The sequence below is a fragment of the Acanthochromis polyacanthus genome, chromosome 4 (assembly GCF_021347895.1).
Source record: "Acanthochromis polyacanthus isolate Apoly-LR-REF ecotype Palm Island chromosome 4, KAUST_Apoly_ChrSc, whole genome shotgun sequence".
NCBI classification, from domain to species: Eukaryota; Metazoa; Chordata; class Actinopteri; family Pomacentridae; genus Acanthochromis; species Acanthochromis polyacanthus.
Genome location: NC_067116.1, coordinates 22,261,067 through 22,319,036, shown reverse-complemented (window position 1 = coordinate 22,319,036; position 57,970 = coordinate 22,261,067). Strand labels below are relative to the sequence as shown.

The window sequence follows — 57,970 nt, the reverse complement described above, 5'->3', positions numbered from 1 at the left end:
TGACCGAGAATCACAACTTGATCACTGGCTCACTGCCTTGCTCCTAATTAAAGGCGTAAAGACACACCATGATTCAAGAATAGTTTCCTGAAGCTTTTACAGTTACATCTGAAATATGCACAATATTCCATATATTTGGCATGCTCTAGATTTTTTCTGACTTTGTTGTTTTTGACAATGTGCATAAAACTTTAGTCTGTTAGTTTAGTCTAGTTAGAAGGAATGATAGTAAAGTCCACATGTAAAAACTGTCACATGCAGTTATAGTGCCATACAAAAAAATATTGGTATAGAAATCTTCTATTTTGGCATATTTCTCACACTTAAATGTTCCAGATCACTCACTCCTGAGAAGGTTCACCACTGTTCCCTGTTTCTCCATTTGTGGATAATGTCTCTCACTGTGGTTCTCTGGAGTTCCAGAGCCTCAGCAATGACTTTGTAACTCTTTCCAGACTAAATATCAGTGACTTTGTTTTGCATCTGTTCTTGAATCTCTTTAGAACGTGACATCATGTGCTGCTTTTTGAGAACCTTTGGCTACTTCACAATGCCAGACAGGTTCTATTTAGGGATGTTTGGATTCAACAAGCCTGGCAGTAATCATAACGTGAGTCTGGCTGGTGAAAATAATCCCGTGGTCAGTGGTAGATTGGTAGCGAAAGGGGCATTAGGATGTTTTTCTTTCAATAAATAAAATCATTTAAAAACTGCATTTTATGTTTTCTTGGGTTATCTTTGTCTTATATTAGTCTGATGATCTGAAACATTGAAGTGTGTCAATCATGCAAAAACAGAAGATATGTGCTGAGGGGGCAAATAATACCACATATTGTGCAATTAATGGTTAAACATAGAAGTCTGAAATTATTTCATATCTTTACAATTCTGTTTAAATAGCAGCTCGGATGAATTTTCAGTTTACCTTGATTCGGTGTCACAAACCCTACTTACTCTGTGGAACAGGCTGTTGTTAGAAGAGAAATTGTTATTAATTAAATAAAACCACTCTCTGAAATCATTAAGCACTGGTATTAAAAATGTTTGAAAGAGTCTTAAAAAGACTTAAAAAAGGCCACACATGGTGAACTCCTTGAATTCCTTGCTTGAGACAAATGCTTGTGGAGGTGGAGCCTGCTTCAAAAGAAGTGTGCTGCCGTCCTATTTACAGGCCTTAACCCTTATCCTCTAGCCCTTTAGAAATTATAAATCCTATAAATGTGAAGCATGCGTTCAACCCAACCATTCTGCCACATCATCTCTCTGTGTAGTGGGTTTTTCAATGAACTGCAGAGGAATTCTCATAATCTTTCTGGGCTGATAAATAAACTTTTACCAAGAACAGTAGAGTGTGAAATGTTGAAGCGGTGTGCCAGTGCAGCTTTACCAGTTACGTGGCTTAAACATAAACCTTTAGCCTTACTTGTCAGACAAGCCAGCCTCAAACTTGACTGCCCTGCTGCCAGCCTGTTTGCGCTGTGTTAAGTGGGGAAGAAGGTGTTTTTCACAGAAGCAATCTCATCCTCTCCTTCAAGCATGACTGACCACAAAACTCCACAAAAACAATCCATGTTGTAGCAATAACACTGCCTTGACCCAGAGATGCAGGCTCTGCTGATAAAAAAAGAAAAAGAAAAAAAAAGTTGGCATGCAGGCAAGGAGATGTAAATAAACTGAATCTGGAGGTCATCAACCTGGTGAAAAGTCAGCAGGCTGGAATTCTACCTGGCCAATAAGACCAGATACAAGTCCAAAGGGTACAGCATTTTTTTTTTTTTTTTTAAAGTGGTGTATTATTAGATTCAGCTTCAGAATACACTGGACAGTTTGTGTTTGTTGCACCAACAAACACACTAAATATAGGTGACATTTAAATTAAAGACAATGAGATGAAACAAACATTTCTCCTTTTTTTGCATCTGGTCTCTTAAAAACTATCTACATCAATGATTGAACAGGCAGATCCAGCCAAGGAGAGAGCTCTGACCTTGCTGATTTGAGCAGTACTGCAGGTAGATATTTAGCACAAAATGTGCAAATCTCTTAGCAAAATTAAACACACAAGCACTGTATGGATATTGTGGGGATGTGACAACTGATAAGAAATAGCACAAATTTACTTTATTTCTGTCTGAATTTTCCTTTGATGTGACATATTCATCCCATGCAACTTTAATATTAATAGATAAACTCACGGTGAAGTTTAACACTCAAAGAAAGTTTTGCAAAAGCAGCATCTTCAGTAATCTGATCATGTCATGAGCACACACTTAGAATTTGGGTCAACATGTGACATTGTTGTCATGTGAGTGCTGATGCACATGACTAACAAAGACACCACCTTTAATTTAGGGCTAATTTAGTTTGACTCTTTCCTCTTTTTTCATTGCTTTGTGGAGAGCATGTTTTACTCAAGTTAAGTGGAAGACGCTTGCCCTTTTCCTTGGGTTTACAAAGATAAAAAGAAAAACATTAGTAATTTAAAAGCATTTACTATTTTAACTGAGAAAGAACTTCAAAATAGAAGTCGATGTTCAACAATGACAACAGAGATAAGGGTTGACTGTAGTTGAATGCGCTCCTTTCTTCAATGGCATCGTTCTTGTGAGTTGGCTCACATGATGACCTTGGGTGAATATTGGTAAAATGGACACTTGGCAAACTGGGAGCAATGCTTATGTGTTGCTGAAACAGCATGATAAGGCCACGATTGCAATGGTAAGATAAATGACACAGCAGTCTGACATTCAAATTGTTCTTCTTTTAAAAAAACATGAAAACAGTAAAATGGGACATAATTATGTAGTAAATTACTAAGAAACAATTAAATACTCCTTTCACCTTTTTGAAAAATGCTAATTTGGTCAGCGTCCCATTTTGCCAATTGCATCTTGATAATGCTAAAATGGAATAGTGCTCCAATTCATTTTGATAGTAAAATGTTTTGAGAATCAGAAAATACATTCCGTCTTAAAAAAAAAATCAATTGTCTACCAATGAAAAGCTCTGGCTAGCTATTTGTAGCTATTCTACTTAGTTTTTTGACTTGACTATAACAAAAATATTGAAATAAATACACTCAACAAAAATATAAACGCAACACTTTTGTTTTTGCTCCCATTTTTTATGAGATGAACTCAAAGATCTAAAACTTTTTCCACATACACAATATCACCATTTCTCTCAAATATTGTTCACAAATCTGTCTATGGGGCTGCACAGTGGTTAGCACTTTCGCCTTGCAGCAAGAAGATACCCAGTTCAAATCCCGGCCTGGGCCTGGGATCTTTCTGCATGGAGTTTGCATGTTCTCCCTGTGCATCCGTGAGTTTTCTCCGGGTACTCCAGCTTCCTCCCACAGTCCAAAAATATGCTGAGGTTAATTGATTATTCTAAATTGCCCATAGGTGTGAATGTGAGTGTAATTGTTCGTCTGTATATGTAGCCCTGTGACAGACTGGCGACCTGTCCAGGGTGTCCCCTGCCTTCGCCTGAGTCAGCTGGGATAGACTCCAGCACCCCCCGCAACCCTAGTGAGGATAAAGCGGTGTATAGAGAATGGATGGATGGAAATCTGTCTAAATCTGTGATAGTGAGCACTTCTCCTTTGCTGAGATAATCCATCCCACCTCACAGGTGTGCCATATCAAGATGCTGATTAGACACCATGATTAGTGCACAGGTGTGCCTTAGACTGCCCACAATAAAAGGCCTCTCTGAAAGGTGCAGTTTTATCACACAGCACAATGCCACAGATGTGGCAAGATTTGAGGGAGTGTGCAATTGGCATGCTGACAGCAGGAATGTCAACCAGAGCTGTTGCTGGTGTATTGAATGTTCATTTCTCTACCATAAGCCGTCTCCAAAGGCATTTCAGAGAATTTGGCAGTACATCCAACCAGCCTCACAACGGCAGACCACATGTAACCACACCAGCCCAGGACCTCCACATCCAGCATGTTCACCTCCAAGATGGTCTGAGACCAGCCACTCAGACAGCTGCTGAAACAATCAGTTTGCATAACCAAAGAATTTCTGCACAAACTGTCAGAAACCGTCTCAGGGAAGCTCATCTGCATGCTCGTCATCCTCATTGGGGTCTCGACCTGACTCCAGTTCGTCGTCGTTACCGACTTGAGTGGGCAAATGCTCACATTCGATGGTGTCTGGCACGTTGGAGAAGTGTTCTCTTCACGGATGAATCCCGGTTTACACTGTTCAGGGCAGATGGCAGACAGCGAAAATGTCCCAGTTCTTGCTTGGCCAGCATACTCACCGGACGTGTCACCCATTGAGCATGTTTGGGATGCTCTGGATCGGCGTATACCACAGCGTGTACCAGTTCCCGCCAATATCCAGCAACTTCGCACAGCCATTGAAGAGGAGTGGACCAACATTCCACAGGCCACAATCGACAACCTGATCGAAGGAGATGTGTTGCACTGCATGAGGTAAATGGTGGTCACACCAGATACTGACTGGTTTTCTGAGTCCCCAGGCAAGAAGTAAACATAAAATAACAAAAAAAATCTGACTAAATAATTCGTGGAATAATATCTAAGGCACATCATACCAAAATAATAAACAAAATTAAGGAAATGCAAATGAATATAATTGCACACAAATCTAATGTTACAATCCCACAATCTATGATGCTTCATTTTGACAATGAAGGTGTCCCATTGATAGTGTCAAAATGGGGCTCTTAGTAATTTTGATAGTGGGGAAAAATGTTTTGAGGATCACAGAATACATGAAAAGTGTGTAAAATTGTCTAAACTAGTTTAACTGTTATTTCAGCTAAATATGTTATCAGCTAGCTTGATGAGTTTAACCTTCGTGTTGTCCTGTGGGTCAAAACTGACCCGTTTTAAAGTTTGAAAACGGGGAGAATATTTTCACAGTGAAACTTCTGACATCCACATTTTCAACATTTTTGGGAAATCTCGGAACATTTTTTGGTGGAAAAAAATGTTTAAAAAATGTTTCTTAAGAACATTCACAAAACAAATCAACCCAAATCCAGCGAATTTCGCTGGATTTGGGTTGATTTTTTTGGTGTTCTTAAACTAAACATTACAAGTTTTACTGGTATACATGTAATCACTTAAGATATTTTTAGAATTTTTTTGGAAGATATTTACTAATTTTTTGAAAATATTTACAAGAATTTTCTTGCTAAACATGGGCGATTTTTTTAATATAAAACTTTTAAGGGAAAATTTTCAGGAATTATTGGAATTTTCTTCCTGAAGGTTTTGCCAAATTTTCAAAAATTTGGGAGATTTTTTTTGCTGAATTTTTGGATTTTTTTTTTCAAAGACTGAAACAATATTTTATGGTGCCTGTAAATGAGGACAACAGGAGGATTAAGCTGAGACAAGTTGGAGTAATCATGTTGTAGCTAGCTATCCTAAATAATAATAATAAAACACCAATGAAACCCCTGGTTAGCTATTTGTATCTATTTCATTTCTTATCCTAACTTGTGTATAATATTTTTTAAATAAATATTAAATACATGTTTTTCACGTGAATGTTTTAAATGTATTTTTTCTTCTGTATATTGCAGTTAAGAGGTTAATTTCCATAAAACTGTATCAAGATGAGAGTTGAAAAGCTGCAACGAATCTGCCCTACAATACTCACCCCACATGTAAACGATAAAGTAGACGGAATAAATGTGGTAAATGCAGTTTAAACGTGAAGGTCTAGTCTGGAGATCGCCATGAAAATCGTGCAGTTTGACCTGAGGTCCTCCTCCTCGGTGGGCGGGTGTGAGCTGCATGTGCTCTTTGTCATTGGTGTAAAACGCAGAGCTGCCGTGTTTCTGGGCGTTGAAAGACGTTTATAAAGCCGCAGCTTCCATTGAATCTCTAGACGGACTGAACACGGAGTTTATCCCGCTGAAGGCTCCTCGGTACTGACCGCTTCGTTGTCTCATCTGTCGGTGAGTTTCACACTTTTAAACATGAAGCTCACAACTAATAATAAAACGTAGTCCCGGTTCTCGGTGCTGATTGGTTCGCAGCCCTTTAATACACTGACCCGCACCGGCCGCAGAACAGAAAATACAACGATTTTAGTAGAAAATATTATAAATAACCACCGAGCACTGCAGAGACAGAGCTGTTTCTGGTGATAGTCGGTTGGTTTTACAGTGTTATTGAATTAGTGTTCATCTGAAGCAGAATTTCTGTTTTTTTTTTGTCCTCACATGTTTGCATATATCAATGCGCACAATATTCACAACACTTAAAGTCAACTTATTGAAGAATCGCGAATATAAAATAATGTTTGTTGCATTGTTGACTGTATTTTTAACGCATTAAATGTCAGTAAAACAGGACAGCGCACACAGCTGTTGTTTGAAATGATTTTTGCTTAGTTGTGATCAAATCTAAAAATAAGAAAAATGTAATATTATATTGCTAATAAGTGTTTCTGAAACGAGTTTTGAAACAAAACAAAAACCGTCTCCAGTACAGCAGTTGGCAGAGACCCTTAGTAGATCCACCCAACCCCACCCTAAACATCATATCCCTATGAGACAAGAGCAAAAATTAGCAATATTTTGGATGCAGGTTCTATTTAACCTCATGTCATCAGTCATAAACCATTGCATAATATTATTTAAATTGTGAATTCAGGACTTCACAGATATAATTTGTTTGTGTCACAATCCCCTGGTGTCCACAGGACCCCTAGACACTTTTTATCATGTAGGCCTCCAGCTGGTTGTGGCTATTTGCAGAATGTTTTACAGCACCTGAGAACCAGTTCTGTACACACTTGTGACAATAGAGCAAACCGTGCTAGTTAGTGTGACTTTACCCCTCAGCCTTGTCAAAATGTGTCTTTTTGTGTGCTCTCTAAACTGGCAGGAATGACTCTGAACTCCATAAAGTCCTTCAGCCTGGAGCTGGATGGTCCGGCTGACGCAGCGTTCACTGGAGGGGAGGTGGTGTCCGGCCAGGTGGTGCTAGAGCTCCGCAGGGACACCAGAGTTCACTCCATGAAGGTGCAGGGCAGAGGGGTGGCCACAGCACACTGGCTGGAGAACCGCGGCATGAACTCCGTCTATAATGACTACACCTCCAAGATCACATACTTCAGGAAGAGACAGCATCTGATCCGAGGTCAGTAGTGAAAGATGCAGATGGTCTTGTAGTGAGCAATATCCTATTGACCCAGGGTTTAAAAATCAATCTGATGTTGCGTAACCACAGGTCAAATCAGTTAGAATTCTGGTTGTGTTTTTAGTGATTCTCTTGTTACTCAGCATACTGTATTTCTGGATTGCTGTGTAATATCTTGCAGGTAAGATGGGGTTAATTTTTAAGCTTGGGCCTTGTTAGTTAGAATTTAACAAAATAAGAGTCTTTTAATGGTGCCTATCCAGTGACCAGACTTAAACATGAACTGCTCAGCGAGTTCACTCATAGTGCACAGACTGAAGATACAGTAGACACTAACCACTGAAAATGCAGAACAACACTTGCACTTCTATTAAAATATATCTATATCATTTGTTCAGACCTTGTTTTAGTAGTTGTACTTTCTTTTCTCCCCCTGCACCTGTGTATTTAAATAAAATACATGATATATGATCATAGAAACTGTATTTCAGTATATTTTGCAGCCGGTGGAGGAAAAAGTTTCCTCTCTGTTGTTAATAATGTGGTGAAAAACTGCTGATCTGCCAGCTGGTAGCCGCTGTGTCTTGTAGTCGCTGAGGTTTGCAAAATGAAGCCACCTGGGCAGAATGTGTTGCATGGAAACCTGGGAGAGAGTCTAGATACATCTGCCAGATAACATAATCTTGACATTAAACACAAATCCATTAGTGCTGAGTCCAAATATACACAACTGGTTCACTGAGTGCTGTGTTGTACAGGCCGAAATTCCCCCAGAGTGGACGGCATCTGGCAGGTAAAAATTAGAGAGGGAGAGTATGTAGGTAAATAAATAAACTGTAGACACTGGTTAATGTTTCATTAGATGGTCTGTAAACATTATTGTTGGTTATTCTGGTCAGACAAGTAGATGCCAGCCAGATAAAAGCAGAATTAGACCTCTTGTTGTTGTTTCTTTGGCAGGCAACACAACCTGATAACAACTTACGAGGAAGTTTATTTTTAAATGACACTTCATTCTGCATATTAATATTAAAATACAGCCTGTACTGCAGCCTAAATCACAACAACACTGACTACTACAGCAATCCAACACATCACCCATTAACTTAGGTGCTGAACTTTAAAAGCCGCAGTGAACAAGTGTTTTTAATAAGTGATTTACCATATTCTTTGTATGATTTTTTTTATTTTTTAGGCTTTACAGCATTAAAATAATACCTTTCACCAGAGCCAGAGTTGATATTTTCAAGCTCAAATGACCCGAGATCAGCATTGTGTTAATGTCCTAATGACTTACTGTTTCAGTGTTATTGTAGCTGTCCGATTTTAAAAATGACTAACACTGATAATGGTGAGAGAGTTGCTCAAAGTACAAACCTGGACCAGTCAAATGTTTTATTATCTGGGATGATTCACACCATGTGGCAGCAGCTTTTCTGATACGGTGTTTTTTGAGTCCTTGGATTTGTGTTTTGGGTTCACCAAAATCAGACCTTTATGTCTGGTTAGTTTACTCATGAACAATTTCTAAGTTCCATAGAAATATATTACATTTGATGTAATAAAAATAATAATGATATATGAGCTTTAAAACACTGCTTTGCTTAATGCTGCCTCAACTACACATCACTACAAGTAAGATATCATTAAACTCCAATACAACTATATTATTTAATTTAATCATAAAATGTGAAAAGGCAAATGAAACCACAAAAAGAAACTGAAAGCTACAGTAGACCTTACTCTTGCAAAAATACATGTGATTTTTTTTTTTCTGTAAATCTTTAGACAATGGCTTTTACCATTAAAAGGCTACACTGCTGTCAGTACATGGCTGCTTTGTCCTGTAAATGCCTCTGACCGACATTCTTTATATACTATTGTTATCTGCAAAATGTGTCCAGGAAATGCCAGTGCTAATTGTTTTTGCAAAGCCTTAACCTGCTGATATACTTCTCAAATCCTTTCATGAGCAAAATGTTTATATTTTCTCTTACTTAGTAATTTTACACACTTTACCAGCAACCAAACAAAGCAGGAAACGTGAATGTTAAAATGCAGAAATCAGGACAGTGTTTGTGGTTTTTATTTAGTTGGGAGCAGCAGCATCAAGAAACTAGGAGAAAGTGAAAGATGGAGGAGGAAGGAGTGGGGGGCTGTTTTTTAAAAAATACAGCCCGCATCACCGTGGCAACAAGGAAAACAACACATGGCTCTCCTTGGCTCCGCCCGCCATGCAGCCAGCAGTTGCTCTCCATTCATTCTGCAGGGTTGTGTGCCATTTTTCAGCTCATTTATCACTTAGCTTTTAGGAAACAGAATGTTCTATGAATGGCTTTTTCCCTCTTTAACCGCAGTAATTTTCCTGAGTGTCGGTCTGGTTTCATCGGAGAGCTTTGGTTGTGTTTTAGGAGCTGCTCCACATTTAGAAGTTTTCGGCTTAAGAATCATAACTATTCAAGGCCTTTTTTTTGCTCTAATGTATGTGAAGATTCAGTGTTATGGTTTGCTTTACGGCAGCTTTTTGGCTCAAAAGAGAGGCACCCACAAGGATAAATATTTTTACTTTCGATTGCAGCACTGGTGAATGTGTTTACAGCCGCAGTGGGTGTAATCATACAGAGTCATCTGCACAGTGGGAGTGATTATCTGGCAGGTCATTATGTGCAGAGAAGCACATGGTCTTATCAGTGTGGACACAGAGTCCTGGTAGAGCCTCTGAGCACCAGCAGGTGGCGTGCTGTGCTTTTTCTCCTCACAATACAACTTCTTGAAAGTATGAAAACACCGACAAACTGAGGGAAACTGGTTCGCAGATCTCCCAAATATGACAAGATCTCTGATTATTGCAGGAATGTTGGACGGTTTTTGTTTTGTTTTATAAATAAGTTCACTGATTATAATGAATGCAAGATGCTGTGATACTTTCTCACATTACACTAACCTTCAGGGAGACATGTTAATGAGGCTCAGTTAGATAGATGTCCCTTTGTTTTATTTCACTGTGAGCTCTGTCTGCCCAGACTTTTACAGCTTTTCAATGATTCACAAACTTGTCCAGCTCAGTAGAGAATTTACAAAGCATCCTGTTAGTCCTGTAGCTGTCTGCACCAGTTGGTTAGTTCACCAGTTGGTGGCAGTGGAGAGCCAAGTCCTGGTGAACAAAGCAAAGGCGTAAACAACTTTGTTTTTCACAGTGCTGACTTGATTTGTTCTGGAAGCTTTTGAATTGAATGAAGAGCTCCAATGAACCTAGCTTATAAAGGTAGCGAAGATGGGATAGTTTACTGATTGGAGTTTTGGCAAACAGTTCTGGTTTTGTTCGGAGACATTGGAACTGAATTAAATGTGTGAAGAAAAGTCTGCACGGGAGATAAAGTTCATGCAGATGTTGACTTTGTACACCAGCTTGCAGTTTTCCTGTGATGTCTCGATGGTGTTGCGTTATTCCTGAAAGCAGAATGACTAGTTGTTTTTCTTGAGGGGATTTGTTGGAATAAGTTGCATAGCTGCATGTTTTTCATGTGTGCAGCAGCCCAGCCTATGTAACAGTATGTTCAAGGCAACGTGAAAGAAGCTGAGTAAACAGCTTTGGTCTAGAATAAAACTATTTTCCTCTGAGCTGCGCAGGGAGGACCTACCAGACTGAGGCATGCTCAGTAAGCCTGTTTTCTTCTAAGAACCTGTAACCATCAATCATCACCAGGCCCTGTTTTCCTCTCTGCTCCACACCCAGTCTGCATGTTTATTATGCTGCCTTCAGGGTTGCTCTGGACATGTGAGTGCTACGCACTAGTAACCAAACAAAGTGGTAAATAAAGTTTAGAATGTGTGAAAAGTGTGCATTTAACATGATATGCACGTGTGAATGTTCAAAATGTGACTTTTTCATTTTTATTTGGTGAAATATTTCTTAAATTCTGCCATTACGATCTGGGCCCTTCCTGAGCATATGCCCTGACATGTTTGGATGTGTTCGTGTCCTCTTGTAACAGAATGTCAAGTTGTAAATGTGCAGAAAAAGGCAAAATGTGAATGTTGAAAGCTCCTAGGTGCAATAAAACAGGAGGGGGAAATGGTTTTGTCCCAGCAGGGTTTACAAACTAGTATTTGGCCGCAGCAGCTGATTGAACAGATTTTCTAATTTGAAGCAAGTTTAGTCTTCTTGTAGTGTGCAGACATTTCAGCCTCTCTTCAAACCTTCATGGTAAGTTTTGTTGTTACTATTGAGTGAACAAGGAATCAGCTACAGGACGTGTTATTTACGAGTGAAGTGCTAAAATGTCGGCGCCAAGTGCGAGTCCGTGAAAGCAGCATCGCCCAGCCTTCACCCTCTGCTGAGCCTTACATAATAAATTCGCAAACACCGCCCACTTTCTCAACCTCCAAATAGGACTGTCGTTTGCAACGTTCAACACTTTGAGCTTTAAACAAGAGAACAGAAGTTCTCTGCAAACCTCAGGATCCTGTGCAGCACGCTTAACACGCCGAGGAGCAACAGCAACGAAAAGGAACCGCTTTTACTTTTGGGAGGACTTGCAAGGAAACAAAAAGATGATTTTCGACAAGTTAAAAAAGTTTGACATCGTCTTCGACTCCCCGGAGGTGGACTGTCCACCTGTGTTCGGCAGTGGGGACGTGGTGTCCGGCCGGGTGGTGCTGGAGCTGACCGGGGAGAGCCGGGTGGACTCCCTGAAGCTCCACGCCGAAGGGTTCGCCAAAGTGCACTGGACCGAGTCCCGGTCCGCCGGATCCAGCACCGCCTACACCCAGAACTACAGCGACGAGGTGGAGTACCTGAACCGCAGAGAGGTGCTGCTGCAGGCAGGTTAGTCCGAGCAGGATCCCTTCATTGTGTCTGTAAACTTCAGTCAGAGCTACTAAACAAAAGTCTGCTCATTGACCAGACGACAAGCCTCCGAGACAACAGAGAAAGTGTCTCATGTGTCTGGGGTACACTGGGAGACTTGTTCGTCTGCAAACAGGGGGATAGTGTTGTTTTCATGATGTAGTGTGAGAGTTAAATGGATGTTGAAACCAATCCTGCTCTCTATGGTTGTGTAAAAGTCTTATGAATTCAAAGTGTTTCCTGGGTTAGTTGTTTTTCTCACTGCTGAGACATTCTGCCTGCTTATAAACTTGTTTCTAATGTACATGCAAAAAATATAAATGAACTTCACCATCTGAAACTGGCTAAATGAAACAAAATTGAAATTGATTTTATCTGATTAAGAGAACTTCAGGGGGTTTTCACTTTCTTGCTTTACTTGTTTTCACTTTTACTTGCTTGAGATCCAGACTCAGAAATTGCACAAACAAGCTTCCAGACATTGAGTCTTTCATTTACAAAAGCAAGTTTTCTGCCTTAGTGCCTTCTTAGCTTCATACAAGTCTAACATTCTGCAGCAGCTGCATCTATAACATGTTCTCGTGTGAAAGTAGGACCTACTCCAGACTTTTCCTGGTTCCAAGCAAATCCTGGGTTGTTATTCTTCTCGGTGCTGTGAGGGAGCCTGAGGTTTCTGCCTTCATTCATTGGGACACAGAGCTGTTATGGTTAAAGCATGGACAGGAAATTCACAGCCGGGCCTTTGTCGATCTTCTGTTTTCCTGCCGAGTTCAGTTTCTCAGCTTGACTTCTGTGAATACCTGCAGCAATCTAAAATCTTATCAGATAATGTGTACCAGTTTAATAAGTAGTGTTTGAGTAAGGGTTTTGCAGATTCGTTCCTTCCAACCTGCCTGACCCATGAAGGGGATCTGACAGTGACGGTGTTGTTGTTTAAATGTAACAGGAGAATCCGCTAACAAAAGCACACAAAACAAATGAAGTCTGTTAACACAAACACATGTTCCTGGACCTGTGCGAGTGAGAGAAAAAAAAAACAGAGCAGCACAGACGGGCTGTATAATGTAGCTTGAGGAAAACATGTTCTCAGTCAGCACAGTGGAGCAGGAACCGCCCCTTTGAGCGAGCTCAGAAACCATGTGATTGCAGAGAAAAGACAGATTTTTATTTCTGCAAGAGTCACACTTAAAAGATCTGTTCTAAACAATACTTGAGATTGCAGCACTTGCACAACAGTTTTATCAGGACTTGCTTTTCTAATTCAAAAGTAGAAAGTTGTTGTCATTCATGCATTGTAGAAATCACCATACACCGAATTAGATAATCAGTTACAGGAAAGATTAAGAAACTGCTGTTTGACTGTGCTGAATTGCTTACTTTTATATCGGTGTTATATAACTTCATGCTCTTATTCCTGATAATTATATGATACCAACACAAATAGACTGGTCAGTTATCTTGGAATACTTTACACTCACTGCCCTGTGGTTCGAGAAATCAAGCACAAAAACCAAACGACAAATAAATGACCTGTAACTTAACTCCTTTTTATTTTTTCTCTCCTCCCTTCAGATAATGGTGAAGTGACGGTTCTACCTGCAGGCAGACACGAATTTCCATTCAGCTTCCAGCTGCCAGAAGAGACGCTGGTCACTTCCTTCGAGGGGAAACATGGCAGCATCCGTTACTGGGTCAAAGTTAAGCTACACAGGCCGTGGACCACCGTCAAGAAAATCAAGAAGGAGTTTACAGTCATTGAGCCCATCGACATCAACACACCAGCCTTACTGGTGAGCAGCTCAGCCCTCATGTTTCATGATTGTATTGTTGCACTCTTCACGATTTTCTGGATGTTTTGAGGCCCTTGCTCATTCGGTGCACTAATCTGCAGGCACCGCAGGCTGGTACGAAGGATAAGATGGCACGGGCCTGGTATCGCAACTTTGGACAGGTGTCTGTGACTGCAAAGATCGACCGCAAAGGCTACACACCAGGTGATAATCCAGCACTTCTTCTGTTAACACAATCTTTTTAGGTCTTTGTTTAGAAGTGTCTGCATTTTTTTAACATGCTTTCTCTCTCATCACAGGTGAGGTGATACCTGTCTTTGCGGAGTTCGACAACTCTACCTCCAGATCAATTGTGCCCAAAGCCTTCATCACTCAGACGCAGACGTTCATCGCTCGCGGCACCAAGAAGGAGAAGCGCTCGGTGGTGGCCACGCTGTGTGGCGACATTGTGGGAGCCAGATGTCGGGAGACATGGCACGGCCGTGCCATCAAGATCCCACCTGTGGGTCCGTCTATCCTGCAGTGTCGCATCATCAAAGTGGAATACATGCTCAAGGTGAGCTGACTCAGCAGTTGCTTTATTAAAGCATTTAGATTCCTCTTTCCTTGCGCACTGCTGCTGCACTTTACACAGATGTCGCTGAAAGTTCTCTCTTTCCTTCCACCAGGTTTGCGTTGATGTTCCTGGAACATCCAAGCTGTGTCTGGAGCTGCCACTCGTCATCGGCACCATCCCCCTCCATCCCTTCGGCAGCCGGACCTCCAGCGTCAGCAGCCAGTACAGCGTCAACCTGGAGTGGCTGCGCATGGCCATCCCCGAGCAGCCTGAGCGTAAGTGTCCTGTAATGCTGCAGGGACTCTAGATTCTGCATGTGCACAAGGACTAGATTGTTAATTACAGCATGAACAAAGCAGGAGCATTTGCCAGCACATTTTTCAAGAAAAAGAAATTCGGCATTCTGACAGACTTTCAATATTTGTTAGTAAAAATTCAGAAATTGCTCTTGTTTATGTGCCTGCTCCCTCATACGTTTCTTAAAATCAGTGACTGCCTGCATAAGTAAGATGCCAAAGTGCATAAACAAACAAAGGTTTTGATTCAGCAGAGATTCATGTTGGATCAAACCAGTGTTTGTTAGTGCAAAAGGCACTAAATGTTAATCAGGATTTTAAGAGTTTTAACTGCAGTGATGACTCAGCTGCTTAGTGTTTGGAGCTGCACTGTTTTGTTGAGTCAGAACAGACCAGTGGACTAATCCTGCCTCTTTCCCTGCAGCTCCTCCAGACTACAGCTCTGTGGTGACAGAGGAGGAGGCCGAGCAGCGCAACAATGCAGCGATCCCGCAGCAGGCCGAAGACCTGAGTGGGATCCTGGAGCGACCCCTCATGGCTTTTGTCCAAGAGTTTCGCTTCCGACCTCCACCAGTGTACAGCGAGGTGAGTCACTGAATGCTGGGAACAACACCTACCTACACCTCGAGTTTACTGACTGCGATTGGCACTTGTAGAAGCCTATAAAGAGGTGTTTGTGTGGCGATACATGTAAAGATCTTTTTCCCTGTGGAAGAAACACTTGAGATCACAGCCGAGTTGTATAACAGTAACTGCATGAAAACAAATATAGACTGTAGGCAGGCCGAGTGTGAAACTGCTTGCTTAACCTCCTTGTCTTTTCTTTCATTTCTCGCCCACAGATTGACCCCAACCCTCAGCCCTTGAACATGAGACCTCGCTGCATGACGTGTTGAACCATGAGCCCTGCCTGAGTGTCAAGCAGTTTAGTTACTGAAACAAATCAAGAGATTTGTCTTCTCCTGGATTACTTCTCTGTGATAAATAGCATCTGGTCCTAGCCAGTGTGGTGGAGATGGACTGGAGCACCTCAGAGAGGTCAGGAGACGGAGCTCACAGGAACTGGATGTTAGTGGAGGAGCTGCCACTTGGTTTCCAGTCCAGTAAAGTGGACGCTTTCCTGTTCTGTTGAGAGAGAAGCAACTTCTGTGCATCAGTTCCTGCCCTCCCCAAGTGATTTTTTTTTTTTGGCTCCCGGAGAAGCGAGCTACAGATACCTCCCAATCAATGATTCCCTAGTGTGAAGACATTTTTGAGATTTAAGGAGATGGGACATGTTGGGGGGGTTAAGATCACTTGATATTTATCAGGTGGACAGTCGGAGTTGTACCTGGTGTTCAAATGTTCGAAGAAAAAAAAAAGCGCTCTTGATAAGTTGACATGTTCAGAAGCACATTGTCGTCTTTGAGTGGCGTAAAGAGAGAAGTGCAATTATTGTCCTCAGATGTAAACTTCCCTTTGCCTAGCAACAGAACAGCTTCCACTGCTATGCATAGTGTGAGTCAACAGCAGTGTGCCTGTGATAATTTCTACTGTTACTGAAGCACATACTGTATGTAAAGGTGTGATGGTGGAGCAGAAATAAGAACATGTAGATGTATTTTATGCATGCAGTTAACAATATGTAAAAGGGAAAATATGTATGCCTTAATTATATGCCATTGAGGATTGCATGAGAGTTTAAGCGAGTTGTTCTCTCAGAACTGGATAGAGCTGAATGTATTCTGAAAGAACTTAGAACAAAAACGGTTGGATGGTGTGTGGATGAATTCCAGAAGCGGTGTTGTATTAATGCATGGCTCAAGGCACTGAAGCGTACGATAGCTGTGGTAGGGGATTTCAGCACAGTGATAAAATAGGATGTTACAGTTTGCTTATAAAACTGCACAAGGCTCATAGATTAGCTCTCCCAGCTGCTAAACAAAAGGAGGAGGAGGTTACAAGGTGATGGAGATCCCTGAGCCATGTGGACTGTGATGGGAGCCAGATGCCTCGGTGCTGCGGGGTCGAGCCTAAAGCCGGAAGTGCCACTGAAATGTAGGGACAAAGAACATTCCAAAAACTGACTTGAGGATTATGTTTTCTCCTCAACTTCCAAAAAAGACTGTCAGGAGTTTCAGAGAAGTCTTCAGGGTCAGCTGTGCAACGTCAGTGGCAAAGCACTGAAAAAAAAAAAACGAATGTATTTTTATACAAATGCAATTGTGGATTCAAAATCTTGCCAAAGTTTTGTAATTTTCTTTTCTAATAAAAAAGATAAACTGGATATTTGTCTTCAGTTTTTCCTTAAAAGTTGACTAGTATGCAAGCTGGAGACTTTGTCGTGGAAATAGCAGAGGGCCTGTGCTTTGCATGTTGCGTGCCAGTGGATTGGTACATCATATTCAACACTGAGTCAAACTTAAATTAGTGCCAAGGGCAGGGTTCAGTGGAGAAATATGCTACACTCAGTGGATGAGAATTATAATTACTGACTCAAGTTTTTCTTGTGACATTTCTTACACTGTGCACTCACGCAGTCAAGCTTTTCCGGGTGGTTTTGCTGCTGCTGCTCAAACAAACCCAAAGTCAAACATTGTTTCAACTCGCCACAAAATTATCTGTCAGGCTGACTTCAGTTGATGTATGGATTTCAACTACTATCTTCTTGTACAGTCTGTACTTTGTTTACATGAATATTCAGCAAGGATCCCAGTTATTTTTTGCAACACATAGGAACAAACAAGCAGCTCAGTGAATTATACAAACTGTTACACAAAGCTATAAACATGGCTGAAAGCCAAGCTGAAGAAATTCTCGGGGGTTTATTCAGCAGACTGTTGCAGCAGAAGCATGTTCAGCGCAGTGTGGAGGCAGGATATTGACTGATGGTGAAAAGCTTCAAGTAAAACTTCTACATATTCTACCATTATGTGGATTTTTGTCAGAATGTTGGAACAAACCTTTCAAATGAAGGACTGAATACATTTGGATTTTGGACTGAAAACAAATGCAGCACTAATCTTGATTACACAAAATAATAAAATGATACTTAATTGACCCCAAAAATAAACATCTTTGCTCACAGGCCACCCAAAGGTCAGACAGAGTTGTGTTATTGTAGTTGTGTGGACAAAAGGTGTTTTTAAGCACTGCAGTGACAGAGTTGTTACACTCACAGAATGTATTCTTTTTTAACCACATTTGAGATCTGATGCTGTCAAGTGCAAAATAACAGGGGTCATATCTGTCTGCTGACCTGTCTCAGATAGTGATGGAACAGTCTGTCAGCTTCAGCTGGTGCACATGAAAATTCAGCTCTTATTTTCACTGTACATTCTGATCCAGTGGTGGGGTAGAATTACCTCTACCTAGTTTACACAAGGAAGGACAGTCCAGCAGTGAACCTCAACCTGCTTTACCTTAAGGATGGTCTTCTCACTCCAACTGAACCAGCTGAAGTCACAACTTTCAACTAGAGACTGATTTTCATAGTATTTCATGAATGATTCTGATCTAAACAACAACAACAACAACAACAAAGAGAGAATATTTGTTAATTAGGATTTTATAAGAAACTACCAAAAATTGAGATTTGAGACCTTCCATATCAACACCAGACAATGTTAGAGACCTTCAATAAAAGCAGTAAAGCAGCACAGAAGCTGACTGTGATGCAAAAAGGGATGCCATGAGACATTTTTGGTTGTAAACAACTGTTAAATCAAATCAAAAGTTTAAAGTGCCCATATTGTCCCATAAGAAACACTTTTCTGTAAAAAAAAAAAAAAAAAAAAGACAAAGAAGCAAAACAAAACATTAGAATTTTACAGAATTGCTGAATGTAATCTTAAAGGATTGCATGGTTAGTGGCTTTTAATTATGAATGTAAATGGGACATATTTGGATTAAAGTTAGAATAAATGAAGCAACTGTTTGTGTCTATCTGAAGTGAAAGGGATCTGAGGTGCCTTTCTGATGCTCACCCTGCTGACCTTGTGTGTGTTTTTAAAAGCGGGACTCTTACAAGATATTTCATGACATGCCATGGTGCTAATGTAATCCTGGATGATGCGGTGCTTTAACCTGATGCTCTCAGTTTGTTCCAATGAGTCATTTTAGTTATTTTTTCCCCTACAACTGTCAAACCTGTCAGTCAGCCACAACGTGTGTGACATTATATCCCAAACACTCTTTAACATACAGTAGATTCAAAGTTAATCGAAAAGATTATGTCTGTAGATTCTGCTATCTGTTGTAGTTTGTGGGGTTTTCTTTCTTTGTTTTATCCTGTTAGGTGCAGCCGCAATAGCAGCAATTTCACATGTGGATCATTAAGTCACATTACATACACACTTATTGTCATAATTTAACTACAGAGGATCCAGTCGGTAAAATTGTCACAAGACTTTTAACATGTCAGTTACAAGTCACATTTGTAAGAGTGTTGATTTCCTATTTTGGAAGCAGATCAACACATTGTAACCTGAATACCTCCAGTCGTGCCTTTGGGTATTTTGTGACCCAGATTTAAAGTGTGTGTACACAGCAGATATCTGTTTTTATGACTTCATTAAATTAAAGATCGCATTTGAGCCAAAACTTGGATTTCAACTCAATAGAAAATCTTCATTCAGAACCAGGGATCTTCTGTTTTCTCACACAGAAAACAGCTAGAGGCCAACAATGAGGCCGTTCTTTTTCTAAAGTGAAGAGCAAATTGTAAAGTGTGGATTAATGCGGCCATTGTTCTTAAAATCTAAACACGTGTTTTTCTTTCATTGAAATTAAATGTGGTAAAGTTTGAAGGATAATTTGGTCAATTTTCTGTTCTGAGAAGTCCATACATGCTGTTCCTGTCTGAAACCCTCCACTTGACAAAATGCCCTTTGACCGCCGGTGATCATTTCCTCTGAAGTCTTTGTTCGGTGCCAAATTAGGTTAACATAATCACATGAGTCAAATGGAGACAAAGATTTTCCTTCACAAAATGTTTCAGACAAGTTGGAACCAGTGCATTCACGGTGACAAATTACATTTTGGATTTCTGGGAAGCAGGGATTTTTCAGTACAAGATGGTTGCATGGCACAAGTTGGAAGAAAACAAATGGATGTGTGTGGGTGTTTTGGGAGCGACTCGCCGGAGGAATATTATTGCATCAGTCAAGGTTGGACTTAATTGAAATGAGCAAGACAGTCTGTTTGGGGTTTCATGTGGTTTCAGGAAACATGTCTGTCAACAGTATGTGTTCTGTGAAAGTGCCATCAGGTGAGGCAATAAACCACAAAGTGTCCAAAAAGTAAATCCTTGGATGAAAAAAAACCAAACATTTGGTTTAGCATCCAATACTCTGCATCACCTCTGTTCATTTTAAAAATTTGACAGCATCTCAGGAGGAGTTACTTGTTTAAATAATCCATTTTATTCCAAAGTATGTGGGCCCTCCTTCAGCCACAAGTACGTTAGAGAGTTCATGCTTTTTTTGTTTAGGATCCATAAATATCTGTCAAATCCTTCCACACAACAATAGAAAAACCATTGTGTGTGAGAGTTTGAAGCACAATAAAATACAACTGTGTGCCTTGGCATTAAGATTTACATTCCACAACTGGCACCAAAGGGCTGAGCTCAAACTCTGAAAAACGTCCCCAGAGTACACAGAAGTATGTGGACAGCAGTATGACATACTTTTACTCTATACAGTACTCTCCAGTGTAAACTCAAAATGACTAGTTTGTATTTTAAGTCATTTAAACACACCTGTTTCATGCTGTACTTCTACGATGGATGTGCAAAAATAAAGCAGATCTTGAGGTCTGGCGATAAACAGAGCAGCAAAGAGGCATAGCTCTCTAATTTGGGATTGCTCCTTTAATTTGCTTACAGTCGTCACATAGAGGTGAAGATGGCAGAGTTGCAAATCTCCTCAAACTGATTGTTATGATGTTGTATCACAGAGTGGAGCAGACTTAGGTGAAAATTAGTAGTTGGAGAATGCAGATTAACTTGTTGTCAGGATGATGTTTCTCTAAAGAGCTTGTTCACAGGAATCATGTCCTGCAAACAGGAAGCTGTGACTGGGTGAGACAGTAAACAGTGGTTTGTCTATGCACTCACACACAGTAATTGTATATGAGGCGTCAATTGCACATCTCGTGTGTCATAACGTGACTATGTAAATATATATTTTCTACCTGTACATTCCCATTTAGTACCTGCTGCTGTTATACACAACTTGTATTTTTATGTGTGTGTGTCATTATGATCTGCTGCATTTGTTGTTCTGACATTTTCGACTGGCTGCTGAACGTTTCAGCTGATCACGCTATCAGTCACACATACCAAATATCTGAATCATCAGAAAGTGTCAGGGCTGCTCAGCGCCACCAAACCAACCAATCTCACGTGCACATATTAACTTACCTGACCTACACGGGCCAATGGCTGCCAGGATCCAAACTGTATCTACTTTAATTGAAGAGCATGTTTAAGCTGAGCAGGTTCAACACTTGATAACAAGGTACTGACTTTCAGAGTGTGTGGGACACGCTGTACAGGACTAGCACCTTAAAGGTCAAATGTTTTTCAAAGTGACAGGACAGCAGCCATAAAAATAAGTTCCTGATGAAGCAAGATGAATAATAATGCATAATTATTAGGGCTGCTCAGTGAACCAGTGTGTAGCGCTGCCGCCTTGCAACTAGAATATCACCGGTTCACGTCCTAGACTGTGCCTGGGATCTTTCTGCATGGAGTTTGCATGTTCTCCTTGTGCATGTGTGGGTTCTCTGGCTTCCTTCCACAGACCAAAAACATGCTGAGGTTAACTAATAATTCTAAACTGCCCATAGGTGTGAATGTGAGTGTGATTGTTTGTCTCTATGCGTAGTCCTGTGATAGACTGGTGATCTGTCCAGGGTGTCCCCTGCCTTCACCCTAAGTCAGCTGGGATAGACTCCAGCCCCCTGTGACCCTAATGAGGATTAAATGGTGTATAGATAATGCCTGGATGGATGTTTAAAACCTACATGTGCTGATGTGGCATTACTGATGCTATCAAAGACGCACATATTAGCAGCAGATTTCACAGGGAAGTTTCTGTGACAGAATGTGTAGTGTGGTAATCCCAAAGACGTCAAACGATGTTCCTCTTTATGAGGGGTCAAGTGGTTTCCCAGCTTCACCTGCTGAAAAACTTTCCAAAACCATCTTCTTGTATGTTTAAAAAATGCTGTGTGACCTATCATATCCATCCTGAACCTTGAGGAAGTGAAATTTTGCCCATTTAAGGAAACACAATTCGTTCTGTCAGCTGTCATTATCGGCAGTCATCACTTTTTAGGAAATGTCTTTTGCTGACTCTACAGCCTGGCTAAAGCTGACAGTGTACTACATCATCCCTGATGTTGCCTTTGAAGGTATTAGGACATGATGAATGGCCACTTAGTCAGAGCTACTAACCTAACCAATAAATACAAAAGTAATCACAGTTACTTCTTGAAAATTGTGACTAAAAACTAATACAGACAGTACTGTGCCATAAGTCTGCCAGCTAAGACTCCATGTGTCATGATTGTAAAGCCAAGCATGACTTCTACTACATCTGAAGATGCTTGATGCTGAAAAACGGTAGCACTTTAAGTGCACAATGAAACAACAATGTGTAACTCACTTATTTACATGTAGTAATACAACAGGGTGGACAGGAGCCTTGTAAAGTCTCAGCATTTTGTAAAATTAAAAAAACAGAAAAGAAGCAGAAAAAAAGGAAAAAATTCAAATCTTATAGAAATTGTCCTTTACTTATCATTTATTATTAATTATCGTACTTCTTGTTTTCATTCCTCTTCAAAATCATGTCTGTAACCCACTTTACAATATCAGTAATTTCGACTGTTTTGTGATCCTGTGGTTGGAAAACAGTCAGCAGACCAAGGACTCCTGATAGCAAACTTCCTATTTCAGGTCTCCTTGTTCCAGACTTGTCTAACTGAAGAATTCTTTGTCTCTCTCATGTGTTCAAGTAGCATCATTCTGTCTTATCAGGACACATTTGGTTGTTACCTGTTTCTTCTGCAGATAAATGTGAATCCTAAAAGCACCTAATCGGGTCTCGTCTGAGCAAAGAACTCTCTTTAAGGTTGCCAGGAGGAATTCCCTGATTTTCTTTCCCTTCCTACATTTAAAAACACTATCGACCTACATTCCAAACAGATCACAACAGGACTGGAGAGAACTGTGGCAGACAAACCAAAACAAGCCAGACTTGCTTTTCCTCCGGCTCTGGGGCGTCTAAATAGGAGGACACATCACCAGGTTGTTTTGGAAATCATCATAAGGCTTTGCTACGTGTGAAGTTAGAGAGGACTGCAGGCGGTTTGTCGGGTGTTTGAGTTCGTCCATGGAGAAATACAGTATGTTTTGTCTTTAGAGCCAAAAAGTGCACTGCTGTGTCTGCCTTGTTTCTGCACGTCCGAGGTTTTCCTCGTGTGGCTAATAATATGCAAGGTTATGAAAACAAAGTTAAAAGTTAACAAGCCAGTGAACCGCAAATAGGCACCCAAACAGTGTTGGCAAAAGACAGAATTAATTCTTATGATCTGCAGGAAGATGTCATCTGAAATGTTACACAAAGAAAGTTTTGTTTTGTAGAAACTCCTACAGAGGAAAATATAAAGGAGAACTATAGTTAATTGCAATCTGGCTCTTATTCATAGTTTTAGTCTTCATTTCTATCATATACACAGGTTGGAAACAAGAATTTGATTATTTGGAGGTAGAACTGGAAATGAATACATAGAAATATTCCCTTTTTACACAAGAAAACTTTACGCAACTTTAACTGTGCAGGATGATTACAGAATACAGCTTGGACATTCAATTCACCATTAGTTTTTCTTTCTAAATTAATTTAGATTACTTGGAAACATGTTTAAAATCTGTCTTCTTACAGAAATTGCCTCATTACCTAAACTCAGCAATTAATTTGTATCGACTATGGTGTCAAACCCATTAAAAAAAAAAAACAAGATCTAAGTGTCAATAAACTGTAATTTACCTGTACAATGTTGACAAAAGAACAATCGGTGTTGAAGGTATTCACAAAGTTACACATTTGTGTCATCATAATACATCCATCTGTCACACAGGAATGTATCTAAATTCAGTGATCACATTAGAGTTACTAATCAGTTACAGAAACTACTTTCATTTTGAGGCCGTAAAGCTCAAAGCTCGTGTCAGCCTTGTTCTCCTTAAAGTTTTCTGTGAGGTGTCTCTGGGCTGATTTTCTTCAGCTTTGCTGTTGGTTTTATGCTAAAACTTTATTAAAGAGCACAAAAGAAACACATTGTAGATCCTGATTAGTGGAGGGATTTGTGCTCATATGTGAGTATTTATAAGGTTTAATGTTTCACTGTTTAGGGGTAGAGCTGGGGTGGCATGGCTCAGTGGGTAGAGTAGCCGTCTTGCAACTGGAGGGTTGCCAGTCGATCCTTGGCCTGGAGTGTACATGTCAAGGTGTCCCTGAGTAAGACACCAAACCCTTAACTGCTCCTGGTGGGTTGTGGTTAGTGCCTTGCATGGCAATTTCTGCCATCAATGGGTGAATGGGATGTATCGTGTAAAGCGCTTTAGGTATCTTTCAGGTATAGTAAAGTGCTATATAAATACAGACCATTTACTAAGGTGGATTCTGAGAGTCTGGAGAAAGATTGTTGATATTTAGGACATCTTTAGATAGCTTGCCTGTGCCACATTTTTCTTCTCACTCCCACTGTTTCCATGACAGTGGCTCAGTCTAAACCACACTGTTTGTCTCCCAGCTGGCAGAGTGAGGTGATGATTATTACATTTGACAAAATCTATATTAGTTTAGCTGATTCTGCCTTTAAAAGGCAATTACATAAAATACATCTCAGGCAATGTTGTGGAGCAACAGAGAGGTAATGCAAAAAATGACTTTCTACATGGAATAAACAATGAAAGTGCTGTTATTTTTGTTTCTCTAAAGTAACCAGTGAATACTTTATTTGAGTAACAATCCTGACACTGGTAGTTTCCAAAATGCTGGATTTTGGTAAAAATTGCATAGTAGTGTGACGCTTATATGTGCTTTACAAACAAATATGGGCTGACAGGAGCACTTAATGGCACTGGAGTTCATTTTCCCTAAGTTCAATTATCAGAGACATTTTACCAGAAAACACACATCAATTGCAAAGTGATCCATCTCCTGTATGGGGTATTTGTATTTTGTATTTTCATATTTTATACCATGCTGTTAAAAACTAATAACAAATCTTCTTAAAAGATTCGAATTCCTGCTGAGGATCTGACCAAAGACTCCCACATGCCTCTTTGTCTTGCTTGAACATAGGCGACATGACGTCATGACGTCAGTGCTGGTTCAGAACAACACCTTGTTGAGACCGAGGAGAGGAGAGGATCAGCTTGCAGCCCCCCTCCCCTTTCCAAGGCTTCACGGAAGCCAGTGTAACTTCAGAGGGGTCACAGAGCAGACAGCAGAGCATTGCCCGCCACGCTGCCCCCCGAAATATTCTGCAAGGGGAAAAATACTGCACAAAAGCAAACAACATCCTCAAACAGCGTGCAATGAGAGCAGCTTTGTTTATGTGCGCCCCGCCTCCGGTCACAACCCAGAATTCAATGAAATCTACTTGTTGCTTTGTGGCCCTTATGATCTGTCTCTCTTTGTTTCAGCGCTCTGCGACGCTCTTTGTTTGTGAATCTTCCTCAGGACAATAGAGGCTCCACACAGAGCCCAAAATGCCCGTTGTGATGAATTTAACAAATAAATCCATCTTCACTATCTTGACGTGACATCACCACCAGGTGCAGCTGGGTTTGATCAGATAATCAACAAAAGGTGATGATCTCAGACGCTCCAATCGGATACAACAACAGTGACATTTGGTGCAGGTATCATGTCTTAGCCATCTGTAAGTGAGAACAGTTTAATTTAGACTCTACACAGTGTTTATGAGAGGGAATTACTGCTCCTCTTGTTAGAAGAACCAGCTGGTCCATTTGTGAAAGGACAGAATGAATTTATTTAAACACAGACCTCAATTTACAATTATACAGTGAATGTAACACAAATAATTTAATATTTTTGTGTACTTGTGGCTCTAACTAGATAACATAAAATAATGAAAATATTGCATGATGCATTAGATAATGGTCCTAATGCAGTATAATGCAGAAATTGTGGCATCACTACAGCAGGAAGTTGATGTCCTGTGAAAACCTTGTCATGTTAAAACTTGGACATGTGAATAGTTGCACTCTTTTAAACTTTGTATCAATGAATTTTTATTCCAATACATTTACATTTTCCCTGGTCAGGTATATACATATGAATTCAGATTCAGATTATAAATAAAGTAAGTAAAGTTAGAAACTTAGGGCTAAATTTAGTGCACTGCTCAGTGGCATTGATGATCCAAACGTGAAACTTGTCAGCCGATCCAAATAGTGCAAATGTCTTTCTTCTGCGCATGCATATGTGCAGGCATGTAAGTTACTTCACTTCAAGTCCTGTGCACGTGGCTGGGTTGTTTGGCTGGGAAAGCTGGCTGCCTGCCAGGTCTGCAGGGAGAAACTTTCTCCTCCATAATGTGACAAACATGAAAGCAGTGCTCAGGAATGCATTTTTCTTGGAATGAGCACAAGATTAGCACATAGTGTAGCTCTGTGAGAGCTGCAGAGCAGGAAAACAATGGTGGGGGTAAGCTGATGAGACGAGTACATTTTGACTTGAGCGTGTTGCCCAGTCGTCTTGCTTTCCAGGGCCAGAAGAACATTTTGTCCCACGAAAGCAAAACAAGTGAGATGTAAATACTCTTAAAGCAGCAAAATGGGGGTGTGGCCGAGCTGGGCGTCAGATATACTGAATAATGTACAGAAGAAGGAGGACCTCATTTACAGTTTCCTTTCTGCTGCTAAACATTACACAGTTTCACAGTGTTTACAGTTTATAGTTTCTGATTTTCAGCTGACTCCAACAGACGTGCAGATTTTCGTTCCTGCGCGTCTTGATAGGGAGGCTTTTAGATAAACACTATTAGCCACACAGTGTTTCTAATCCCCTCAGAGTAAACTGTCAAATCTTATGATACTACACAGCAGCTGAGACACTCAGCGAAGCATTTAATCAAATTTACACTGTGAAATCAAGTAGGCCTCTCCTGATAAAGAAAGGAGGTTTGTTTTTACACATCATGTTCTTGTTGTACCATCTGAGAGAAGATTATTAACTGAAAGAAGTCCTCATATTATTATTGCAAGCGGTATGTGTCTGAACAGAGCAGGAAAAATCCCAGCTTCTGTTCTGGACAGTCATGATTAATTGATTTCTTTTATTATCAACCTTAAGTAAAGTTGAAGTGTTATGGACTAAGTTTACAGTGAAGCAAATGCAGTCAGTGTGCATGATTTGTTCATGCAATTATATTATTCAGTTGATATAATAAAGACAAAACGTGAAAAATTCAGACTGTGTGTGTGAATTTATTAAACTTTGTCTCCTTTGCTCAGATAAAGCAACTGTGATAAAAGCAATCAACAGAGTATAGAGAAAGAAAACATATAAAAGCTGAAACTGAAATAGCTCCGAAAACAAAACTGAAAATAAACCAAAAACAAACTCAAATACACAAGTGTTACAGAAAGAAAAGCAATTACTTTAAAAAAAAAAAAGGAAAGAAGAACAACTTCTTACCCAACTGAAACAACTATTTGTCTCGGTGGTTTCCATTTTCTACTTTGCTGTTTAGTGTTGTAATAGCAACCACAAGATCCACAGTAATGGAAACTAAAGAGAAGATAAATACAGTGGTCTATAAATCTAGAATTTGAAACTAGTTCCTCAGTAGAAATCATTTCAACATTTATTTAGGAAAGACAACACACGAATGCAGATGCTTTATTTGATAAAGGTCATGCCAAACCTGTTGACTGGATAGATTTTTATGGACAGAGTCCTATAAATAGCAGCCAAACACAGATTAAAAAGCCACAGAGCCTTGGCATTAGTTATTTAACCCTTTGAGGACGAGAATTTTTAGATTTTTTATGGTTGAAACTTTCATCCTTAAATTCAGGCAGCAGTAGCCAAATGGTCTAAATGAATAAATTACAGTAAAGATAAGAGGCACTCGTTCCATCACCGTTCCATCAGACATCTCTTAAACTCCATCAGAAACAGACATTTTTGCTTCACCCTAGTCACAACTGTAATTACTGATCAAATAAAAGCCTTTTAACAATGAGGCAGAAAACACTGCAGTTTCATTTGATGAAGACTTTTGCAAACAAAACATGAAAGGCTTCTAAAATGTTCTCATTTTGGTACAGTATATACAAGAAAAGCTGAAATGATTAGCCAACAAATTGCACCTATTTTAATAATCCCAATTAGATATTTTACATGCAAATACAACATATCCAAATTACCAAATGGGATTTTCTTTCAAATCACTGTAAAGAACTCTGAGGTTTGAATGTTGGTTTACCAAAACAAACTTGGGAGCACTTCTCATTTTGAAACAACTACGATTACATTTGTCATCATAATCAGAATTTTTACAAACCAAGTAATCAATTGATTGAGAAAATAATCAGCAGAATAGTTCAAAATGAAAAAGAATTGTTTCACTCGCAATGTAGTTCAATATTAGCTCCACCTAAAGAAACTACAACAAAACAATGCTTATACAAGAATTCATCTGCAATATCAACTTAATGATATACTGTCAAACAATCACAGTGATTTTAATTCTATGTTGAGTACTTTCATATTTAACTTTCAGTACGTTTGCCTGATCATACTTACCTTCCGTTACTTAAGGAACATTTTCAGTGTAGAACTCAAACCTGACTATATAGATATATAAGTGTTTTATTAGCACATTTATGTAAGTGAAAGATTTCAGTATTTACTCCACCACTGATGCTAATATGTGAAATCCTGCACTGTGTAGTTCTTTGTTCATTTTTGGATTTGCACTGTAAATTGTGTTTGTCTATTTCTTATGCAGTAATATTGACAAGAAATTGTAGATTTATTCAAATGCTAACTTGCTAAAATATAATGCTTGAACAGAAAAATAGACTCATCCAACTACATTCTTAAACTACGACATATATATGTAAATGCATTACTGTTACTTTTAATAGACATATATTGCATTTTGTACATTTACAGCCAAATGTTACTGTTGCTGCTTTAGTAATTGACCTGAATGCTTCTTCCACCATTGTTCATCTAAAGTTTTCCTTTCTTTGCCTTTCTTTATGTCTTCCATTTAAATAATTTTTCTTTTGTTTTAGTCTCCATATCTTATGCAAAACCCTTTGGATTAAACTCTGTGTATGAAAATGTGACATACAACTGATGTTGCCTCACATTGTTTTGGTTAACTATGGATTGACCTTTTTTCCAGACAGAAAACATCTCATGTAATGTTTTCTTCCATGCTGTCTTTTTTTTCTAAGACTATAAAAAATCCATCCTTTTGTTCACTCTTCATTCTCCTCATCATTTCTGAGGACACGTATTCCTGCTCGCAGTCAATAAAGGTGTCAGCTAAATGTCCAGGATGTAAATGTTATGGTGAGTGTGATGTGATTCGTCCTGGCTAAGACTTGTTGTTGCGCTGCCATGAAAGGTTCCTTGTTTGGAGACATTTGATCTGTTACAGTGAGGTGTAGCTCCCTGCAGGGAAGGAAGGCGGCCTGTGGTTGGTTGAGACATCGGGGGTCATTGTTCGGCTGCCCTTCCTGCGGTCAACAAGAGCTGATGGAGAGCACTGCAAAACACAGGGATCACTTTCAAATGTGTGGGTGGAAATAGAAATACTTTATCATCAATGGATAAGATGGTTAAAGGGATCAGCACCGAGTCACATTCATTCATCTCAGGTAAATCTCAAAGCAAATCCTCTGAAAAAAATTTATTATATATGTCCCCATAACTGTTAAACTAACATGATATTCTGCTGACTAAAAGTATAATTGTGCACAAGAATGAATGTCTGCATGTTAACCTAGCATCAAGACTAAAACAACAAACAGAATCCTAGTTTTTGAGATTTTTTAAACTCTTTGTTAAAGGTTTTCCATTCATTGAGCTCTTCATCTGAGATCATCCAGTGTTGGGACAAAACAGGATTTCTCTCCAGTTCCTATCAAATCCGTACTGATCGTGAATCACAGAAAATTTATGACTGAAGTGATGTTTTTCTTAGTAAACAGTGTCATCTAATCTTCAAGGCTCATTGTGGTACAAAGACAGAAACATGCTGAATTGATTTAGAAGCATTAGACATTTCCATCAAAGTTTTGCTGAGATGACACTCATGGCAGACTTTCCTGGAATATAACAAGGATAAAAATATAAACTTGTCTTTGACTCAAGATTCCAGATTATTTATGCTTTCTTTAGTGGTTTTCAAGGACTTTTTTACCTCTTCCTTTAAGGAAGAAGAAATGGATTGTTTTGGACCATGGATGACGCATTCAATGAACCACAGTCCTGTTTTTTACAGTTTGATGATTGATTTTCAACAAGAGGAGACAAACTTAATTTCTGACCTTCACATGCCTATTTTTGTGAACACAAAGGCAAATTGAGCCTGTCTTGTTCTAATTGGCTTTCACATTATGTGTGCTACATGAATATTCGCTGTAGAATAACAACAATCAGAAAACTACACACGTGGACAAAATTGTTGGTACCCCTCAGTTAAAGAAGGAAAAACCCACAATTCTCACTGAAATCACTTGAAACTCACAAAAGTAACAATAAATAAAAATTTATTGAAAATTAAATAATCAAAATCAACCATCACTTTTGAATTGTTGATTAACATAATTATTTAAAAAAAACAAACTAATGAAATAGGGCTGGACAAAAATGATGGTACCCATAACTTAATATTTTGTTGCACAACCTTTTGAGGCAATCACTGCCATTAAACGATTTCTGTATTTGTCAATGAGCGTTCTGCAGCTGTCAACAGGTATTTTGGCCCACTCCTCATGAGCAAACAGCTCCAGTTGTCTCAGGTTTGATGGGTGTCTTCTCCAAATGGCATGTTTCAGCTCCTTCCACGTATGTTCAATGGGATTCAGATCTGGGCTCATAGAAGGCCACTTTAGAATAGTCCAACGCTTTTCTCTCAGCCATTCTTGGGTGTTTTTGGCTGTGTGTTTTGGATCGTTGTCCTGTTGGAAGACCCATGACCTGCGACTGAGACCAAGCTTTCTGACACTAGGCAGCACATTTCTCTCCAGAATGCCTTGATAGTCTTCAGATTTCATCGTACCTTGCACACTTTCAAGACACCCTGTGCCAGATGCAGCAAAGCAGCCCCAAAACATTACTGAGCCTCCTCCATGTTTCACCGTAGGGACAGTGTTCTTTTCTTCGTACGCTTGGTTTTTGAGTCTATGAACATAGAGTTGATGTGCCTTACCAAAAAGCTCCAGTTTGGTCTCATCTGTCCAAAGGACATTCTCCCAGAAGCTTTGTGGCTTGTCAACATGCATTTTTGCAAATTCCAGTCTCGCTTTTTTATGAGTTTTTTTCAGCAGTGGTGTCCTCCTTGGTCGTCTCCCATGAAGTCCACTTTGGCTCAAACAACGACGAATGGTGCGATCTGACACTGATGTACCTTGGCCTTGGAGTTCACCTTTAATTTCTTTGGAGGTTGCTCTGGGCTCTTTGGATACAATTCCAACGATCCGTCTCTTCAATTTGTCATCAATTTTCCTCTTGCGGCCACGTCCAGGGAGGTTGGCTACTGTCCCGTGGGTCTTGAACTTCTGAATAATATGAGCCACTGTTGTCACAGGAACTTCAAGCTGTTTAGAGATGGTCTTATAGCCTTTACCTTTAAGATGTTTGTCTATAATTTTTTTTCGGATGTCCTGGGACAATTCTCTCCTTCGCTTTCTGTTGTCCATGTTCAGTGTGGTACACACCTTTTCACCAAACAGCAGGGTGACTACTTGTCTCCCTTTAAATAGGCAGACTGACTGATTATGAGTTTGGAAACACCTGTGATGTCAATTAAATGACACACCTGAGTTAATCATGTCACTCTGGTCAAATAGTTTTCAATCTTTTATAGAGGTACCATCATTTTTGTCCAGCCCTATTTCATTAGTTTGTTTTTTTAAATAATTATGTTAATCAACAATTCAAAAGTAATGGCTGTTTTTGATTATTTAATTTTCAATAAATTTTTATTTATTGTTACTTTTGTGAGTTTCAAGTGATTTCAGTGAGAATTGTGGGTTTTTCCTTCTTTAACTGAGGGGTACCAACAATTTTGTCCACGTGTGTATATGCTTGTAGGAGCATTTGTTGACAAATGTCCAACTGTGAACAGCAGCATTCTAGTGTGTTAGAAACCATTTATTCAGTGTTTATGCTGCTCAAAACTGCAAAAATAAATTGTTACCAAGAAAGATGCTTGATTCTCTTTCTCTGTTTGACAATAAATCTGTTTTCACTATCACTGTACAGCAGCACTTCTTGGGCTCGCTAACAGCTACCGTGTCTCACAGGCCTCAATTTTGCTCTATTTTCTGTTATTATTTGTGCTATAGTTCGTTCAGAACATCCGACAGCATGAACACTGAAACTATCTCTCTGTAGGTTTTCTGTCATATTCCCTTCTCACAGTTCATCGTCTTATGGGCGTCCCTCGGGAGGAAGGTCTTTCCTGGGTTCTGACGTCAGGCTTTATGGGTAAGTAAACAAAGGCTAATTGAGGAAAGAGCTTCCATATAAACAGAGCTGTTGTCACTGTCAATAAGATTTAGATGAAGAGACAAACATGGACCCAGGTCAAGTTTAGAGGTTTGAGAAAAGCAGAAGAATGACAAGAGATTTACTCTTATTATTATTTTTTTCCATTGAATGATTCAGAGTTAAAGGTCTAAAACGTCTGTCTAAAACCACTGACTTCAAATACATCAATAAAGTCATATTTAAAACTATTAAATGTTAACTATTTGTCACCATGAGATAACATGTGGGGTTATACATCAAGCAGTAGTGACCCGATTCAACTCCTGACTGCTGCTGAACTGCCTAGATCAAGTTAACAATGCCACTGTCATTAGCACAATCCATTCACTACAGATTACATAAACAGTTTATAAAACCTAGTTTCCCTCATAAAATGTGTTCATTTTAAGACCAGAGAGACTTCATAGTATCCCACAGTCTGTCTTGTGGAGTGACGACTCTTTATGAGCTAATCAAGGAAAATTATTGTGGTTAGAGTTCTGGATAAATGTCTCATCTGATCTGGAATCTGACTGTCTGACTGTAATATCAGTTCCTCCTTCGGTCTATGTCTCCTCTCCATGAGCAGTACACTCTGATTTTAAGTCAGCAGGCTAATTCGACAAGTTTTTGTAACTTGTAATGTTCTGGTGGGAAACACATTCACCATAGAATACGGAAATAAACAGGACTGTCCAAAAGCCAACTGTTTAAGGATACAGTGACTGATTTACTGTTTACATTCTGAACAATGCCATCTCAGCTTTGTGTTTTCTGTGTATTGTGCTCTGTTTTTTTTTTTAGAAGTAAACGATGTGTATGTCTGTAAGCTTAAGCACATTTTTCAACTCAGATTTCTCATAGATGTCAAGCTAAGCATCAATTGGATGTCCTCTTGAGTTGGAAGTTTCTACTTGTTAGAGTGAACGTTTTCTTTCTCACTAACATCAGGTGCTTGCTCATAGAAAACCTGTTAGTTTAAAAGTGACATATATTATGGTTTCTACGTAAAACTGGCTGTAACTGACTTGAATTAAACTACTTCTGTTTTACACACAATAGAGATGCTTTAGCACCTAAAGAAATGAAGACAGTATGTGTAAACAAACACATCGCTCTCTGCTTTCAACACTCCTGTTTTGATCCCAAATGACTGTCCCTCCCCTGCGTCTCCTTCGTGTTTCCTTTCCCACAAGAAAACTTATTTACAGCAGCAGTGACCAGAGTTGCTGGTTCAAATTCAGACTTGTTGCAAAATAATCATAGGGGAGTTAAATGACCAACATTTGCTGTCCTTCGTGCCTTTGAGCAACGCTTGTAACCCTGATTCTAGTTTGAACCTGGTCTTTCTGATTGTACATGAACCCTTTTCCCATAAGTCTCACCATTTTATACAGCTGCTGTCAGGTAAAACATGTAGTATGACTTTGTAGCACATTATTGCGTTCTGTATGTTATCTTTTCATCAGTTTATGCCGTTAAAAAACTGACGACAGTAATAAGAAAGTATCCACACGAGTGAAAAAAAATATCTCCCATTCAATTTGGGACCCATCTAAAGTAAAAAAAACCCATAAAATTTCACAAAATAACTGGCTGTTTTGCATAACTTGTGTGGTTCCTACAAAATGCATGGCATACTTTTGAACTTGAAAATACCCAATGAATGCATTTTTTATTATTTATAAAACAAGATGCCTAATGAATTCAGCCATCTCAAGTCATTCACTACTTCAAGCTCAAGGACAAAATACGATACAAGTTTAGAAATATTCTCCTTCAAAAAGGTGGAGGTGATGATTTAGTCTTATGTCACTGGTTAAACATGTACATGTACATATTTGTTGTTTTAGTTTGGCTGTAGTTGCTGGTAGTCCTATTTTTGCTGTTTTCCTTTCATAGCAGTTATTTTTTGGTTAGGCAGTTTAGTTAGGGATGGTGACTGGTCAGAGGACCCATTGCTGGGTTAGCCTCGTTCACCACCCCTCTTTTGTTTCTTTTGGCCAGCAGCTACAGTACTTTTCCTTTCACCATTATTTTTACCCCGATTAGTTGAATTATTCAGAATTAAAGTGCTTTCTTTCTCTTTGCCAACTCACTGGCCATGTCTGTGTCCAGTTTATACACTCAACAAAAATATAAATGCAACACTTTTGTTTTTGCTGCCATTTTTTATGAGATGAACTTCAAAGATCTAAAACTTTTTCCACATACACAATGTCACCATTTCTCTCAAATATTGTTCACAAATCTGTCTAAATCTGTGATAGTGAGCACTTCTCCTTTGCTGAGATAATTCATCCCACCTCACAGTTCATCTCATAAAAAATGGGAGCAAAAACAAAAGTGTTGCATTTATATTTTTGTTATGTGTATGTTGCCGGTCTCTTTGTTTGTTTGAGCCTTAATTTCTTAATTTTAAAAAGGCCGTAACATGGAATATTTTCCTCATTTTCTGGCTGTGTACTAAGTTACCTGCTGTCATAAGCACACAAAGCAACTCACTCTCAGTGGTTGTCATGAACTGCTGATATGACACCAGATGTTGCATGTTACATCTGTGAATTCCACTTCTCTCCAGTGGAAAATGTTTCCTGCCGAAGCAAATGTTGGTGGTCATCTTCAGCCATACATACAAAATCCGCCTTTTCTTCATTATTCTTGGGAAATTGAAATGTAGGCTTTTCTGCAAATTCTCGTATCCAGGGAAGCTGCATATGCTGGATATAAGCATGGCTCACAATCAAACTGTGGAACCATTGATTCTAATGTTTTTTTTAGTATTATGATGTTAAAATGGGGGATCATGCATAGTATGACTCCAGTACATCATCGAATCATGATGGACTTCTTTTTTTAATGAATACAATTTAATGTGTTTAGAAATATGTCTCTAAATTTTCCTTTGCATGGACCTAAAATGCAAAGTTTCCCTGATTTGAATGCAAACATCCGATATTAGGTTAAAATCGTCGGTAAACCAATGTCATGAAATGCACTGTTTGTGTGAATGAAACATGAAAGCTTTTTAGCTATTATTTTTATATACAACATGAGTCAGTTCTTTACTAAATGTGCAAATTGAAAGTGCAAAAATCAGTCATGTGCTTCTGTTGCCTCAGTCATGGTGTAATTTGCGTGGCTATATACACTCACCACCCAACCTAAGCTCCTTCTTATAACATTCACACAGCACAAAAATGGACAAAGCGTTGCTACTGAATCTAATCTACTGACGGATAACATAAGAAATACAAGCAGTTTATGACTGCAATCTTAGGAAGACAAAGGTGAGGACAGTATAGTAAGAGCAAAATGAGTCAAAATATTGACCCCTGCAGCATTCAACAAAGACAAGAGAGACAGGAGCATGAAAAGAAGCTTTTTTTTTTTTTTTTAATTTCATCTTACAAAAGATAAACCCATCTCCACTGTCCCTCTCTGTGAGAAGCATCAGAAAACTATACTCAAGTCTTACAGTTTGACCAGTAAGAAAAGCTTGTGATGTTGATTTGTGGATCGAAAGAAACGCACAACAACACACAAGCCACTACATAAGTCCAAACGAATGGACCGGCCCTCAACTTCTTTTGTGTAGATGGGTTTTGTAGATGCTTTGATTCCCAGCTTTTAAAAATCTCTAGTTTTCATAGACATAAAAATCATGTGTATGCATCATTTAAAATTGGACTGCATTTTAATTTTACAGAGCTTTTATGGCCGTTGTGTCTTGCCCTTTGCACCTCTTTAATGTTAGCTTAGCCGTATGTAACAGTTATGTAAGTGTATTACTGTACAGGGCATAGAATCCATTAAGCCACTGCTTTTGACCAAAGTGTTTACGTGCACTATCTCAGGTGCTTCCCACGTTGTTCAGGTTGTACACTGAGTTGTGGAAAGCTGTAAAGTTGAATGATGTGTGCAATTTAAACAACCTGAGGAGGGTGGTGAGAGAGAGAGAGTTATGATAAGGAACGAGAGAGCAGATGATTTTAACGGCCCCTTTATCAGGGCGCATGCCCTGCAGTCAAATATGTGCTGTTTTTTATCATTTGCAAACCACAGGCTCTATTTTTAATGATTTAGTGAACAGAGAACGAGCGAGGTGTGATCTGATGCTGACGCTCTGATGGCAGTTTCTCCATCTGAGATCAGGATAAAAGCAGTGTTTTTGCTGTACAGTCTGTTCTGTAAACCATAGCAGCAGTTTAAGAGGAAGTAAAGACACAGCTTTACCAACAACACCACATCCGTTTTATTGAGTTTTTCATAGGGGGGTGACGACAGCAGGATTAAGATTCATAACTTAACTGCTGACTTTTATTTCTCTTAATATACCTATTATGCTACTATTCAGGGTCACAGAGATTTTTAAAGGGCTTTAATTCTCAGAAATTCCAATGATACTCACACTTGTGTCTTTTGGTGAAATATTTAAATAAGTGTTGGAGGACTTCCTTGTTATTTCCAAAGCTCTTTTGTGTTTAGTGCTATTTAGCAAATGTGAGCAAGTTAACATGTTAAACTACCTGCTAAATTATTTGATAAACACAACAACATTTTCACAGTGTGAGCATGTTAGCATTATGGCATTAGCATTTTGCTCAGTGCACAGCTGCACTATTTGAGTATTGCCCATACATGACCATTTTGGTTCAATTTCACTACTCTCATCAATTTTATTTCATGCTCGCTGGTGAACATAAATTGAAATTTTACAGCTCAATAGTTAGGTATTTTCCTCAGGGGTGATGGAGATAAAAAACAAACAAACAAAAACAAGTAAAAATCCCAGATAGCAAACTATGGGTGAATCAATGTTGAATCTATGTTGAGACCTAACGTAGAAATTATACAGAAAGTGCAAGGTTGATAAAATGTTGAGTCAACGTTTGCTTACATAGATTACATGTTTGCAAACATAGATTCAACATTAATTAAACATTGACCTGTCAAACATTTTAATTAAACCAAAATACAATGTAGATTCAATGGCATCTTTTAAACACAAACTTCAATGTTGACAAAATGTTGTTGAATCAACATTGATCCATCCATCAATCTTCAACCGTAACCACAATTCAACCTTCTTAACCCTAATTCAACATTGATTTAACATCTTTTGCTATCTGGGTAAAGTGTGATTTATGGTTGAAAAGCAAACGTTGACTCAACATTTTATCAACCTTGCACTTTCTGTATAATTTCGACGTTAGGTCTCAACATAGATTCAACATTGATTCACCCATAGTTTGCTATCTGGGTAACAAAGCAAATATTGGACTGAACAAGATACAGGTCCCATACAGTGGCCCTAAAAGCAAATTAATTTCACAAGTCTCACATGTCCCCACAAAATGTCTTTCAGTTTTTCAGATGAAAATTCTACAGTGATAGATGATTTCAGCATGACTGTATAACCCTTGGAGTTTGCATGTTCTCCCTGTGCATGCGTGGGTTTTCTCCGGGTTCTCCGGCTTCCTCCCACAGTCCAAAAATATGCTGAGGTTAATTGATTATTCTAAATTGCCCGTAGGTGTGAATGTGAGTGTGATTGTTTGTCTGTATATGTAGCCCTGCGACAGACTGGTGACCTGTCCAGGGTGTCCCCTGCCTTTGCCTGAGTCAGCTGGGATAGACTCCAGCGCCCCCCGCGACCCTAGTGAGGATAAAGCGTTGTATAGAGAATGGATGTATAACCCTTTTTTAGGCTGTTCTAAACATTACATTTTGCTTACATTTTGCTTTTCCTGGAACAGTGGCTCAGTTGACTTCTTTAATCTAATGAGATTAGCAATAAATGCCCATAAGTGTGTCATTTTCTGTCTTAGTATACATTTTATTTTCGACTCCTTTGCTCCATCTGTTGTCTGCATCCTTGATCTGATCCTTGACAACCTTAGCATTACCTGCTTTCAGTGACAGAGACACCTTATATGTCCAGCTGTGAGTATGTTGACCTAACATTTACAGCACCTCAGTCCAGATGAGGATCCGCTCAAAAATCCAAACATTAACACTGGAAGACAAAGGAGGCTGGTGACATGGCTGTCATACCAACTCCCAAGATTTAGTGAGTGCTTCCAATGGAAAACACAAGCTCAAAATGGATCCCAGATGATCTTATTCGTGGTGGAACCATCTTCTGAGTCTCTGGCATGAAACACATGTAACATGTTACTGCATGTCTGCTTACATTTAGTCATAACGTGGGAGGGAAAATAGGAAGCAAATGGGAAACTGGGAGGATCATGCTTCATTTACAAAAAAAACCAAGAGTAACAAAAACACAAGACTCTTGAAAGACAAGTTTAACTATACCATTTCCATTAAAGTGAAAAGCTAACTGGCTCCTGTTTCCCAGAACTTGGTGGATCTTTCATACTTTTTCGATCTTTATGCAAGTTCATGACTGGTCAGAATCAATGGTGGGAGCCCTGTTGAGCCACATACATGATATTTACATACTCTAAATGTAAATATTAAAAAAAAAAACTCAAAACACGTCTAATAGTCCTATGCCAGCTGTCCTGAAGACAACAAAAGTAAGACATTTTTCTCAATCCTGCTGCTATTAAAGGTTTTGTTTTGTTTTGTTTTTAGATATTGCAAACATTGAGAGACATTCTTCTTCTCCTTTTGTTGCAGTTGTTCTTGGAAGCGAAAAGTGAAACCAAAAGTTGACTGCTGATAGATAAGATAAAGCTGTGGTCAGTAGGTTCTTGCAGTATCTGCGGTTTGAGATGAACCACTTCGGGTGTTGCAAAGTATCCTGAACTGATGAGACTGCTGGTAGACTTATACTGGTAAGATGTGAGAACTCCAGCCCTTACAGAAAACATACACATGACAATGCTACAAAACTGAGTTTGAACCTCTGCAAGTCTCCCCACGTCTGTCGGTGCATGTTTGCACAGGTTATCACTGCAACTCTGAACTCTAAGATAAGGTTTGCTATTATTATGCTGGTCTGACTAACGTAAATCAAAACACAATTTAGGTCTGTTTTAAGTCTCAGGACAAAGCAGTGCTTACACCTACAGTTTGTACGTGGGCAGGATATTTGTCAGTTTCATTTTCATCTCTGATACTTTGGTGATGCTCAATTCAGTAGTGCAGAGATGAGTTTTGATCTTATATTACGATCCCTACGAGCAGGTATAGGCAGTGTGTCTGCTTTATCGATGCTCAAGGTATAAGGATTTCAAAATAGAAAAACAGATTGATGGATTTCATTTGCACTGAGAGAGACTCAGGGTTTTCTTCTGTAAGTTTAACTGATCAGCGTTCAGTCCTGTCCAGCAGTTTTTGAACTTGCATAAGTGCCTATACACTGAAGTATGTTTTATTTTATCCCCGGAACACCGCCCTGACAGAAGTTCAGTGGGCGCAGATCTTGCATGCACAAAGGTTCTTGCTGCCCAACAATGGTCCAAGGTCCTGCAGTGGAAAACAGCCTAATTTAGATAATATCTTTTTGTATCCCACCCCCACCATTTAAATTATTTGTGTACTTTTAGAATTCTTTTCGGCTAGTGCTAGTTGTCCAGTAAATCATTGTGTTTCCATTGTGCATTGTGTTTTTGGTTGGGCCAATACCTACAGCCTCAGCTGTGCTTTTTAATTTTTATCATTTCCAAATATATATTTGACTAAAGTAGTGGTGAACAACATAGCAGCTAAACATCAACATGTGCATGCACGGCACAGTGTCGGTGCACTGTAGAGCCTCACAGATCTGTAAGCATGGCTGCAGACTCTCAGTGTTGTTGGTTTATGTTTGAGAATACAGCCCTCCATGAGGCTGCTACTAAGTTTTCCAGCTGTTCTTAATCTTTTTTTTCCTATATCCACATGGAGCCTCAGTTATGAGAGAATAACAACAACTGGCCGTGATGTTACGACAGAAAGATTGTAGTGTTTTTGTTCAGCTCATCCCCCCTGAGAGGATACAGTGTCAGAGACCAGCAGGGTTGTTGTTGAAGAACTAGTGAAGCAACTTCAGACTAGGCAATGATGCATGAGGAAGCTTTTATTTATTTATGTGTACAAAAAAGAATCTTGTCTGATTCTGTTTCCAATTTCTGCTTGGATCTAAAAAAAAAACACCAGCTGTATTTCATATGCAGACAAAAACAAGGAAAAGAGAAAAACAAACAGGAAAAAGGGGAAATGTGATTCACATTCTGCAAAGAAAGCATGAAGAAAATTATAAGTAATTCTCCACCTCTTCAAAATCAACATGGAAGAACAGAAAGGCAAGTCTAACAACGACAACCACCAATTTGTTAGTAGATTTAATAATATATTGAATATCAAGTAAAACACTACAATATTTTTACACACCCCAGGAAACTTGTTTCTTATTTTTGCTGTGGCTTTTATCGCAACAATATATATTTTCAGTTCATTCATTTTCGTGTTATTCAGCTGCTGCCACGTACTGAGGTGCTGATTCCATCGACTCACGCGGCTTCAGACTTCTGGAGAGTGGATGTGACTTTGTGGAATTGTGAGCTGTTTGCTACTGATCGACAGGGTTAAATAGAGGACAGCCTCCCTCCTCCCTCATGACCACAACCCATTGGACCACTGCCTTCCTTCCCTTTCCAGCCCTGTACCCCCACCAACATCAACCCCACCCACCCAAAGCCTTACAGCAAACTGCTACTTCAGAAGAAGTCCTGCTGGTCCCATGTCGAAGGGTAACACAACAGGCTCCTCTCTCAGGTGGTGAGCCCACTGGGATGAATCTGAGGCTGAACAGCCTCTCATCTTCACCTTCTTTTCCTCCCTCCCACTCAATGCTCTCCCCGTTTGTTTTCATTGAAAGGAAAGCTGAAACCTGTTGGGTTTGTTTTTCTCCTTCTCTTGGCAATGTGCCTGCATTTAAAACCCAGGTGTTGCCGAACAGGGAGTCATCTTTCAGAATAACACGAGGTGGATCGCTGGGTCATGAGGGAGAAGTGGAGAGGTGATGAGGGAGGACGACATGTCTAGATTTTGACGTCTCTCTCTCTCTCTCTCTCTCTCTCTCTCATCTTTGGATGTTTCCATCTTTCAAAACCAGTTGGGCAGTCTATCAGCTGCCAGTCAGACAGTCAACAACACATTCTTCTTTGCTGACTTAATTTGTTCTCAGTTAGAGCAGTTTGTTGTTTTCCTACACTCTTCTCGTGACAAAGAACCCTTTAAGACAAGAACTTCTCTGCCTAGTTACTTGGTCCTCCAGGGAAAGTTTTGCACAGCATTAGCAGAAACTCCAGTACAGGAGAGAAAATGTTTCTCCTTCCTCACACTGTAGCATTTGTCCAGCTATAACAGAAAAGGTAAGAACTTCTTCAAATTGGTTGTAAATCAACTTGGGCTGTGAAAAATGTAATTTTTTTGATTGCTCTACCTCTAATTGCTTTCTTGATTAATTATTGACCACAAAATGTCTGAAAACGGACCAAAATACAAGAAAGAATACACTGTATAAAATTAATGGATGCAGCCTCCGGGTCTTGAAAAGCGAAGTCAACAGAGAAGTGCGGTAAGCAAGCATTCTTTCTATGAGCCAGCAGGGGGAGATCTCACTGGTTGCAAAAAGACGTCTGATTATATTGAAGTCTATGAGAAAATTATCCTACTTCTCACTTCATTTGCTACTTGAGTAAACACCTTCCTAATAAGTTTATGGTCTCAATCACTAGCTCCAAATCTCGTTCAAGAAAGCATGATGTTTGTTTTGTAAATTCCAATCTCATTTAGTACTAGAAAGGCCATTAGAGAGCGCAGACGTCTGCCAAGGATATTGACATTCTCACAGAGAGGAAAACAGGAAACCCATGCAGTAAAGGATCATGAGCTGGAATTGAACCTGCATCTCTGACACAACTCTGTTTATGAATCACCTTCTTAACCAGTTGAGCTATCTGGACACCTTGTTCCAATTTGTTGGACGACATACTAACCTATGATGTTTTTGTCATATTTTGGACCACAACTATAACATACTAAAAAATTCAAAGTGATCCAGAATCCAGGATCCTTTCCGGATTGCCACCAAAATTAAATCAGCTCTTCCTCTTACCATAGTCTACATCCCCTCACAATTTCATCTGAATCTGAGCAGGCGTTTTTGAGTTATCTTGCTAACAGACAGACAGACAGACACACAAACGTCAGGTGTCAACATAACCTTCTTGGCGGAGGTAATAAATTAAAGGACAAAGCAATTTATGCTTTCAGGCATGGTCACCAAATGATTGACAAGTTGTTACTCCAGTGTCGGGATACAGACATAGCAATGGACATTCATGGCTCTGTGTGCATTTAAAATGCAATTCATTTGTTTTTGTTTCTTGTCTGTGCTTTCAGAATATTGAGCCTTTCACAGTGTTTTCAGTTCATGAAAGTTAATTGTATCATTTCGTTCAGAATTATAGATTTACCCTGCTAACCAAACTAGCTAGCTAGCGTTAGTGTTCAGTGATAACTTAGCCTGCTATGCTGAGTCACAAAGCTAACCGTCCCTGGCCTATATGGCTTTGCTTCAATTATTGCAGCTAACTTTATTTGAAGTAAGTTTGCCCTGTGTAGCCTGGAACCACATGTGGTTATTTGCAGGTATAGGTGTGCGTAGTGTATTCAAGTTCTCAGTTGACTTGACCCCTCACTTCTCCCCAGCTCCACCCTGGCATCAAAAAGTCCTGGCAGCCAAAATGACAAACTCAGGGCTTCAAAATGACAGTCTATCAGTGTGTATATTTACTTCTTTTATATAGCCTAAGCTAATGATGCAGTGTCATAAAGGAAGTGGCAACATTGTCAGAAGTCTTGCTTTGCCCTACAAACAGTCAAAGCTCCAAAGATAGACAATTCACAATGAAGTAAAACAGGCCTTATGATGAGAAGCTGAAGCAATGTTTGGTACTTGGAAAATGGCATAAATTAATATTCAATTGTCTGTATAGTTCAGAGTAACAATTGGATCAGATATAATTCAAAACAAAAAATTGTTTTTGAGGAGGCTGCAGTTTCACAGTTATTACAACCCACACAGCGCACTCAAAACAATCATAGCTTGCTAGATTTTCTGATTTGCAGAAATACAGCTTGCTTATAGTTCAGACAAGAGTAAAAATGTCTCCATTCAGACATTTAAGTCTCTCCAATTTCCCAGCCTCCTTGCATATTTGCATTTACTTGTATGTAAACTTTGAATGTTAGCTAAATGGTAAAAAAAACCTTGACACAAGTGTCCCGACTAAAATTTTATAAATGACTGCAGGTGCTTATTTCCCTGTTACATCTACCAGCAAGTTTGTTTAATGATGTGTTGTGTCATTTGTCTTTCCATTTCTCAAACCACAGGGAGATAAAACGACCAACTCTAACACCAAGATTTGTTGCTGATGCCCCAAACCGGTCCGTCACATAGTCTGATCCATGAGCGAGCTCTTTTTTGTGTATGTGCTTGAAAGGAAACATTCTGGGTTGCATTTAGAGAGGATCAATTTGTTTTTCTTACCTAACTGAACAGGTAATGATTTTTTTTCCTGAAGAGGCTTTTATGCTGTTCTGTTTCAGAAGGTGTTGTTCATGTAGCTCAATCTGAAATATTTTCTCTTAAAAAGAACCTTTTCTCAGTGATTGCCTTTACATAAAATGTTTTTTCTTCTGTGATGTTGCAGTGAACTAATGTTACTGCTGACAAAGAGCTGGTGAACACTATTAGGAGCTTTTTTTCCATTTTGGATTTAACCTTGTGTAATGACTATTATTTACCAAAACACTAGCAAACCTGTGTGTCTTGTCAGGCTGAAATCGAAAGTATGGCACTAGCTTCATATCACCAGCAAAAATAAAGTCGAGTTAAAGCACAGCACGGGAGTTCCCCTTTAATTTCAGCCAAACACGTGCCGTTACTGTCATGTTGCATCAAGTGACTGCAGAGATAGATTGTGGGCTGTGTTTTCACTCTATTTCCAGACAGAAACAAAATAAAAACTAAGAAAATGCACAGAAACTACACATGTGGATGGACTGCTCTTGTAGTTAAGCCCTCTAAATATTTGTGACTGTCACAGCAGGCCTGTGTGATTAACAGTCTGGATCTTTCCCTCTGGAAAGAACAAACTCAGTAGGGAATCTTTTAGGGAAACAGAACTGGGAAAACAGATTCAACCCCTGATGTACCCCCTGACAGCCGCCCACCAGAACCCCATGGGAAACCTCTTCGTCTCCTCCTCCTCCTCGCTGCTCCTGCAGCCAAAAGCCCAGCTGGAGAGTCAGGAGGTCACTCAGCTGATTTAATCCCTGGTCCAGGTCACATAAACACACAACACTGGGAAAATGACCAGCAGAATGTGACGTAAGTGTTCTAAGGATTATTATGACGCTGATTAATCATTTTTGGCAAGAAAAAAATGTTTTTGTCCTGGAGTAGGCACCACAGAAACAACTACTTGAAAAGATTAAAGTGAAATGTGATTTATGTTGTATGTTTATGTGAGGATCATACCATGGCGTTTAGAAAAGCACCTCTTTTTACTGCTTTTTTTTCTTTTGAAAATGCATCTCCAAACATCAAATTCCAAAAAAGTCCTATTTATTTATATGCATTTGTTTGTCGTCATTTACAAACAGCAATCATCCTAAAGCAGCTGTCAACTTACTGCATACTGATCTTCAGCATTATGTCTGTTCGGCATTACACTGTGATTGCAACTTGCTCATTTTCTTGTCCAACAGATGCAGAGAAACACATGCAATGCACGCACCAGTTTTTGCAAAACAACTGCTAAGGATTATGTAAGAAGTTTCAGGTCACGCAACACTATGACAGATGAAGGTGGAAAAAAGAGAAGACGAAGAAAGAGAGCGAGAGGGAGTCACAAAAATGAAAAAAATTAAAAATGAGGAAAAGGGGAGGCAGAGAGACCGAAAGATAAAGAAAACTGATGACAAGAACAGAGGGAAAGAGACGGTGACTGTGCTTGAGTCAAAGTTGAAAAGAGCTGAAAAGTCTTGCAAGAGAAGAGACATGCAAAGTAAAAAGAAATAAGTAGAGGATGAACAAAAGAGTCAGAAACTATGGATGCAAAGAGATGGGATATGACAACTGAGCTAACAACTATATTACTTTGTAAAGACTTTACAATTTGTAAAACCCTTTAACAGAGGAACAAGGTATGATGGGGAAGGAAACTATTTTATTCATCACTTACTACATGTGTTTGTTGTCTTGTTTCCTGCATCTGTACGTGCTGCTCAGGTACGGTGAGGACTGCCTGTACCTGAAACCAGTAAACCGTGAGAGTGCCTTAGACACAGAGGGCCTATTGTGTCATATCTAATCTGAAATCGGCTAAACTAGCGACTGAAGAGAAAGCCAGACTGGCCCCTAGATGGATGGAGGAGAAAAGGCAAACAGACAAACTTCGTGACCTGCAGTGAGAACACACTGTGCCAGGTGGATTAGCTGTCAACTTCTTCTGTAAACAAAAACTGCTGCATGTTCTGCACAGCAGCATAACACTGCATGTAAAAGGATGAACATGTAATAACAGGTAATGCATTATATTATGATGAAGAAAACCTATGATTAGTCAAACTATCCAGGAACAAGATGTCAGAATTCATTAGATCAACAGAGGGATGATATAAATATGTACTCTACTTCAGTCGTACCTCATACTCAGACTGTTTTCCAATCAGCTGTCTAACTTTTGCAGACCTAACTGACTGACACCTCGGCTGGCATGCAGCTTACCGTGCTGCTTATCATGCAGAGTGTAACGAAGGATTTGAAACTGAAAAATAATCTCGGCAGCACAGAGAGAGTGTGAGAGAGAGCGTGAAAGTCATTGAATAATTGTCTTCACATCCGTTTTTTTTTTTTTGTAATTTTGTCTTTCTTGAAACTTTCAGAAATTCTCTCCAATCTTCTTTTTATGAAAAAAAACAAATGAAATGCAAATATCTTCACTTTGGGATTAGTAAAGGCTTATCACATCAAATTGCACTGCATTGCATCAAATTGCATCATATGACATGTAATGACTCCACCAAGGAAAGTGGTGGAGTCATCTGATGAACGGTGCATGTTTGTTTGTCTGAGTGCAACATTATTCAAAAATGGACAAACTTGATTTTGGATGAAATTTTCAGGGAAGGTCAGAAATGGCACAAGGATCAAGTGATTCGATTTTGGCAGTGATGCGGCTTATAGTCTGGATCCACGGATTTGTTAAGGATTTTGGTATCATAGTGAGATAGTGGCATGACATCACTGTAACTATGACAACAAATGAACGCTATGATCACCTGATTGCGATCCTACTCCAAATCCACCGCTGCGGACTTTTTGGGACTTATCCATCGGAAATGATACGACTGAGCAGCCTTGGCGGAGTACTGAGCTCTGTGAGTGCTTTTTTGTTAAAAAATGTCTTGCATAGACCCGAATTTAAACTGTGATTAGTGTGATGTGATTTGTTCTCCTCTTCTATGACACTTTTTTAAGTCCTCAGACATATTATGTCCACAAATAAATGCTAAAACATAAGCAAAGCAGATGCAAACAACAGTGTACACATAAATCCGTTCATAGCACAAGTGATTTGACTAGATCAGCTCCATATTGACATGTACAAAAAAATAATAATACAGAGATGCAGTGCACGCACAAAATAAGTAAAACAATTCAGCAACACGTGCAGCCACAGAAACAGAATAGGCAACAACTGCTATGTGAACATTTGGCACATAGCCCACACAGCCACACACACACACACACACACACACACACACACATGCACACAGGCTTCCTCTGCGCAGCACCAGCTGTGTTGAGGCTCCGGACATTTAAATGTAAAAACACATGGAGGATGTGCGTGTCTAACTGTGTGTCAGTGTATGCGTGCAGAAGTGTGTGTGTGTCTTTTGTGTAGGCGGTCTTGCTGCATGTTTTTGCTTGTTTGGACTGCTGCTGCTGCTGGTGTATCTGTGTTCATGTATGTGTGAGTTTGAGCTGAATTTGGCCCGTGCGCACACAAACTTTCACTGCTGTTTGTCTTCTTATTGGTGCATGGTGAGAATTGTGAATTTAAATTCGAATAGCTGGAAGAATGAGCAGCTCCATCAGAAGACAGAATGTAAATCTAAAATGCTGTTTGTAGCTGAGTTAAAAGAAAACTGAAAGTGTGTGAAAAGTTTGTGTTGAGTGTGCAGAAACCACCAAAAAGTCTCTGCCTTTTAAAACCTGGAAACAATAAATCAGAATTTAATTGCCAGTCAGCAACACAAACACCTCTGACCTTTGGCCTCCTCATTGAAGGCTGCCTGTAATATTTGTGATCAAGAGGTCGGTGCAGAGCTTCAAGTGGCTGAAACTCAATAAATAGATGTTTCAATTTGAGGGCCTAAAACCACTGATACTCTCACTGTGTATTCTCTCCACATTATCTGTTTAAAGTCTAATTGGAACAGATTTTATTTGCAGTCAGTCTGGCCCTATACAAATACCCAAATTTAAGTATTTGCATATGTTCATATTGTGCATTTGGATTGCGGAACTGTAAAATCTTGCAATTAATATTCAGTGCAAATTAGCAAAAACATTGTTCTTTTGCATTGTTTCATCTTCTTAAAGGCTCTGTTTGTCTCATTGCTGTCGTACAATAAATCAATAGATATTAAGCTCCTCAGTATTCTGTCACTCTGGTAACTGTAAACATCTGACACCGTCAATAAATTGTCCCGTGCCTTCACGAGATTAACAAGTCCAAACCAAACACGGAGCTGCAGATAATTACGACGCACTGGCCAAACTTGCTTTCAGCATCAGCCTCAACAACAAAGGGGAAGTGAAACTCAAACCTATGTGTGCGAGTGTGTGTGTGGGTGTGTGTGTGTGTGACAGAGAGGATGCAGACAGCTGGGAACATCAGGCCCCGCCCACTGCTTGCTCTCATTGGCTGTGCTGTTGTCATAAGAAAACGAGCCAATCAGGACAGAGCGAGAATTTCCCCAAACATGCCACAGTGTCTTATCTGGGGTGACATCACATGGCCCTTTAAACGGCAGACCGCAAGCTGTGTTTAAATGGCTTGATGAGACTGAACATACATAGGAAAACAAAGAAAAAAAAGTTTCCGAGGGCTGTGTGTTCAGCTGCGTCACTGACTGTCGACCTACTTACAGAGTTTATAATGACACCTTGTGGCTCGTTTGACCGCGATGTATGAATTTCTCAAAGGAGCTTTGCATGTGTGTTTATTGGTTGCTAAATATGCTCATTAGTGAGTGTAGGGACCCACAGCTGGAGACGACCAGTTAAAATTCCAGTAGAATTGTTTCATTAAATGTTGGCGAGAAAAATATTCTTCCAATCTGAAGTCCACAGCTCTGTAGAACAGGCCTGGATCTGGTGGCTTACTATATGTGCACACTCTGTCTGTGTAAATGTTTCAGTGATTTGTGTTCAAGCCAATGCTCGAAATGTTGATATTTGCTCTAAAAATCAGCTCAGCAAATTCTGTGAAACAATAAATATTCTGCATGTGGCAGTAGGTCTGCTGAGGGTCCAACTTTTCTTTAACACTAAATATGACCGTCATGTAAATGTATTTACTTCCATCTCGTTATATTTACAACTCCAATGAGAGGATTTTTTTGTTTACTGAACTGCCATTGCAAACTTTTATTTTTGCAGAAGACAGTTTTGTTATACCGTAATTTACAAGAATAACACGTGTTTCTGGGGTTTTTCTGCCCAGCCACTGCTGAAAAATTTTACCACTATCTGGAGCTTCTGGATCAGTTTACTGAGTGTGGATTTTTTTTTCCATTGTTTCTGTTAAGTCAAGATTGGAAAAACACACTAACTGAGACAGCTCTTTCTATTTTTCACCATAAAAATGAAAGCCAAACTGTGTTTTACTGCAGCTGGAAGGCAGCCACAGTGCAGTTTCTCAGAGACCGTTTGAGGTCTGTGTTTGGTCAAAGGCAATGACAGCAGTGCCCCAAATACCCAACATACTAGTAATTGATAAACATGCAGAGGCATGAATGTGACGTGAATCTCCAATCTCTAAACAGAAAAGAGAGCTGAGCTGTGAGATGACTGCTGGAATAAAAGCTGTAAACAGATCAACTCATGTTTGGCATGATCGACAGCCTCCGTTTCACAACACCGGAACCTTGTTTTCTGCGAAACCTATTTGTGAGTGGAGGTGAGGGGGCAGAGGGTTTGTTTATGGCCTTATAGAGTGGACTCTGGGATGTCCAGTCACTCGGTGAGAGGTCACAGCCAAGTCGGACACAGACAAGTAAGAATAACTGTGCAGTATCTGTTTGTCTGTTGAGCTTCTGTTCCAAAATGCTATATTTATCCACTGATCGCTGGAATTCATCCTGGCAGTGGTGCAATTCATTAATGCCAGCAAGGAAAATGTGTCATGTCAGCATTTTTTTGTTTTTTTTCTTCTTCGCTTCTGTCCCATGATCTCTCAATTTAGAGTTGAATTAATTAAATAATGAATTCAAGGCAAAAATCCGACCATTTATGGCTGTGCCAAAAAGTTTTTTTTTCTGCCAGTATAAACAAAGTAATATGTACTGAATCTGCTAGCATCTGCTCAGCTTCTCCGTGCTAACATGACACTGTCTGCAAAGTGCCTGCTGAATGGGCATTTTCTGTGAAATGTGCCATCATGTGTTGGTGTTTCAGTGAGTTGGCTCTGCTGATTTTAAACACACTGATTTTCCTGTGTGACCTTTTGAACTAAGCACTGAAAGTTCAACCAACAAGCAGACCATGTTTCACGCAAGTGGAGATGAGGTCAGCTGCAGACGCTCACTCCAAAACACACAAACACGCTCTGTGTCACGAATCAGAGTTGGTGGACCCGAGCAGAGAACCACTCATCCAAGACTGGAGGGGATGGAGAATGATTTATTGGAGGAAATGAATGCTGGCGGATGGAGAAAGACAGGGTGTAGGAGAGGGGGTTCCGGGCAGGAGTGGGGGGTCCAGGCAGGAGTGGGGGGTCCAGGCAGGAGTGGGGGTCCAGGCAGGAGTGGGGAATGCAGGCAGGAGTGGGGAATCCAGGCAGGAGTGGGGAATCCAGGCAGGAGTGGAGAATCCAGGCAGGAGTAGGGGTTCCAGGCAGGGGTGAGGGTTCCAGGCAGGAGTGAGGGTTCCCGGACAGCTGGCTGCGTGAAGGCAGGAGAAAGCAAAGTTAAAATAAGGCAGAAACTCAAACAGAAAATGTCGAAGGGCTAGAGAGCAAACCGAACTGCATGATTTCAGGTTCAATACTCTGGCAGGGAGTGGAAGGTTGAGCCGGTCTTTATTGCAGAGGTAGGTGATTAGTGGAATGGTTGTCAGCTGTCCGGGAGCCGTGCAGGTAGTTGATTACCTGAGTGGAGTCAGCTGAGAAGCTTGACTCCACTCAGGCACTGAGCTGTAGAGGGAGAGACAGGGCAGAGGAGCGGATGGGAGACAACCAGAGACAGGACAGAGGAGAGGATGGGAAACAACCAGACAGACAGAGACAGGACAGAGGAGAGGATGGGAAACAACCAGACAGACAGAGACAGGACAGAGGAGCGGAACTGTGACAGTACCCCCCCTCAACGGGCGCCTCCCGGCGCCCCATGGACCGAACCAACGAGGGGCCCACTGGGGCAACCAGGGAGCAGACAGACACACAGACAAACACAGGGACCAGACAGAGCGGAAGGAACCAAAAGGACAGGACTAGACTGGACTGGAGCGAAGGAAAGGACAGGACTGGAGTGAAGGAAAGGACAGGACTGGAGTGAAGGAAAGGACAGGGCTGGAGTGAAGGAAAGGACAGGGCTGGAGTGAAGGAAAGGACAGGGCTGGAGTGAAGGAAAGGACAGGGCTGGAGTGAAGGAAAGGACAGGGCTGGAGTGAAGGAAAGGACTGGGCTGGACTGAAGGAAAGGACTGGGCTGGACTGAAGGAAAGGACTGGGCTGGACTGAAGGAAAGGACTGGGCTGGACTGAAGGAAAGGACTGGGCTGGACTGAAGGAAAGGACTGGGCTGGACTGAAGGAAAGGACTGGGCTGGACTGAAGGAAAGGACTGGGCTGGACTGAAGGAAAGGACTGGGCTGGACTGAGCGGAGCTAGGGACAGGACTGGGCCGGGCTGGACTGGGCGGAGCTAGGGACAGGACTGGGCCGGGCTGGACTGGGCGGAGCTAGGGACAGGACTGGACAGCACTGAACTGAGGGCAGGACGGGACAGAACTGAACTGAGGGCAGGACGGGACAGAACTGAACTGAGGGCAGGACGGGACAGAACTGAACTGAGGGCAGGACGGGACAGAACTGAACTGAGGGCAGGACGGGACAGAACTGAACTGAGGGCAGGACGGGACAGAACTGAACTGAGAGCAGGACTGGACTGGACTGGACAGGACTGAACTGAGAGCTGGGCAGGACTGGGCTGGACAGGACTGAACTGAGAGCAGGACTGGACAGGACTGAACTGAACTGAGAGCAGGGCAGGACGGGGACTGGATCGGACTGAACTGAGAACTGAGCAGGACGGGGACTGGATCGGACTGAACTGAGAACTGGGCAGGACGGGGACTAGGCTGGCCAGACAGTAGCTCCGGAGGTCGGCCCGAAGGCAGAACTGTCCGGGGATGGACAGGGCGGAGGGTCCGCTCCGGAGGGCGGACCGTAGGTCGGACTAACTGGGGATGAGTGGGCCGGAGGGTCCGTTCCGGTGGGCGGAGGATCCGTTCCGGCGGACGGACCGTGGGCCGGACTGGCCAGGGATGGGCAGGACGGAGAGTCCGTTCCGGTGGGCGGCCTGGGGGTCGGACTGGACGTGGATGAGCAGGGCAGAGAGTCCGTTCCGGTGGGCGGCCTGGGGGTCGGACTGGACGTGGATGAGCAGGGCAGGGAGTCCGTTCCGGTGGGCGGCCTGGGGGTCGGACTGGACGTGGATGAGCAGGGCAGAGAGTCCGTTCCGGTGGGCGGCCTGGGGGTCGGACTGGACGTGGATGAGCAGGGCAGAGAGTCCGTTCCGGTGGGCGGCCCGGTCGAGGCTGGGCAAGCCGGAGGGTCCGTTTCGGGGGACGGCCCGAAGGCGGGACAGGCCGAGACCGGACCGGGCGGAGGGCCCGCTTCAGAGGGTGGCCTGGCGGCTGGACGGGCCAGGACTTGACAGACAGGGTGGATCGTTCAGGGGGACGGCCCGGGGGCCGGACAGGGCAGAGGGCCGCTCCGGCGGACGGCTCCGAGGCCGGACAGGGCAGAGGGGCCGCTCCGGCGGACGGCTCCGAGGCCGGACAGGGCAGAGGGGCCGCTCCGGCGGACGGCTCCGAGGCCGGACAGGGCAGAGGGGCCGCTCCGGCGGACGGCCCGGGGGCCGGACAGACAGGCGGGACCGCCCAGGGGGACGGCCCGGGGGCCGGACAGGGCAGAGGGGCCGCTCCGGCGGACGGCTCCGAGGCCGGACAGGGCAGAGGGGCCGCTCCGGCGGACGGCTCCGAGGCCGGACAGGGCAGAGGGGCCGCTCCGGCGGACGGCTCCGAGGCCGGACAGGGCAGAGGGGCCGCTCCGGCGGACGGCCCGGGGGCCGGACAGACAGGCGGGACCGCCCAGGGGGACGGCCCGGGGGCCGGACAGGGCAGAGGGGCCGCTCCGGCGGACGGCTCCGAGGCCGGACAGGGCAGAGGGGCCGCTCCGGCGGACGGCCCGGGGGCCGGACAGACAGGCGGGACCGCCCAGGGGGACGGCCCGGGGGCCGGACAGGGCAGAGGGGCCGGGCTGGAGGCTGGACTGGGGGCGGAGCCGGGTCCGGTGGGTCCTCCGGGGGCGGAGCCGGGTCCGGTGGGTCCTCCGGGGCGGAGCCGGGTCCGGTGGGTCCTCCGGGGGCGGAGCCGGGTCCGGTGGGTCCTCCGGGGGCGGAGCCGGGTCCGGTGGGTCCTCCGGGGGCGGAGCCGGGTCCGGTGGGTCCTCCGGGGGCGGAGCCGGGTCCGGTGGGTCCTCCGGGGCGGAGCCGGGTCCGGTGGGTCCTCCGGGGGCGGAGCCGGGTCCGGTGGGTCCTCCGGGGGCGGAGCAGGATGGGAAGCGCAAGGCCTCTTCCTGGACTTGGGGAAGACCCCAGGCCCCTCCAAAACCGCCGAGGCTCCAGGAAGCGGAGGCGGGGCGTCGACGGCCTTCTCAGGGAGCGGAGGCGGGGCGTCGACGGCCTCCTCAGGGAGCGGAGGCGGGGCGTCGACGGCCTCCTCAGGGAGCGGAGGCGGGGCGTCGACGGCCTCCTCAGGGAGCGGAGGCGGGGCGTCGACGGCCTCCTCAGGGAGCGGAGGCGGCGCAGGATCCAGGGGCCCCTCCGGGGGCGGCGCAGGATCCAGGGGCCCCTCCGGGGGCGGCGCAGGATCCAGGGGCCCCTCCGGGGGCGGCGCAGGATCCAGGGGCCCCTCCGGGGGCGGCGCAGGATCCAGGGGCCCCTCCGGGGGCGGCGCAGGATCCAGGGGCCCCTCCGGGGGCGGCGCAGGATCCAGGGGCCCCTCCGGGGGCGGCGCAGGATCCAGGGGCCCCTCCGGGGGCGGCGCAGGATCCAGGGGCCCCTCCGGGGGCGGCGCAGGAGGGAAGGCGCAGAGCCTCCTAAGGGGCTCAGGGAAGGCTTTATGGCCTTCTAAGGCCGCTGAGGTCGCGGGGACTGAAGGCGGGGCGTCGTCGACCTCCGCGGGGACTGAAGGCGGGGCGTCGTCGACCTCCGCGGGGACTGGAGGCGGGGCGTCGTCGACCTCCGCGGGGACTGGAGGCGGGGCGTCGTCGACCTCCGCGGGGACTGGAGGCGGGGCGTCGTCGACCTCCGCGGGGACTGGAGGCGGGGCGTCGTCGACCTCCGCGGGGACTGGAGGCGGGGCGTCGTCGACCTCCGCGGGGACTGGAGGCGGAGCGTCGTCGACCACCGCGGGGACTGGAGGCGGAGCGTCGTCGACCACCGCGGGGACTGGAGGCGGAGCGTCGTCGACCACCGCGGGGACTGGAGGCGGAGCGTCGTCGACCACCGCGGGGACTGGAGGCGGAGCGTCGTCGACCACCGCGGGGACTGGAGGCGGAGCGTCGTCGACCACCGCGGGGACTGGAGGCGGAGCGTCGTCGACCACCGCGGGGACTGGAGGCGGAGCGTCGTCGACCTCCGCGGGGACTGGAGGCGGAGCGTCGTCGACCTCCGCGGGGACTGGAGGCGGAGCGTCGTCGACCTCCGCGGGGACTGGAGGCGGAGCGTCGTCGACCTCCGCGGGGACTGGAGCGGAAGCCGGGGGGCCATGGTGCCTCCTGGCCTTGCGTCTTCGACGGCCAGGCCGCTTGGCAGGTGGTTCTATGGGCGGCAGGGAGACAGGGCCCGGCTGGCTGCCAGGGGAGCCAGCAGGCGGGTCACTCAGAGGAGCACTCACGAAGTCACGGAGGTAAGCAGGTAAGTAGCTAACTAATCCGGGTCGCTGGCCTGCTAGCTTGCGGCCCAGGGTTATGCTTGCGTCTTGGGGGTCTTCCCTCCACTTTTCCCACAACTCATATATCACGTTGAAGAAAATGCTGTGCTCATCGCAGGAGGAGAAGAAGTCTATGGGCGTGTCTTGGGTTTGGGGCTGGGTGTCGGCAGGGTCCGGGGCTGGTGGCACAGGTGGAAGGGAAAATGGTTCGGGCTGGGCTGGGGACGCGCAAACTTGGTTGAGCAGGGTGACAAATTGGTTTAATTGTGCTTTTGCGGCGGCAACATCCTGTAGGGCTTGGCTGTATTGAAGAATCCGGGTCGGGTCGGGGGCTTCCTGGGAGATTTGACTAGCTAAGATGGCGAGTTGGGAGCACAGCTTCTGGTAATTAGTTGAGATCAGACGGAAGGTTTGGTGAAGTTGCCTGATGTCGAATGGCGTGGGCGGGTGCGGTCTTGGCGGTGAGTTCTCCGGGTCCATGTCTTTGGCCAGAGTATTCTGTCACGAATCAGAGTTGGTGGACCCGAGCAGAGAACCACTCATCCAAGACTGGAGGGGATGGAGAATGATTTATTGGAGGAAATGAATGCTGGCGGATGGAGAAAGACAGGGTGTAGGAGAGGGGGTTCCGGGCAGGAGTGGGGGGTCCAGGCAGGAGTGGGGGGTCCAGGCAGGAGTGGGGGTCCAGGCAGGAGTGGGGAATGCAGGCAGGAGTGGGGAATCCAGGCAGGAGTGGGGAATCCAGGCAGGAGTGGAGAATCCAGGCAGGAGTAGGGGTTCCAGGCAGGGGTGAGGGTTCCAGGCAGGAGTGAGGGTTCCCGGACAGCTGGCTGCGTGAAGGCAGGAGAAAGCAAAGTTAAAATAAGGCAGAAACTCAAACAGAAAATGTCGAAGGGCTAGAGAGCAAACCGAACTGCATGATTTCAGGTTCAATACTCTGGCAGGGAGTGGAAGGTTGAGCCGGTCTTTATTGCAGAGGTAGGTGATTAGTGGAATGGTTGTCAGCTGTCCGGGAGCCGTGCAGGTAGTTGATTACCTGAGTGGAGTCAGCTGAGAAGCTTGACTCCACTCAGGCACTGAGCTGTAGAGGGAGAGACAGGGCAGAGGAGCGGATGGGAGACAACCAGAGACAGGACAGAGGAGAGGATGGGAAACAACCAGACAGACAGAGACAGGACAGAGGAGAGGATGGGAAACAACCAGACAGACAGAGACAGGACAGAGGAGCGGAACTGTGACACTCTGATACATATTGTGCCTGGAGAGAGCAGAGAAGTGTTTCCTGTGTAGCATGTGACTTATCAGCCTGTGTGTGTGTGTGTGTGTGTGTGTGTGTGTGTGTGTGTGTGTGTGTGTGTGTGTGTGTGTGTGTGTGTGTGTGTGTGTGTGTGTGTGTGTGTGTGTGTGTGTGTGTGTGTGACGGGAAGCCCTCCTCCACACAGACTGACTACTGGAGATGAAAACATGCTGACTTCTGCCTCTTGTTTTCTCTGTCACTGATCCTTATGAAGAAGGTGTTTACACTCTGTCTGTATATATTGAGTCTCTGTCATCTGTGTGTGTGTTTGTGTGACTCATGCGCTGGGTGTGCTTCGTTAAGTGTGACGAAGCAGCGAGGTAAACGTTGCAGATCCTAATGAGTCATTTGTTTGTATTCATACTATATGAAAGTTTCGCCTTGGGTTAGTGATATAAAAGCAGCCCTGCAAGAAATTGTGTTATTGAGTGAATATATGCTTGTAATTTGTGGTGGCAGCTGGCTGACATAGTAACTACCAGTGGGTCATGCATCACAGCTTATGCAAGTTTTTTTCCTACTTTATCTTCTCCATGTATAACAGTTTTTCAATGTTGCCCAATAAGGGGTACAATGTTTCCCAATGGCAAATAAACTCATACATCTAAAGTTCAGTTCTGCCAAAGCACCACAAAATTGGACTTTGTCTCCACAACCAAATCCACCACTTATACGCTATAGGAGTATCTCCTGGAATTTAACATTTTTACTCTTACAAATGTTGGTGTGATTGAGCCCAAGCCTCAAACTTGATGTTAAAGAGTTTGTCAAACTTAGTGCAGGAGATTATGTGACCATGTATTAATATTAGAATCCGATACAACAGAAAAATCTTTACTATGCCAGAATATTGTGTGCTGAGAAGATGGTCAAATGCAACCATCTGCATGTTAATTTACAGCGCCGTTTTTCATGAAGAGGGAGAAAAGCTGGTATAAAAGGCCGCAGTCAAGAAAATATTGCATGCATTTTTACAGTGCAACGTCTGTGCTAATTTGAGGGATTTCTGTCACATTTTCCCTTTTGAACTCAAGAAACGGAGCGAAGCCAAGAAAACTGTCCTTGAATGGGAACTTAATGGGAAGTTGGCTCACCAAAATATCTCACAGCTCCTCAACAACAGGAAAAGGCCTTGTAAACTTGGACGGCTCTGGCTAAATTCTGTGTTTTCTCCCACAGAAACACATTATCATTTTCACTGTGATAAACACATGATGAGAAATGTCAGCAACATTAACCAAGTTTTGCCCAGTTTTTAAAAGCATGGTCACAAAGACTTAAAATCCTGCTTTCCTCTACTGCATATATGCAGCTCAAAATAGCCAGAGTGTGATTAGGGGACAGAGGAACCAATGTGTGTTGAAAACATGGTTGTTTTTCTCTCTTTGAGTTGTAGATCTATTGAGCAAGAATACTTTTGTATAGCTTGTAAAGTTTTTTCTAAAAGATGCTAATACTAGGGAGAACATTTTCTCTGTTCCACTATTACTTCAGATTAGATTAAAAGATCATAGTTAGTGCTCATATGAGACTTTGGACAAGAAGTTGCCAGAAGTTGGAACTGGGCTAAAATTGAGTTTTTAAGGGAAATTCCAAAACTGTGATGTGAGGGTAAACCTATCTTCAACGGATGCTTATATCATGATAAAGGTCAGATACTTTTACAATAAGAACAAAATCAATCAAACCAACCTGCAATGAAACAAAAACCTAATTTCTTTTCAGACTTGAATGTTCTTCTTGTAAAAATGTTCTGCAGGCAATCT

At 42.3% G+C, this 57,970-nt stretch overlaps 2 protein-coding genes across 3 annotated transcripts; both read left to right on the top strand.

Moving 5' to 3' along the window:
- Nucleotides 1–5,825: 5,825 nt before the first annotated feature.
- On the top strand, nucleotides 5,826–16,896 carry arrdc2 (arrestin domain containing 2). 2 transcript variants are annotated; one of them, XM_022205956.2, is made up of 8 exons: nucleotides 5,826–5,950; nucleotides 6,885–7,139; nucleotides 13,561–13,778; nucleotides 13,880–13,982; nucleotides 14,078–14,334; nucleotides 14,447–14,609; nucleotides 15,055–15,215; nucleotides 15,473–16,896. In XM_022205956.2, exons 2-8 carry the CDS (start codon nucleotides 6,887–6,889, stop codon nucleotides 15,524–15,526), a joined length of 1,209 nt encoding a protein of 402 aa, XP_022061648.1. In that variant the 5' UTR covers nucleotides 5,826–5,950; nucleotides 6,885–6,886; the 3' UTR covers nucleotides 15,527–16,896. The 2 variants fall into 2 exon arrangements, with proteins under 2 accessions (XP_022061648.1, XP_022061647.1); XM_022205955.2 differs by lacking the exons at nucleotides 5,826–5,950; nucleotides 6,885–7,139 and adding an exon at nucleotides 11,050–11,967.
- Nucleotides 16,897–50,629: 33,733 nt separating this feature from the next.
- LOC127533638 (collagen alpha-2(I) chain-like) lies at nucleotides 50,630–55,763 on the top strand. The gene is made up of 2 exons (XM_051947211.1): nucleotides 50,630–55,589; nucleotides 55,665–55,763. The coding sequence occupies exon 1, from the start codon at nucleotides 52,157–52,159 to the stop codon at nucleotides 54,104–54,106; it is 1,950 nt and encodes a 649-aa protein (XP_051803171.1). The 5' UTR covers nucleotides 50,630–52,156; the 3' UTR covers nucleotides 54,107–55,589; nucleotides 55,665–55,763.
- Nucleotides 55,764–57,970: the final 2,207 nt, after the last annotated feature.

Coding starts and splice junctions, on each gene's coding strand:
- LOC127533638 (XM_051947211.1), top strand. CDS start 52,157: ATGAGTGGGCCGGAGGGTCCGTTCCGGTGGGCGGAGGATCCGTTCCGG.
- arrdc2 (XM_022205955.2), top strand. CDS start 11,694: ATGATTTTCGACAAGTTAAAAAAGTTTGACATCGTCTTCGACTCCCCG. Junction 13,779..13,879: donor TCAACACACCAGCCTTACTG/GTGAGCAGCTCA, acceptor ACTAATCTGCAG/GCACCGCAGGCTGGTACGAA. Junction 15,216..15,472: donor CTCCACCAGTGTACAGCGAG/GTGAGTCACTGA, acceptor TCTCGCCCACAG/ATTGACCCCAACCCTCAGCC.